Here is a 71,318-nt window from a genome sequence, read left to right as displayed (position 1 = left end):
CACAAATAGATATTTATTACATAAAAACAAAAAGGTCGTCTTCAACTTCTGTTTCCTCGTCAGACTGAATTGATCGACGCTTCTCCGGAAATCTCTGGCGACACACATAAAGGCGCGTGCTGCATCTTCTTGGATTGATCTTTTTGGGTCTAAACTCCTCTCGTTGAGACCTTCCTCCTGGTGTGCTCAAAATGTGATTTTGAGCAACTCAAATATTTCAGTTTTGAAGAAAAACACTCAGTTTTTTTGAAACTCGCTTATCTTGGCTCTGATACCACTTGTTGGGATTATACATACTTAGAAATCAATCAACACACAATCACACACACAAATGAGACATAAATATTTTGGTGGTTCGGCCTAATGCCTACATCTATGGGAGAAAGAGAGAAAGCTTTAGTATGAACAAAACAAATACTAAACAGAGGAGAATGAGTCTCTTATTCTCTTAACTTAACTCACGGCTCACATACACTTCTCACAACTCTCTCTGTTTTCACTTTCTTGATCTCTACAAAATCAGCTCACAACTCTCCCTATTTATACACAAACAGGAGAGCCAAAATTCAACACTTGCCTACAGACAAGCCACTAACAGAATTTATGGCAGGCCACCAACACAACCACCCTACAATAGAATAGCTCGGCTGAAAATCTCCACAAGATCTCTAGCCCAAAACTGCAACCTTTATTCTTGACGTCCATAGCCAGCTTTACATGGTGTGGACACTCAACCCTTTTGAATAGAGCATGGTGAAGTTTCTCGTATTAAAGAGGGAAGTGGTGGTGACAAAGGGTTAGTGGTACCTTGGTGTGATTAATTGAAGGTGTTATTTGACATTCTTTTGTAGGAGGATTTTGGTTTCATTGTGGTTGGAACTCCACCAAGGAAGGTGTTCTTCTTGGCCTTCTATTATTAACTTATCCAATATTTTGGAATCAAGTCCAAACTCCAAGACAATCATAGAAGATTGGAAGATCAGTTGGAAGGTGGGGAGAGAAATAGGTATTGATAAACATTTGGTGTCGAGAGAGGAAATTGTTAAACTTGTACAGAGGTTTATGGATTTGGAAAACAAAGAGCGAAAGGAAATGAGAAAGAGAGCAAAAGAACTTGAGGAAATTTTTAAAAAACAACTTCAAAGGACGGGTCAGTGGAAACTAACATTGATGTTTTTGTTAAAGAAATTTTATCACAATGCTGTAACCATTAATTTTATACTTTAACTCTTTGACTTGATCATTATTTGAATGTTGTTGGTGTGTTGGCAACAAATTTCGTCAAGTTTTCAAATAAGATTTGTTTAACAAAAAATTTTGTGATTTATATATATATATATATATATTTAAATGAATGTGGGTTAAAAAGTTGAGATAAAATTTGCTTATTGTTACTAGGAAAATTTACTTGTGGTTTGGAATTGTTTTTTATTTTTAGTGAAACTTTTTTGTAATTTTTTTGCATTTTTGATTTTTTTTTAAAAAGCTGGGTAAATTACAAATACACCTCCCAAGATTTGATTAAAATACGAATCTCCCTTTGTAATTTTGAAAATTACATGCCACCGCCTGAGGTTTTTAATTTCATAACAAATCGCCCATTTTATTAATAAATCATCAAGTCAATTAATAGTTTTTAATGATGTTAAAAATAAGAAAATTTAGTCCAAACCCCTTAATTAGACCATTGTTTGGTGAAAAGGACAACCCAATTTATTTTTCTTTATAAATTCCCTCAAGAGAAAACACATAATTGAGTAATGACAAAATAACACACACACACACACATATATATATATATATATATATTTCTTTCTTGGATAATATTGCTAGAGTAACATATTACTGTAAGACAGAATAACATGTTACTGTTATTGTTTACATCAATTTCAACGGTAGTAATTTTTTTTAAAGAGTCAACATGGATCTTATTTGATAAATATTGATAAGAGAATTCTAAAAATATTAATTTTATTAAAAATCGACGTCTACATCAAAAGTTATATTATTTTAAAGTTTAATATTTTGATAATGTGATATTTGTTAGACTTTTCAAGGAAAACTTTTTGTACTTGTCCTTAATGCATTAAAACGGCTGTGATTGAGGCCTCGAAAATGAGGCTCGAAATTGCCTCGAATGCAATTTTTTTTTTTTTTTTTCTGGGCTAATACATTGCAAAAATAATAATAATAATAATAACAAGCAAAGAATCAACCCAGCAAAAAAAAAAAAAAAACAAAACAAAAAAAAAAAAAAAAAAATTGAGCCAAATTTGAGCCAAAAAATTTGAGGCCTCAATCATTAATCTTTATTATTATATAGAAGAGCAATTTATTATTATATAGAAGAGCAATTATGAATTTAATTTTTTTAGTTAATTCTGTTAAATAAAATATTCTAATAAGGGGGTATTTGTAATTTTTCAAACTACATGAGGCAATCTGTATTTTAAACAAACCTCAGGGGGTGTATTTTTAATTTACCCTTTAAAACTTTTGTGACCCTTCTAAACTAGAAAGAATTGAAAAGTACAAAAAAATAAAAGGGTAAATTACAAACACACCCCCTGAGGTTTACTTAAATTACAAATTATCCCTTGTGGTTCTAAAAATTACATTATGCCCCCTGATAGGTCGTTTCACATACCAAATATATATACTAAATTATACCAAATTCTTTTAGAATAATGGCAAGTCCAGGTATCGATCCATAGGGACAAACGGGAAATTAAACTAATTTAATTGTTAAATTCTTAAATTAATTTTGATAAAAAGATTGATGGATATTATGACTAAACAAGAATTAAATGAAATTGAGAAATTAAATTGACAATTAAACGTAGAGTTTGAGATATTGATTTTTGGGAAAAATCTTAAGGCAAAGAATTCACCACTAACCACATAAATGAGATTTAACATCAGTCATCAATTGCAATTCGGTTTGAAATACCCAATATTTCACAACTACAAGTTTGAAATATTGTTCAAGATGGTTGTTGCATTCAACGTACAGGCACGAATCATCCCGAGTAGCATGGGTGGTTTGCTCTAAAATATGATAGCAACATGACCCGTCTCTCGTAGCATGACTCGTCTTGTATTTTGAACACAAACACAAGAAACTAATGTATGGAAAGCTTTAAATAATCACAAAGAGTAAAATACTTGAAGAGATGAAAAAAACAATTATTATAAAATTCTAAATCATCCATATATTTATTCAAACCGTTTTACAATCAAAGCTTAAGAGAAATCCTTTTACATGGCTAGGGTTTCATCAAAACTCTAGAAAAGATGAGCCTAGCCACTTATAAAGGAGTAGGAAAAGGTGGAAGAGATGGAAGAGGAAGAAGCCCCCATGAAAGTTTTCCTTGAAGCTTGAGGAAAATCACATTTTCAAAACCCTAGCCTTCCTTTCCTTAGTATAATTTTCAAACCCTAAGGCCTCGTTTGGCAAGTGCCCCTTTTAGCCAAAAAGTAAAAAAGTTAAGAAAAAAATCAAAAAATCAACAACCCATACTAAAAAGTCAAAAATTTCCTTTTCTCTCTACTTTTTGCACATCTTTTCATGAAAAGTCAAAAAGTCATTCCAAACGTACTAGTTTTTTTTATATCACATTTTAGCCAAAAAGTCAAAAAGTTACTAAAAAAGTTTGTTCCCAAACGAGGCCTAAGTTAGCCTATTTTTCTTTTTTTTATTCTCACAGAACAAACCCAAAATTATGTGCACGCATTCCTAGGTGGGCCGCTCGAGCGGTGGTGGGCCGTAGGGATGGCAATTTGAAACCGGCCCGACGGGGACCCGATCCCCCGATCCCGATTTGAATGGTTTTTTCCCGAAAAATACCCCCGACGGGGAGGGGATGGTATTTAAAAATTAATCTCCGATTAATTTCGGGCCGGAGACGGTAATTAATGCCCAATCCCCGGCCCCGGCCCGGCCCCGACCAGTTTGTCCCCGACTTAGTATATATATATATAAAATATACTTTATATATTATGTTTCCGTCTCTCTTTCTCTCTCTTTCATTTGCACACTCTTCCCTCTCTTCTCTCTCTCTGGTTCTCATCCTCTCATTACCTCTCATCTCTCTCTCTCCCTCTCACTCACTCACAGTCTCTCTCTCTCTCTCACTCTCGTACTCTTCTCCCCTTCAGCGCCACCGTCGCTGTGGCCTCGCACCGCCGTCCTCCTCCGTTGTTCGTCTCATCCACTGTCGTTCATCGCCTTCGTCCATGCAGCCGTCGTCGTCTACCATCGCCGATTGCAGCAACCATCGCCGATCGCAGCCACCATCGCCGAGCGCAGCCACCGTGATCCACCTTCGGTGCAGTCACCATCGCCGACTCAGATCTGTTTGATGACACACAAATCTCAGATCTGTCTCTATTTGTCTTTGTTTTTTTTTTTTGGTAGTTGATGCACGTTGATGATGTTCTTGATTGATGAATGCACACTCAGATTTGTTGATTGATGATTTTTTTTTGTGATTTTCTTGATGATTTTGTTGATGTTAAAAGTTGTTGATGATGTTGAAACAGATTTGGGCGGGGAATTTTCGGGGTCGGGGATACCCGATCCCCGTTAGGGGGCGGGGATGGGGACGGTGACAGGGTCCCCGTCGGGGATCGGGGCCGGGGCCGGGGAATTTTTTACCATCGGGGATCGGGGACGGGGAGGGTGATCCCCGGCCCCGCCCCGCCCGTTGCCATTCCTAGTGGGCCGCACGTGCCGCATGTGCAGTGAAGCTTAACAACACGTGCGGTGAGGTGGCCGGCTCGAATTTTTCGCTTCTCGCACGGATAAGCCCTTTTTGATTGAATTTGCGTGTTTCTTGCCAAATCTGTACAAGTTCACCAAACGCATCACCTCCACTAAATAAACAAAATTGAAAGACTAAAAATATAACTTAAGTGGCCTCAATGTGGTACCTTTCGGCCTACATCACATCCTCCAACTTACATTTTGCTAGTCCTCAAGCAAAACAAAAGAAAGAAAAGTAAAATAACTCTAAGCCATTTTTGTAGAGATCACAATTACATTTAGCATATGCAACATGCCTTTAAACCATAAGATTACCCCGAGTGGACGAGTATAGTCTCGTAAGGTTTTCCAGAAATGATACCCACAAACATCAACATATTCATGTTTGCTCAACAACAATTAACCACACCATTCCACCTAACTATCAACTTATATGCCACTGTAGTGTGATATTATGACATGATAAGTCATTGAAGGCATAGTGGACAAGCATGAAGGAATCTTGTGACAACCCTTACCTCTGATTAGTGCAAATCTATGTTTAAGCATGATAAGTAACTGATAAGAATGAAATTCTGAACTGATTGTATGAGTGTATTGTTTTGAATGCATTTCTATCTGTTTGATTTCTGAATGAATCTGTTCATGTTTTAACTTTAAACTGCAAATTGAAGGTCTTATCGGCGACCGAACCAAAAATTGATTAGTGTTTTATGCTAATTAGAATTTATGTGATTTTATGGTAGGTTTAATTAAAATTTGGTTTGGAATGATTAAATTAGATTAAATAATGTTAAATTCCATTAGTTTGCAATTACTACCATTTTGCCATTAAGTGGACAATGCTAGGCCACTACTTCTCTCATCCTTGCATATGTTTGAGGCATCATTTGCTCATCTTCTTGAGACCAAACCGTGAAAGAGGGAGAGTAGGAGAGAAAACTTGAGTTCATCAAAATTGGCTTGGAGAGTTAGGAGAATTGAAAGGAATTTGCATAATTGAGCTTCCATACTTGAATTAAAGACCTAAGGTAGGGAGTTCATCTTTTTATTCATGTGTTTAAATTGTTTCTTGCATGATTCATGGAAATTTGGTGACTAGAGTCAAGAATTGAGTTAAGGAGTTGATTTGAGTAGCTAATCCATGCATGCATGCACATACTCTAGCATTTTGAGGTTGTTTTCATAAGAATTTCCACATGCATGTCTACATTTGGGTTGTAGTCCATGAATTCATCATGTTTTGGAGTTCAAACTTGCATTTGGTTATGTTTTGGAACATTGGAATCCATTAGAACACTTGCATGTGATGTTCTTGCATTGTTCTTCAAGTTTCCTTTGAATTTGTGTTCAATTGACTTACCTATGGGCTTTGATTTTACAAATTGATCTTTGAAACATGTTGTATTATGGGTTTTCAAGTGTTTTCCAGAAAATTAGCCCAAAAGAATCGAGTTTGAAGCTTTAGGAGTTGAATTTTGTGCTTGAGGATCAATCTGAAAATTCCAGATTTTGGATCCACGCTCGAGCGGAAGACTTCACGCTCGAGCGTACACTTTGAGTACATGCACTTCCGCTCGAGCGTAGAAAGTCACGCTCGAGCATGAAATGCATATGCCTAGAAGTTCATATGTTTTGCAGTCCGCTCGAGCGAGAGAATTCACGCTCGAGCGAGGATCTGAGTCTCACGCTCGAGCGGAGGTCGAGCGTCCGTCGAGCGTAAAAATCGTGCATTCAGTATTTTTCATGAGTTTGCAGTCCGCTCGAGCGGGGAAAGTCACGCTCGAGCGGAGCTTCTTTGTTTGCATGTCCGCTCGAGTGTAGAAAGCCACGCTCGAGCGAGACCCTTGTTTCAGCAAAAATTTGAAAAGTGTTTTAAAGTGTATTTTTGTATCCTCATTTCATCCTAGGCATTCCTAGGCCAAGTTTTAGGCATCTTAATGAGGATAATGTTATAGAACCACACCTGTATAGTTAGGGGCTAAGTTATTAATCCCGAGTGTGTGTTCGTTCTGCAACTGTAGGGTTGACATCCGAGGACGCTCGTTAACTTGTCTCTAGCCCAGTGCTCTGTGAGTAATAATGTTGTAAAGATATGTTCAATTATGATTATTTTCTGAATGATCAACTGTTCTACTTACTGAACCGTTATTGTTTAATGAATGAATGTTTGTCCTACTGGTAAACTGTATCCGTGGCATCCATAGCAATTTACTGTTACTGTACTGTTACTGCTACTGTCACGGAGATCTCTGTCAGTTCCCATGTTTGGAACCACTACTGTTTACTGTTATGATGGCCATCAACTGACTGTTTGGTCTATTAAGACCTACTGTACTGTTTTGCTAATGGATGCACCACATATGATTATTATGGTTCTAAATGACTGATTCACTGATACAATTGACTGTTCTAATTACTGAAAGGACATTCATTCTTAACCCTTTTACGCATATGTTATTCACTGAGCTTTAGCTCACTGTTTTTATATATATATATATATATATATATGTGTGTGTGTAGGTGTCCAAGCACCGGACCGGAGCTAGGAGCGTCGGGTTAGCTCTTGTTTTGTCAAAGCCAACCATTGTGTCTTACCTCGAGGTTCCAAGTGCATTCAAGCCACGGCTATTTTGGGATATCCAGATTCACCCTTTTGTTTCTGTCTTGTGATGAATGTTTAAAACTCGACTGTACAGTTTTAGTTAGGGATTTGGTCCCTGACATGGATGTTTGCGTATACGTCACATGTACATATGTTTTGGTTATCGATGTGGCATGTTTATAAAAAGTCCTTTTGCGTTCAGACTGTCATAGCTCATTGGACATCTTTTATTTACTGTTTTGGCTTCCGCTAGCCCCTTTACTCTGTATTACTATCATTACTGTTAAGCAGGCCTTCGGTAATCACGGATTACTGGCCGATTACGGTGCTAAACCCATAGGGGCGGGTTTGGGTCATGACAAATCTATTGAGCCAAAACCACGATTCAGTTAATACAAAAGTAAAGTCCCATGTACTTGTGAATGCTAGTAGACACATCATCAGTACCCACGGTGTAAAGTGCAATCTCCATACTAGTTAACTGTCTACTATAATAGCCCAGTGTAACTCATAATAACACCCAACATATACAGAAAAACTAAACTATTGCAACCAAGATTCTCATTTTTTTTTGAAAGACTGTGCAATGTCTTGATCCATTAAGCTTTCTAATTAACCCATGTAACAAGCATTGGGCCAATGACTCCCAAACCAGACGATTTTAGGACACTAGGTATGAAGACACCCCTACAGGCTTAATAACTCAAGTTGAAAATGCTACGAATTCGAACAAGTCATTCTCCTTATTTTTCCTTAACTATGCAATGTCTATCTTTTCTGTAACCCTAGCCATTATCAATGATGTACACCAGGGATTATAATAGAGAGGTCACCGCTATGATAATGTGTTTATGTGAATCAAGGCATACTCATGATAAGTGTACTAATACCACAACCACAAGCAACGATCTTAGTGTAAACATCACATGTGACTATTTACCCAATAAACATTTTTCATACAAGTCCACTAAGTTCCCCAATTAACATATGCTCATATCACTACCATACTGGCACAAAGTGAACATCAAGTGAAGTGGTGCAATCAAGTGCAGCAAGTACAAACATGAATCGTTTTTATAAATACCCTTACCCCCCAACTGGAATATAACATTGCCCTCAATGTAAGCAATATAGTAGATAGTAAAATGAGAGAGAGAGAGAGAGTGAGAGAGAGAGAGGATCTTACCAGACGATGTAGGCGTACATCCAGTGAGGCACAGACACACCAAACATACACACCCTTTGTTTTGTTTTGTTTTGTTTTTTGTTTTTTTTTAACTATGCAGTATAAAAGGAAAAGAAAAATAAAATAAAACTAAACAAAAATAAAGAAAGAAATAAAACAAAGAAAATATACAGATATCATTGATTTCGATCCGGCGGTGGTGGGAAATGCTGCTCAAATAGCGCATTCATCAACATCTAAATCTCGAATGCCTCATCATGAACCCTAGCACTAAGCTGATTAAACTGTTGCTGGCTTGACCCCCGATATGCGTAGAAGTCAATTTGCAGATATGCAACTGACTGCTGATACCCATCAAAGGCCATCTGCAAGTGATCCCGATATACCGATAGTTTGCCCGGAGATCAACCACGGATTGCTGAATAGCTGCTTGATTATCCAAAAGAGCCTGATATTGCGCCCGCGTCATACGAAATGGTGGTGGCATTAGGGCTGGTGTGGTGCTGGGCTCTACCGAAACATCATTAGGATTGGCCGGGGCATCGGGAAGGAGTAGTGGAGGTGGCAGAGCCGTTCGTGAGGTGCATTTTTTTTTTTTTTGGATGGGTCGCTCGTGCACTCATTTGGGCCGTAGAAGCACTTATTTTTGGCCGCTCGAGTGGTGTAATTGAGCTGCTCCAGCGGCATTCACGCAAAATACTTTTGGGCTTAGGCCGTTCGTGCGCCCTGACTTTTCGCTCGTGTGCCCTGAGTGGCGTTTTTGATCTAAGCTTACCCGGAAAGAGTCTCAATTTTGAGTTAAAAAGCCATACTTTTTGGCCGGGTTCAAAGGATTTTTTATTAATGTGCTTGTCATGGAATTCCTTAGTTTGAGCTTTAAAAATTTTTGAACTCTCATATGCATCATTTCCTCTAACTCATTGAGTTGTAATTTTTGGTTAGTCGCGACCATATCGAAGTTAAACTTCTTTATGGCCCACAACGCTCAGTGCTCAAGTTCAACCGAAAAATGGCAAGCTTTGCCAAACACCGCCCTATATGGTGACATCCTAATAGGTGTCTTATAAGTAGTGCGGTAGGCCCATAAGGCATCAATCAAGCATTTTGATAAATCTTTCCCATCTGGCCTCACTGTTTTCTCTATTATGTGTTTCATCTCCCTATTAGAGACTTCCATTTGGCCACTAGTTTGAGGGTGGTATGGAGTGCCAACTTTATGAGTGATAGAGTATTTCTTAACGATCGACTCAAAGAATCGGTTACAAAAATGCGTACCCTGATCACTTATTATGGCCCTAGGAAACCCAAAACGACTAAAGATGCTTTCATGCAAGAATTTGATTACTACTTTATGATTGTTTAATTGGGTAACTATTGCCTCCACCCACTTAGATACATAATCCACTGCCAAGAGAATATACTCAAACCCGAACGATGACGGGAAAGGGCCCATAAAATCAATCTCCCAAATATCAAAGATCTCTACCACAAGAATAGGGGGCATTGACATCATATCACAGCGAGATATCGAACCCATTTGCTGACAGCGCAAACAAGTTCTACAAAATTGATGGGCATTTTTGAAAATGGTGGGCCAATAAAACCCGCTTTGTAAAACCTTGGCGGCCGTTTTATGCCCGCTAAAATGACCGCCACATGCAGAAGAATGACAAAATGTAAGAATGCTATGCACCTCACTCTCCGGCACACATCGTCGGATCACTTGGTTGGAGCAATATTTAAATAGCTCCAGATCCTCTCAAAAATAATACCTGACCTGCGAATAGAATCGGTCTTTGTCTGGCTTAGACCAATTTTGAGGAATTTACCCGATGGCTAAGTAATTCACAATATGTACAAACCACGGGGGGCTCGCTCGTGACACCACAAGAAGTTGTTCATCCGGAAACGAATCATGCAAAGTTAAAGGGTCACTATTATACTCAACAAGGACTCGGGAGAGGTGATCCACCACCACATTCTTAGATCGTTTCTTATCTCAGATTTCTAAGTCAAATTCCTGAAGCAATAATATCCATCTAATTAACCTAGGTTTGGTCTCTTTCTTTGATAGTAAATACCGCAAAGCAGCATGATCGGTGAAGACTATGACCTTGAAGCCTAGAAGATAGGATCGGAATTTATCTAAGGTAAAGACCACAGCTAGCAACTCTTTCTTGGTGGTAGTGTAATTCAATTGTGCAACCAAGAGAGTGCGACTAGCATAGTATATAGCATATAGTGCCTTATTGACCCTGTGGCCCAACACAGTCCTGACAGCATAATCTGAGGCATCACACATGACTTCAAAAGGAAACCACCAATCCGATGATTTCATGATTGAGGCGGTAATAAGGGCCACTCTCAGTGTTTCAAAGGCTTTCAAACATGTCTCATCAAAGATAAAAGATGCGTCTTTAACAGGTAAACTACACAAATGACGTGATATTTTACTAAATTCTTTGATGAACCTATGGTAAAAACCTACGTGCCCTAAGAAAGACCTAACTTGATGCATAGAATTGGGTGGAGGAACTCAGCTTTGTCAACCTCTATACCTTGAGGGGACACAATGTGTCCCAACACTATACCCTCGCGAACCATAAATTGGTTTTTCTCTCAACTCAAAAATAGGTTTATTTCCATACAATGAATAAGGACTTCAGTTAAGTTTTGGAGACATTCCTTAAAAGACGGCCCAAATACGGAGAAGTCATCCATGAAAACCTCTAAAAATTTCTCTACCATGTTAGAGAAAATGGCCATCATATACCGTTGAAAAGTCACCGGTGCATTACATAGCCCAAAAGGCATGCGCCTATAAGCAAAAGGGCCAAACGGACAAGTGAATGTGGTTTTTTCCTAGTCAACGGGGTACACCGAGACTTGATTACACCCTGAGTAGCCATCAAGAAAACAATAAAAACCCTGCCCCGCTAACCTTTCAAGAATTTGATCAATAAATGGCAAAGGAAAATGGTCATTTCTAGTCATGGAATTCAATCTCCTATAATCAATGCACACTCGCCACCCAGTAGTGGTTCGTGTGGGGACCAACTTTCCTTGCTCATTCTCTAAAATAGTGATGCCCGATTTCTTGGGCAGCAATTATATGGGACTCACCCACTTGCTATCCAAGATGGGATATATAATACCTGTATCTAACAATTTCAAAACCTCTTTTTTCATAATCTCTTTCATGTTGGGATTAAGTCTCCGTTGCATTTCTCGAGAAGGTTTGGTGTCCTCCTCTAAATGTATATGATGCATGCACACGGAGGGATCAATCCCTTTTAAATCAGCCACTGACCACCCTATAACACTCCGATGTGCCACAAGAACACTCATTAATTGACTTTTCTGCTCTATAGTTAAGTCAGATGCAATGATGATAGGTAAAGTATCCTTTGGCCCTAAAAAAAATACTTGAGTGTAACCGGAAGTGGCTTTTACTCAAGTGTAGGTGGTGTGACTAGGGATGATATGGCAGGCTCTTTAGATAGAGGAGGAAGGGACTCAAACCGGGCTTTCCACGAAGGAAAATTCAGTGTAAGAGAAAAATTAAGTAAGGCATTCACCTCCTCAACTGATCCGTCAATATCAAAATTTTCAAACCCAAAATGAGTTAGACAAGCCTCTAGGGCAAAACCTCCTCCACAATCTCATCCACAACATCCACAAATAAACACTCCTCTCTTTCATAGGGTTGTTGGGATGCTTGGAAAATATTGAGTTTCACTTGCATATTTCCAAATGAAGCATCCATAACCTCGGTACGAGGATTTATACATGCATTGGCCGTAGCCAAGAAAGGTTGACCTAAGATCACCGGGATTTGCTTCCTAGAGTTGGCTACTGGTTCCATATCAAAGACCAAAAAGTCAACAGGAAAATAAAACCTATCGGTCTTTACTAGCACATCCTCAATCATGCCACGTGACACTTTGAGGAACTGGTCAGCCAACTGGAGAGTAATAGTAGTGGGCCTCAACTCGCCAAGCCCAAATTCTTCATACACAAAGTACGACAACAAATTGACATTAGCCCGTAAATCTAATAAGGCCCTATCAATGAAATGGTCCCCTATAATGCATGCAATGGTTGGGGCACCCGAGTCTTTAAGCTTGGAGGGTGTGTCACTCAATAAAATGGAGCTTACTTGCTCCGTGAATATGACCTTTTGGGACACGTGTGTCCTAGATTTATGATTTTACGTACAAAGGTCCTTCAGAAATTTAGCATAGAAGGGTACTCGCTTAATCGCCTCCAACAGGGCTAAGTCATCCCGTTTAGGTGTTTCTCCCTCACCCTCGCTCTCTTTGGGTTGACCACCGTGATCACCCTTCTTAGCCTTAGTTGCATCAGACGCAACCGGTCGAGGCTCTAACTCTCTCTCACTTCTTAAAGTGATCACCGTTTGCAGCTGCTCATGGTGCTTTCCATTTCCACCTGACCCCTCTGCCCCATATTGACCCTTAGGGTTGGCCACAGTCTGACTCGGTAATTTTCCCTCATCTCTCATATTCGTGTTATTAGCCATTAACCCAATTGAGCCTCTAGCTTGGCAATAGAGTGAGTATGGGAGTGAACTACTAGTGCTAACCCTTTAACTTATGAGAGAACTTCCAACACCTATGTCTCAAAGGCAGAGTTGCCTTGAGGAATGGACGAGGGTTGTAGTTACCGGTAAGGTTGCGGAGGTCGATGAGGTTGTGGTGGCCGGTAGGAAGATTGGTTGACAAAATTATTAAAATTCTGCCTTGGTGGTAGGGGATTGTAAGAAGTGCCTTGTGAAGGAGGTCTCTATGAAAAATTAGGGTGATTTCTCCATCCCAGATTATATCTGTTGGAATATGGGTCATTACCCGAGTTAGAGAATCCTTGAGCCTTGTTCACACGCTTTTAGACTAATTTCGAAAATTGTGATGCCGAAGGGCACTCACTTAAGTCATGAGTCGGGATCGCACAAATAACACATGCCTCATGAAATTGAGGTTGATCTTGCTGTGATAGTTGGTCCATCTTGTGGGACTGTAACAACCCTCATACTGTTTACTGATTAGGGACTGATTGATTACCGATAATCACCGATTACTGCTAAACGGAACTGATGATGACTGATAACTGACTGATAATTGAACTGATTAAAGTACTGAACTGACTGACTGAAATTGGAAACTGAATTGACCGAGTATATGTTAGTTAATTGCATTCTATCTGTTTGATTGTCTGATTATCTGTTCATGTTTATATGTTTAAACTGCTATTTGAAGACCTTATCGGCGGCCGAATCTGAAACCGATTGATGTTCCGTGACCCTCATAATTAATATGATTTTATGGTATAATTATCGGAAAACTGATTAGGTATGATTAAATTAGATTAAAATAAGCCAATTGAAGAGTTGGACTTAATTACTGTTTTGCCATTGAGTGGGCCACTATCTCACACACATACTTGAGCCAAGAACAACATTTCCTCAGCCATTTTCCTTCTCATTGCCGACCAAGAGGGAAGAGAGGAGAGAGAGTGAGAGGAATTGAATTCTACCTTGGGTTTTGCTTGGAGAATTGAAGGAATTGAAGTATAGATTGCATATTTGAGCTCCTAGTCTTCTAATTCAAGCTCTAGGTAAGGATCTTATCTTCTTATTGATGCTATTGAACTAGTTCTTGCATGGTTCATGCTTCATTGTAGAACTAAGTCATGATTTGGGTCATTAAGGGTGAATTGAAGCTCATTTCTTGCATGACATGTTTGAATGTTGTTCTTGAAAATGGGTTTGAATGTGGTTTTAATTGACTCACCTTTGGGGCTTGAATTCATAAATTGAGCTTTGAAACTTGTTATACATTGAATTTAATGATGTTTTCCAGAATTTGGGCCCAAGAGGTCGAGTTTGGAGTGGTTGAATGCTTGGTTTGAGCTTGGGAGGCAAATCTGGAAATTCCAGATTTGGCTTCCTCGCTCGAGCGAAGGATTCCCCGCTCGAGCGAGCACCTTTGTCCAGGGCTCCGCTCGAGCGACCATCGAGCGACCATCGCGCGTAAAATTTCAGCATCCAGTACTTTTACTGTTTTGCAGACCGCTCGAGCGAAGGATTACTCGCTCGAGCGAAGCCTTTGATTTTGGACTTACGCTCGAGCGTAGAAAGTCTCGCTCGAGCGAGGCTCCTATTTTCAGCAAACTTTACGAAATGTTTTCTAAGTGTGTTTTTGCATCCTCATCCCATCCTAGGCATTCTTAGGCCTAGTTTAAGGCATCTTGATGAAGATATCATTGTAGAACACACCAAGGCAAATTAGGGATTAAGTTATGAGATTTCCCAACTGTGTAGCTTAGTGTGTGTTCAATCTGTTAACTGTGTAGGGTTGGCGACTAGGGAGACACGCTCTAGCATACTGTAGCCCAGAACTCTGTGAGTAACGATTGTGCAAAGATATGTTCACAAATGATTATCTTCTGAATACTGAACTGAACTGTTTACTGAACTGGTATTATTTACTGAATGAATGTATGTCCTTTATTTCTGAACTGTACTGTGGCATCCTTAGTATCTACGGTTTACTGTTACTGTTACTGTTACAGAGATCTCTGTCGGTTCCCTCGTGGAACCACTACTGTTTACTGACTGATGGCCATCATTACTGTTCGGTCTTTTAAGACCTACTGTTACTGTTATGCTAATGGATGTACCACATATGACTGTTTACTGTACTGAACAACTGAATGACTGATTGAAATGAACTGTTTTCATACTGTAAGGACATTCATTCTTAACCTCTTTACGCTTTATGTTATTCACTGGGCTTTAGCTCACTGCTCATATATATATGTAGGTGTACAGGCACCAGACCGCAGCTAGAGGCGTCAGGGTTACTCCAGTTTTGTCAAGCCAGCCTTTGTGCCTCACTGCGAGGTTCCGAGCCTACTGTTAAGGCTTAGGGGTGTTTTAGAATTTCCCCCTTTTTGTACTGTTTCACTGTTATGTATAGACTGACCGTTTACTGTACTGTTATACAGGGAGTAGGTCCCTGTACTGTGTGACTGTTAATTTTGTATACTGTGTTGTACAGACGGAATGTTTTCTGTACTGTTATGTGGGGTTGAGTCCCTAGTTAAATGGATGTGAATATTGTGTATACTGTTCTGTACTGTTTTTGTATAATGTGTGAAAAGCCTTTTTGCATACAGACTGTCACAGCTCAATGGACACTATTTATTTACTGTATTGGCTTCCGCCAGGCCCTGTACTCTGTTTCACTGTATTACTGTTCAGCAGGCCTTCGGTAATCTCGGATTACTGGTCGGTTACGGTGCTAAACCCATAGGGCCGGGTTTGGGTCGTGACAGAGTGGTATCAGAGCGATACTTAACCACGAGTTATACCGCACACACGTGTCCAAATGAGCTATAGGGTGTCCTAGAAAGTGATTAGGGCATCTCATGAGCATGTTAAGTGTGTGATTACGTTATGACTGAATATCTGCTAATGTGTTAAACTGGTAAGCAAATGACTGCTTATGTTTAAAAACTGCTATAACTGCTTATAGTGAAATGGACAATGCAAATGAACCTGAATCCTCGTCTACCGAGGCAAGAATGGAAAGAATGGAAAGAATGATAGAACTGATAACTGCTAGACTGGAACAACAACAGAACCAACAGCCCCCACCTCCTCCTCCTCCGGTACAGCCGGAACCTAATGCGAATGCGGATGATGGGGATATTATTGCTCTTACCCAGAAGTTCAGCAAAATGAAACCGCCATCCTTTCAGGGAGGCCTTGAACCGCTAAAAGCTGAAGCTTGGGTTCTGGAAACAGAGAAATTATTTGAAGTGTTTCCGTGCTCAGAAGCGAACAAAGTACTGTTAGCTACCTTCACCCTACAAGAAGAGGCTAGAAGGTGGTGGATGTTAATCCGTGAAACAAACATTGTTATGACTTGGGCTCAGTTCAAGGAGTCCTTCTTTGAAAAGTACTTCCCTCAGTGTGTTAGGGATAGGAAAGTAACTGAGTTTGAACAACTGAAGCAGGGCACAATGTCCGTTGCAGAATACGAGACGAAATTTACTGAACTTGCCCGTTATGCACCGCACATGGTGGATACTGAATATAAGAAGGCCAGAAAATTTGAAGGTGGCCTTAATGTGGCAATACTTGACCGGATAAATGTTTTGGAACTACCAACTTTTGTGGGTGTTCTCGACCGGGCATTGATGGCCGAGTCAAACATTGCAGCAGTGAAACAATCTGAGACACCAACAACTGAATGGCATGGTAAAAGGCAGGGTTTCAAATTTAAGAAAGGCAAGCACAACCCAGCCAACAAGAAACAGAATACGGGGACAACAACTAGCCTCAGTCAAGGGAGTGGATTCATACCACCCTGTCCTGAGTGTGGCAAGAAGCACAAGGGAGTCTGCTACAGAATATCTGGAGCCTGTTACAGGTGTGGCAAGGTGGGCCACATGGTTAAAGACTGCCCCTCTGCTCCACAAGCCAGTGGTAAAGCTGCACCAAGCGCAGCAGCATCAAATGCTCCACCAAAGCCTAACCCCAGAGTTACGGGGAAAGAGCCTATGAGGCAAGGCCGAGTGTTCGCACTAGTACCGGGAGATGTGCAGAATACCGAGACCGTTGTGTCAGGTATTCTCTCTATCTGTACTCAAAATGCATATGTACTGATTGATTCGGGGTCTACGCATTCTTATGTATCATATGTTTTTTCACGGAAATTGGACAGACCCTTAGAACCCATGAACTATCTGCTAGCCGTATCATCACCCGTAGGGGGATCCATGACATGTGCTTATATGTACCCCGCATGTGAAATTATTGTTGGGGATATGCATCTGTTTATTGATTTACTGCCACTGAACATTGATCATTTTGACGTAATATTGGGGATGGATTGGTTACAAAAATATCATGCCACTATTGACTGTGTGACCAAGCAAGTTGTTTTCCGTCCACCTGGTTTGCCTGAATTTGTGTTTAATGGGAGTGGAGTAGTACCTCCTCCGTATTTGATTTCGTCAGTGAAAGCTGTTAAATTAATTAGAAAGGGGTGTAAAGGATATCTGTGTTCTGTACTGACTGTGTCTACTGATGATAGTGTTAAAACTGATGTGAATTGTATTCCTATAGTCAGGGAATTTCCAGATGTTTTTCCAGATAATCTTCCAGGAGATTTGACTGATAGGGAGATTGAATTTACCGTTGATGTGATTCCCGGAACACAACCAGTTTCTAAAGCTCCTTACAGAATGGCTCCAACTGAACTGAAGGAACTGAAAGTGCAATTGCAAGAACTGTTAGATAAAAAGTTCATCAGACCTAGCACTTCGCCATGGGGTGCTCCTGTATTGTTTGTCAAGAAGAAAGATGGCTCACTGAGACTGTGCATTGACTACCGTGAACTGAATAAGGTAACTGTAAAGAACAAATACCCTTTGCCACGCATTGATGATTTATTTGATCAGTTACAGGGTGCACAAGTGTTTTCTAAGATTGATCTCAGATCGGGGTATCATCAACTGAAGGTTAAACCGGAAGACATCGATAAAACTGCTTTTAGAACGAGGTATGGACATTATGAATTTTTGGTTATGCCTTTTGGAGTCACGAATGCACCAGCTGCTTTTATGGACCTCATGAACAGAATTTTTAAACCATACCTTGATGACTTTATTGTTGTATTTATCGATGACATATTGATTTACTCCAAAAGTATAGAACAGCATGAACATCATCTGAGACTTGCCCTACAAACCTTAAGGGAACAGAAACTGTATGCTAAACTGTCTAAATGTGAATTTTGGCTTGACCATGTTATGTTTTTGGGGCATGTTGTTAGCAAAGATGGAATTTCTGTTGATCCGCAGAAAATTGAAGCTGTGGTGAACTGGCCTAGACCAACAAATGTGACTGAAGTCCGAAGCTTTTTGGGATTGGCTGGATATTACAGAAGATTTGTCAAAGATTTCTCTAAAATTGCCCTACCATTGACTCAGTTAACTCAAAAGGGACATCATTTGACTGGACCGACCAAAGAGAATCTGCTTTCCAGGAGTTGAAAACTCGACTTGTGACTGCACCAGTTTTGACTTTACCCTCAGGTACGGATGGTTATACTGTATTTAGTGATGCTTCTCATAAGGGTTTGGGATGTGTTTTAATGCAGAATGGGAAGGTTATAGCTTATGCTTCCCGTCAACTGAGACCGCATGAAAAGAATTACCCGACCCATGATCTGGAACTTGCTGCAGTAGTATTTGCACTGAAAATTTGGCGTCACTATCTGTATGGGGTGACATGTGAAGTATACACCGACCATAAGAGTTTAAAGTATTTCTTCACACAGAAAGAACTGAATATGAGACAGCGGAGATGGCTGGAACTGATTAAAGACTATGACCTACAGATATTGTACCATCCGGGAAAAGCCAATACCGTTGCCGATGCATTGAGCCGGAAATCGATTGGAAACTTAGCCTGTTTGCTTACCGGACAGAAAGAGTTGCTTTGTGACCTTGAAAAATCTGAAATAGAAATTGTTTTGAGAGAACAAGGTGGAATCTTAGCTGCTATTTCTGCTCAACCGGCACTGATCGAGGAGATTAAAGAGAAACAGCAACTGGATGACTTCTTGAAAAAGATCATCGAAGAAAGAGAATCTAAACCGAGACCGGGATTCAAATGTGAGAATAATGTACTGAAATTTCAAGAAAGACTGTGTGTACCGAATGATACTGAACTGAAAAGAAGAGTTCTGCAAGAAGGCCACAATTCGAAATTGTCTATCCATCCGGGGAATACGAAAATGTACCAAGATCTGAAACAGAATTTCTGGTGGCCGGGAATGAAGAAAGAGATTGCTAATTTTGTATCCAAATGTCTTCATTGCCAACAGGTCAAAGCTGAACATCAACGACCTGCCGGACTATTGCAACCCCTACCCATACCAGAGTGGAAATGGGAGCATATCACGATGGATTTTATCGTTGGATTACCTCGCTCCAGAAAAGGTATGGATTCAATTTGGGTTATTGTTGATAGATTAACCAAATCTGCTCACTTCTTACCTGTCAAGACAATCTATAATGCGGACAAATTGGCTGTTATCTATATTGATGAAATTGTAAGACTGCATGGAGTGCCTGTGTCTATTGTTTCTGACAGGGATTCGAAGTTTACATCGAGGTTTTGACAAAGCCTACAAACTGCACTGGGTACTGAACTGAGATTGAGTAGTGCCTATCATCCTCAGACAGATGGCCAATCAGAAAAGACCATCCAAACTCTGGAGGATTTACTGAGAATGTGTGTCCTTGATTTTCAGGGAAACTGGGAAAGTCACTTGCCCTTAGCTGAATTCGCCTACAACAACAGCTACCATTCGAGTATTGGTATGGCGCCTTTTGAGGCATTGTATGGCAGAAAATGTAGATCTCCAATTTGCTGGGCAGAAGTTGGAGATGGGCCTTTGCTTGGGCCCGAGATTGTGTATGAAACAACTGAGAAAGTGAAACTGATACAGCAAAGACTAAAAACTGCACAGAGTAGACAGAAAAGTTATGCAGATGTCAGAAGACGGGACAGAGAGTATGAAGTGGGTGATCACGTTTTTGTGAAAGTGACACCAATGAAAGGCCAGACTCGTTTTGGAGTCAAAGGCAAGTTAGCACCGAGATACGTCGGACCATACGAGATCATTGAGAAAATCAATCCGGTGGCGTATCAGGTTGCGCTTCCTCCTGAAATGGAGCACATGCATAACGTCTTCCACATTTCTATGTTGAGAGACTATCTCCGGGATCCCTTCCATGTAATAGAGCCTACCCACGTAGTGTTGAGTGATGACTACACTTACGAGGAACGGCCTATACAGATTGTAAACCGACGGATCAAGAAACTGAGGAACAAAGAGATCCCGTTAGTGAAAGTTGACTGGCAGAACCATGGTGGCGTGTATGCCACTTGGGAAAGGGAAGATGACATGGCTAAACGATATCCTGAACTGTTTCCACTGAATCCTGTTTTCTTCCAGAATGAAGGTAACTCGAGTTTAGGGGACTAAACTCTTTATAAGGAGGGGAGACTGTAACAACCCTCATACTGTTTACTGATTAGGGACTGATTGATTACCGATAATCACCGATTACTGCTAAACGGAACTGATGATGACTGATAACTGACTGATAATTGAACTGATTAAAGTACTGAACTGACTGACTGAAATTGGAAACTGAATTGACCGAGTATATGTTAGTTAATTGCATTCTATCTGTTTGATTGTCTGATTATCTGTTCATGTTTATATGTTTAAACTGCTATTTGAAGACCTTATCGGCGGCCGAATCTGAAACCGATTGATGTTCCGTGACCCTCATAATTAATATGATTTTATGGTATAATTATCGGAAAACTGATTAGGTATGATTAAATTAGATTAAAATAAGCCAATTGAAGAGTTGGACTTAATTACTGTTTTGCCATTGAGTGGGCCACTATCTCACACACATACTTGAGCCAAGAACAACATTTCCTCAGCCATTTTCCTTCTCATTGCCGACCAAGAGGGAAGAGAGGAGAGAGAGTGAGAGGAATTGAATTCTACCTTGGGTTTTGCTTGGAGAATTGAAGGAATTGAAGTATAGATTGCATATTTGAGCTCCTAGTCTTCTAATTCAAGCTCTAGGTAAGGATCTTATCTTCTTATTGATGCTATTGAACTAGTTCTTGCATGGTTCATGCTTCATTGTAGAACTAAGTCATGATTTGGGTCATTAAGGGTGAATTGAAGCTCATTTCTTGCATGACATGTTTGAATGTTGTTCTTGAAAATGGGTTTGAATGTGGTTTTAATTGACTCACCTTTGGGGCTTGAATTCATAAATTGAGCTTTGAAACTTGTTATACATTGAATTTAATGATGTTTTCCAGAATTTGGGCCCAAGAGGTCGAGTTTGGAGTGGTTGAATGCTTGGTTTGAGCTTGGGAGGCAAATCTGGAAATTCCAGATTTGGCTTCCTCGCTCGAGCGAAGGATTCCCCGCTCGAGCGAGCACCTTTGTCCAGGGCTCCGCTCGAGCGACCATCGAGCGACCATCGCGCGTAAAATTTCAGCATCCAGTACTTTTACTGTTTTGCAGACCGCTCGAGCGAAGGATTACTCGCTCGAGCGAAGCCTTTGATTTTGGACTTACGCTCGAGCGTAGAAAGTCTCGCTCGAGCGAGGCTCCTATTTTCAGCAAACTTTACGAAATGTTTTCTAAGTGTGTTTTTGCATCCTCATCCCATCCTAGGCATTCTTAGGCCTAGTTTAAGGCATCTTGATGAAGATATCATTGTAGAACACACCAAGGCAAATTAGGGATTAAGTTATGAGATTTCCCAACTGTGTAGCTTAGTGTGTGTTCAATCTGTTAACTGTGTAGGGTTGGCGACTAGGGAGACACGCTCTAGCATACTGTAGCCCAGAACTCTGTGAGTAACGATTGTGCAAAGATATGTTCACAAATGATTATCTTCTGAATACTGAACTGAACTGTTTACTGAACTGGTATTATTTACTGAATGAATGTATGTCCTTTATTTCTGAACTGTACTGTGGCATCCTTAGTATCTACGGTTTACTGTTACTGTTACTGTTACAGAGATCTCTGTCGGTTCCCTCGTGGAACCACTACTGTTTACTGACTGATGGCCATCATTACTGTTCGGTCTTTTAAGACCTACTGTTACTGTTATGCTAATGGATGTACCACATATGACTGTTTACTGTACTGAACAACTGAATGACTGATTGAAATGAACTGTTTTCATACTGTAAGGACATTCATTCTTAACCTCTTTACGCTTTATGTTATTCACTGGGCTTTAGCTCACTGCTCATATATATATGTAGGTGTACAGGCACCAGACCGCAGCTAGAGGCGTCAGGGTTACTCCAGTTTTGTCAAGCCAGCCTTTGTGCCTCATTGCGAGGTTCCGAGCCTACTGTTAAGGCTTAGGGGTGTTTTAGAATTTCCCCCTTTTTGTACTGTTTCACTGTTATGTATAGACTGACCGTTTACTGTACTGTTATACAGGGAGTAGGTCCCTGTACTGTGTGACTGTTAATTTTGTATACTGTGTTGTACAGACGGAATGTTTTCTGTACTGTTATGTGGGGTTGAGTCCCTAGTTAAATGGATGTGAATATTGTGTATACTGTTCTGTACTGTTTTTGTATAATGTATGAAAAGCCTTTTTGCATACAGACTGTCACAGCTCAATAGACACTATTTATTTACTGTATTGGCTTCCGCCAGGCCCTGTACTCTGTTTCACTGTATTACTGTTCAGCAGGCCTTCGGTAATCTCGGATTACTGGCCGGTTACGGTGCTAAACCCATAGGGCCGGGTTTGGGTCGTGACAGGAACAATGCCTCTACCTGTTGGGCTAACTCTAGGTTTTGCCCTACCTCATAAATGCCCCCTCTTTTCGGGGCTCCAACTACTGATTGCCGGACTTGCCGGGCTGTAGAGGTATAGTAAAGGGAATTATCACTTAGGTTCTCAAATAATTGTCATGCTTCGGCGTCATTTTTGGACATGAATGCCCCACCATAAGAAGAATCCACCATTTGGCGGTAAGGCTCAGTTAAGCCATAGTAAAAGGTCTGAACAAGTTGCCAATCAGGCACTTGGTGGTGGGGACATTATTGGAGAAAGTCACGAAGTCTCTTCCATGTCTCATGAAATTGCTCGCCATCAATTTGAACAAAATTAGTGATAGCTTGCCTGAGTTGGTTGGTCTTACCAATGGGAAAGTACTTCTCCAAAAACTTCTGCTGTAATTGGTCCCAAGTTGTGATTGAATTAACAGGTAAGGAGTTCAGCCAGTGTTTGGCTTTGTCCTTTAATGAAAATGGAAACAAACGCAACATTAGGGCCTCATTGGTGAAATTCTAGATCAGCAAATTTCTAGAAATTCATTCAGATGTTTGTAAGGGTTATCATGAGTCAGTCCATGGAATGATGGAAGCATTTGGATGGTGCTGGACTTAATCCCATAATGAGCAGCAGTGGTATCGGGTAACTGGATGCATGATGGTGATGTATATGCAGTGGGTGTGAAGTAATCCTTAAGGGTCCGGCTAGGCCCATTTAGGCCATTCGGGTTTTCCATCTCTATTGGTTTGAAATATGGATAAGGGTATTCAAGCCTAGGAAAACGAGAAGAGGCTCTAAGTTTCCTAAGAGTCCTTTCTAGTTCAAGATTCAAATTCCAAAATTTAGGGCGACAAGAACGGCGCCCGTGCATACACTACTCACACATACACACACACTAAGTTTCGACTCTGTGCACTAAGTTATGAAAGCAAAATACCAAAGAAGAGAATACTCATAGCAATTTAACGAAAATGCTTTACTCATCTTACGGATGCTTGACATGTAAACGTTATCCCCAATTTCCACTTGAGCTCTCTAGTTGTAGCACTTTGGTGCTTGGCTTGCCAGTATTTGCTTTTGTATTATTTTTTTTAAAGCACTTTGGTGCTGCGGTTTGTTTTTAAAGCTCGGTTGTGCTCCACTCGCACTTCGGTGATCACTCCAATTGCAAACACTCTGCACACTTAGCAACACTAACATATAAAATCCTAAACTAAAAATTAAAATAAGAATGTAACTTTAAATTAATTAATTTCGCCAGAAGTCTCTGACAACGGCGCCAAAATTTGATAGGTCATTTCACACACCGAATATAAACACCAAACTATATCAAATTCTTTTAGAATAATGGCAAGTCTAGGTATCGATCCACGGGGACAAACGGGAAATTAAACTAATTTAATTGTTAAATTCTTAAATTAATTTTGATAAAAAGATTGATGGGTATTATGACTAAACAAGAATTAAATAAAATTGAGAAATTAAATTGACAATTAAACGTAGAGTTTGAGATATTGATTTTTGGGAAAAATCTTAGGGCAAAGAATTCACCACTAACCACATAAATGAGATTTAACATCGGCCATCAATTGCAATTCGGTTTGAAATACCCAGTATTTCACAACTGCAAGTTTGAAATATTGTTCAAGAGGGTTGTTGCATTCAATGTTAAGGCACGAATCATCCCTAGTAGCACGAATCGTTTGCTCTAAAAAATAATGGCAACACGACCCGTCTCTCATAGCATGACTCATCTTGTACTTTGAACACAAACACAAAGAAAACTAATGTATGGAAAGCATTAAACAACCACAAAGAGTAAAATACTTGAAGAGATGAAAAGAACAATTATTATAAACTTCTAAATTATCCATACATTTATTCAAACCGTTTTACAATTAAAGCTTAAGAGAAATCGTTTTACATGGCTAGGGTTCCATCAAAACCCTAGAAAAGAAGAGCCTAGCAACTTATAAAGGAGTGGGAAGAGATGGAATAGATGGAAGAGGAAGAAGCCCCCATGAAAGTTTTCCTTAAAGTTTGAGGAAAATCACATTTTCAAAACTCTAGCCTCCTTTTCCTTAGAATAATTTTCGAACCCTAAGTTAGTCTAATTTTCTTTTTTTTATTCTCAACAGAACAAACCTAAAATTCTGTGCACGCATTCCTAGGTGGGCCGCTTGAGTGCCCATGTAGGCCGCTCGAGCGGTGGTGGGCCGCACGTGCGATGAGATAGCTGGCTTAGATTTTTCGTTTCTCGTACGGAGAATCTGTTTTCGCACCCTTTTTTATTGAATTTGCGTATTTCCTGCCAAATCTGTTCAAGTACACCAAACACATCATCTTCACCAAATAAACAAATTTGAAAGACTAAAAATGTAACTTAAGTGGCCTCAATGTGGTACCTTTCGGCCTACATCACCTGCTAAGGTTTCTAATTTCATAACGAATAGGTCATTTTATTAATAAATCATTAAGTTAATTAACAGTTTTTAATAATGTTAAAATTTTATTTCAATTAATAATTCAGATAATTTTATTATTGTATAGGTGAATAGTTAGAAAATTCACTTTTTCAATTAATTCTGTTAAATAGAAAATTTTGACAGGGAGGCATTTGTAATTTTCTAAACCACAAGATACAATTTGTATTTTAAACAAATCTCAAGGGGTGTATTTGTAATTTATCCAAAATAGAAACTTCATCTATAACTTATATATAAAAAAGCGGAAGCAAGCAACTCTTTTTGAATCTAACGCTGGTGGAATTACCAGAAATTCCTAGTAAGTGTTCACATTATTACCTTTGGCCCTAAGAATTCACTTATGTGTCATTTGCAACTCTTCTTCCCAATTTTTGGGTTTACGTGTCTTCTTGGCCGTACGCCGTTTGAGTGAGGTAGGTGTACACGTCTTCCGCTAAGTATTGCAACCGAACCGGGTGCAATCATCTGTCCCTCCTAGAATTTTCTTGTGTTCAGTGGATCAAATTTTGCAATCAAACGATTCTCTCTCAGCCGAAGACAAACACTTCCCATCTTGGTTTAGCTTCGTTGTTTCTAGGTACATAGATTACAGCCCAAACTCCACAACCTGGTATGTAATTTAGTGGTTTTCTATTTCTTTTTCTGCTAGCTATGGATATACTCTGTTCTCGTGGGTGCTTGTTAGTGCATACACAAATTAGGCACACCACCTATTTGACAATATGCCTGAACATCCAAACCAAAAAATTGGAGGCTGCCTTAATTAAAAACTTGCATTGAAAATGTGTGAATGCTCATAAAAGTTAGAGAACTCATACTCAGTAACTAAACCAATGATGCTAAAGACTTCTATCTCCAGTAACAAAATTAATGGATTTATAGCTTTAAAGACAATACATTAAAATTCAAAAACATTGAGTAGTATTTTGAGATGCAAAAGTATTTCGTTGTGATTCTTTATTGTCATGGAGTTACTTTTGGGTTTCTTTCAACTTGATTGGTTTATTGATGGGTTGGTTAGGTCAAATGGTTACTAGATTGAACCATGCAATCATTACCATGAAGAATGGGGAGATGGTAATGTTCACGCTGCCCCCTGATTTGGGTTATGGAGCCACAGGCAAAAATGGTGTCCCTCCCAATTGTGTTATTTAGTTTGAAGTAGATCTTATCTCATGGATTACAATAGTAGATGTTTGCAAGAATGATGGAATTATCAAGAAAGTCATGAAGAAGGAAGAACAAATTGGCCCACTCCCATCTCAGTTCCTACCCAAGGTGTTTTTTCTCATTTCAATATTTTTCCTTAAAATTGTTTTGATGCTAATAGAATGTGATTGTTTCATGTGTCTTATGATTGATTGATTTATGATCTTTTTACAGAGGGAGATCAGAAACCTTAACAGTCTTTGGCACCCTTGGGAGAGGGAAAAGTTGTGTATTTACATTGGTTGATCTTTGGAATTCTTTTGATGAATGGAGAAATTATGGTGCTGGAGTTCAAATCAGAGTGGACAATGAAGAAACTCTAATTCAGTAATATATGCCTTACCTCTCTATAATCCAAATGTTTACGAGTAACTCCTCAAACAGTTTAAGGTATCAATTTCATTCTCAACATTTGTATATAAACATTTATAATTAGCTAGAGCTAGTGCACTGGGTTGCTCTGTTTTTTTATTTGTAATTTAATAATTTGATACAGTTTGGAACAAAGATTATTTGTTGTGATTACAAAGTTGCTTAAACAATTAATTGTGAACTTTTATTCTACTTTTGCTATCATCTCTTGTTCTTTATAGTTGATTTTCAGGTTGATACAATTTTGTAATGTAATTGATTGGAACCCCCATATGGGTTAGTCAAAGGTTTCCCATTTTTGTGATTTCTTTCTTGCTTTTTGGTATTAATTGTAATTCTATGTTCTTAAACTGGTTTGGCAATTGAAATTCTCCAATCCCATGATTGATTGTTTGGTGTTTATTGACATTGGTACTTAAAAAGGCATGTATAATATAGTTTTCTTTGGGGTATTCACTTCTAAGTCTTGATTTTGAGTGGCTATACTGAATGAATTCATGGGGAATGTTTTTTAAGAAGAGACCGAGTCAGTTTGTGAGACAAGAGACTTATTTAGTGACTCATTCAGCGATGAGCTTGAGGGCGAGAAACTATCAAGATGGGATGGATGTTCCTCTAAGGATGGGGTGTTTGAGCAAGAGAGCTTTTGGCATCTGAATGAGAGACTGGGTTACCTTTATTTTCAGTATTTTGAGAGATCAGCTCCTTATGAAAGAGTTCCTTTCATGGATAAAGTACTCTTTTATATGTTTATTTTTCTATACAAAGTAATTAACTTATTTAGGTTCTTCACATTCATAACATTTGCTCTATTTTTACAAATAGTTCCATTTCAAAATTCTGATTAATGAAAGAACTAGAAACACTATGATGAAACAAAGATTGGGCTGGGATTGATAACATTTGGCATACTGTTCTCATTCTCTCATTATAATTTTATTGCTCACTTTCTTCCATTATTGAGCATTTTCCGTTTAGCTTACTGTGTATTTGATGCCTGCTTAACGTAGTGCTATTTTGGTAATACTGAATCAGATCTATTCTCAGCAAGGGTGACGATGACCATGCGACCGAAGTCCTTGATGCAGTTCTTCACGAAATGTAGCAATTTCAAAGTTGGTTTGTTTTATGTTTCTCCATTCAGTGTGTATACTCATCTTCCATTTTTATTTGCCTTGTGATGATTGTACAAGGAACTATTTCTTTTGGTGTGGGCTTTTTCTTGGTTGTTACAGGATGGGCTATATGGGAATGATTTTGGAGCCATATGGGTTCATTGTTCTTTTTATGTTCATTGGATTTTCCTTCAATGATTTTATGTCCTCTGCTCATATTACTTAGGGATTGTTTGGGGTGCCCTAAATAAGTACACTTTTTGTCTTTTTGGACTAAAAAATTGAGGAAAAAAATATGGATGTTTGGGTTAACTTTTTGACTTTTTATGAAAAAATGTGTATTAAAAAATTGTATAAATTAGTATGTAGGGAAAAATTTGAATTGGGAGTTGTGCAACCGTAATTTTTGACTTTTGGTGAATAGTGATAACTTTTTAACTTTTTGAGTAATTTTTTAGCTTTTTGACTTTTTATGGACTTGCCAAACTTGGCCTTAATATTAGTAGCTGATAGGGTATTTTGTGTAGTAAATTTTGGCCAACACTGTCAGTTTTTGTGCAGAAGACACCTATTATTGAGTGGGTGTTCCAACAACCATTTGTTAGATCGGTACGTTTATTTGGCAATTCAATATAATGTTTTTTTAGAGAGAATTTTCATGGATTTTTGCTACTTATGTTCTTTCATAAAAGCCACTTTTGTTGGTTTGTTGTCCACATAATTTATATTGAGAACTGAAATGTAGTTTGGGAATCATAGGGTGCATTTTGTATAATTGGAACCTTTTCTTTTTCCTGGTCATGAACATATAATCGTCAAAATAATAAGACAGCCCCACTTAATCAAGATATTGCATCATGTTGCTGTATTCAGTGAATGTCCTTTCTCATCATCTGTTTGGATGAAGTAGATTCTTTTGCGAATATAGTGTTTCCCTCACAATAAAATGGAATAATTATAAACAAGTGCAACATTCTCAAATCAATAAGTAGAAAATCTAGACGTATTCTAAATTCTGACAATTGGAAATGATATAAAGTATTGACAATAGGAAATGATGTAAGGTATTTTTGATTTTTAAAGCTACTTGCTCCCATTGTTTTTTGCTCTTCATTGTCATTTATGTTTAATTATATATAATTATATATTTGTTTACAATATGGAAAAAAAATTGGTTTGTACAATTTGTGTTTGTTCCTGAAACTGATGCTATAACTGTGATGCAAATTGACAAAATTATTTGCTCATATATGCATCATCAAAGCTCTATACTATTATTGTTAAATCACAATTTGATGAGCTCCCTATTCTCAATTCATGGTTTACGTGACATGCATGTATATGTTTGTATATATATATTTGCATGTATATGGTGGAGGGAGGTAATTTTCAATTTTTTAGGTTTGCCAATGTTGGGGTCTTGGTGTTTGTTTGTACGGAAGAACTTTGTACACCATGTGTTTGACGATATGTCCATAAGAAAACTATTAACTTGCTTGTTTTCATTTTTCAGAAAATACTTTTCAGAAAATTCTACTTTCTTATTTTTTGTGTTTTTTTTTAATTATTTTTACTGAATTTTTTTAATATTTTAAGCAATTTTTTTACTTTTTAGACACACCTAACATAAATACACTTAAAAAGTAAAAAAATTGTAAAAAAAAATGTTTTAAAAATTTACTAAATACCAAAAATATAAAAAAAAAAATACAAGAATTCAGTACATTTTTTGTATTTTTATGTATTTATTAATTTTTTTAAATATTTTTTCACAATTTTTTTGCTTTTTAGATACATCTAACTAAGGTGCATCGAAAAAAGTAAAAAAAAATGTTTAAAATTTAAAAAATATTCACTAAAAACAAAAGAATACGAAAATCAAGAAACTCAGTTTTTAAAAAAATTAATTCAGAAAACTCAAACCAAACACACTGATTATGTTTTAAGAATAATCAGTTCATCATTTCCATTTTGATTCATGATTTAATCATATTCATATTATTTCATTTTGCTTGCATAGTCACGGATTCTATTTTTGTGAAGCTATTTCATTCCTTCTGAAGCTAACAAACAAAAAATTTAGACATTTTTTTTGAAATCAGCAAATATAAAATTTTGACATATTTTTCAGGTTTAATTTGAAATGGAATAATGGAATTCACTACTTTTAAGGCAAACTTGTTTTAATAATTACTTCATTTTTTATTATATGATTATTCAATCTATATTTTTTTTGGTCCCCTTTTTCTTGCTTCTAGGACTCTTTGGAATTTGCTTAGGGTTTAGGGTTTTGCTTGTAGTTTCGATTCATAAAATAAAATTTATAGAATTTAATAATAATTGGTCATGTTTTTGCCTCGATCTATTATTTTTAGCTAATGATAAGGCGATAGGACTTTATTCCTAACCAATAATAACGCGGCCCTAGCGCGTGGGGTTCAACTAGTAAAAATAAAAAAGAGAAATTCACAAAAGTCAAAAAAAATAAAAAATATTTTTAGGACTGGTCAAACATGATAAATCATATTAAAATTTTATTTTCTTTCTAACTTGTAACCTATAAATTAAAATGATTTTTTACTTAAGTACTGACTTTACAAGATCCATTGCGTAATTATTAAAAAAAAAATTATACGGAGGATCTCCTTTACAAAAATTATCTTCATTAATTATTCTGATTACACTACCTTTCCAATTTTGGAATCGCAATATGTCCTAAACTTTGTTTTGGAACCCCATAGAACTCCTCCAGGGAAGGGTGATTATCCAGTAGTCTGGAACATCATCATGTAGTGGTTGAAGTTAATATAATTGAAGAAAAAAATAGAAAATTAATTAATTATATTGATAAATAATAATTAAATTGATAAATAATAATTAGTAAGAGAATATGAACAAAAAAAAAAAAAAAAAAAAAAAAAGAATATGAACGCATGATATTACGAAATTATTGTATAATTTTCCGCACCGAATAAGCTTCTTCAACTCTTGACCTGCTCGAAAATAGTCCCCAAAACAACTACGCAACTTTTTTGACATCTCTCTCGTTACCGATGCTTCCCTTTCTATTTCTTATTCCCTTTCTCTCTGTAAAGACCTAGACCTTGTATGGCGACAACCCATTTCAACTTACTGCGAACAACACCACCACCCTTACACCAAAACCCTAATTACTTCTCAATCTCAAACCCTAATTTCAACAACTCTCAATGGCCACCGATGCCACTCCAAAATTCCAAAAACCCGATCTTTTGCCTCCCGATTTCCACCCGGAGATCACCGTCTCGCCGGCCCACGACGGTCTCCACTTCTGGCAGTTCATGATAGCCGGTTCGATCGCCGGTTCGGTCGAGCACATGGCCATGTTCCCGGTCGACACCGTGAAGACCCGTATGCAGGTCCTCGGGTCCTGCCCGATCAAGTCCGTGGGGCTCCGCCAAGCCCTCGGGTCCATCCTCAAAACCGAAGGCCCTGCCGGGCTCTACCGCGGCATCGGCGCCATGGGGCTCGGCGCCGGACCGGCTCACGCCGTTTACTTCTCCGTGTACGAGTTCTGCAAGAAGTCGTTTTCTGGAGGAAACCCTAATAACTCGGCGGCGCACGCGGCGGCGGGGGTGTTTGCGACGGTGGCGAGCGATGCGGTGTTGACGCCGATGGATATGGTGAAGCAGAGGCTGCAATTGAGTAGTAGTCCGTATAAGGGGGTGATGGATTGCGTGAGGAGGGTTGCGATGGAAGAGGGGATTGGGGCTTTTTATGCGTCGTATAGGACCACTGTGTTGATGAATGCGCCGTTTACGGCGGTGCATTTTGCGACGTATGAGGCGGTAAAGAGGGGTTTGATGGAGGTTTCGCCGGAGAGCGTGAATGATGAACGGTGGGTGGTTCATGCTACCGCCGGTGCGGCTGCTGGGGCGTTGGCGGCTGCTGTGACGACGCCGCTTGATGTGGTGAAGACTCAGCTACAGTGTCAGGTAAAGCAGTCGCACATACGCATGTATATGTCTTTCAATTTGTAAATTGTGCGTATTGCTCTATGTGATGAACAAATATAGTTGATGTGTGTTGGTATACAAAAACAAGTATTGAAGGGGCAATTGCAAAAAAAATGTGGAAATAACTTGTAATAATTAGTTTCCTTTTCATGGATCCATGTGCAACTTCATGAAAGTTGCATTGATTGAGTTGTTTTCCCTGATTTATGATTCTCCCAAAAACAAACCCCCCAACAAAAAGCAATACACCTATACTAAGACAGAACTTACAGCAAAAGAAGAGGGGATACCAGACAAACAATCACCACTAACTTCAACAAAATAAAGCCACCTAAAATACATTACTCAAAGGGCGTGCAGACACACTTACCCTCAATTGTGTGGATTGTTTCTCATTCAATTGCTCATTATCTTTCTTTATATTGCTGAAAACTTTGAGATTCCTTTATCTCGAAATATGGTATACTGACACCGTCACGTGCCATGGAGAACTTATACACTGCATTTTTGAAAGTACAGTACTTGCATCTTTGTATGGCTTATTGCATCTCTTCCTTTTTGTCAGAATGTCTTTCCATACTGCATTAGAGAAAGAGCAAGAGAAAAACGAAAACTGATGAAACTCTCTTCATGTTGGTTACAACGAGGTTAAACAGGGTTCGCCTTTGTTCCCTAATCCCTTAATCTGTCTTTTGTAGCTAGTCTTTTATGACGTAGTAGGCACATAATCAATGCACATTTGGGAATAGCCTGCTTGAACCAGACAAGGTTGTAACAATTTATTGGCTGGTTTCCTTCTAATAGCCTCTCAAACAGATCTAGATGAATTTATTCCACTTGAAGAGTAGGACCAGACTACTTTATTAGACCTTGATGTAACTGGTGAGTCTGCAGGCAAAGGCATGACCTGAAGGCTGTCATGTTTTGTAATGTAACTATGAACCCGTTTCACTCAAATAGAATTAATCTTCCTACTTAGATCCAATTAGTATCTGATCATCATGGTTTTATTCCATTCCTTTTGAGCCCTCATTCCCAGTCCTCCTCCATTTATAGGTGAGCAGGCAGTATCCCCCTGTACCTTTGCTCCTATATGCTTTAATTTGGCCCCAGTCCTGAGGAATGTTATTAAAATGCCCTCAATGTCTTTGATTATCTTCAGTGGGGTCATTTAACAAGTATTATCAATAGTGTTATGTCGCTATAGGTTCTACACAATCTATATCAAAATCAAATTTTACACTATAATTTTATATATTTTCAATTACATCGACAATAGTAATTCAAACTTGTTAAATTACATATAAATCAAAAGTTGAGAGATTAATGCTTCAACAAAATCAAGCAAAGATTTGCATTTACACAATTATTCACAAGTTTTTATTGTTTGAAATCGCTATATATATGACAACCTTATTACTTATATTATATTATCTAATATTTTTTTTCCCCAATATATGTGGCTAAATAATCATTGATTCATTGATCACTCTGACTAATTTAAAAAATATCACTTATTGGATTCTTTATAAAATGCATCAAGAAAAAAAAAAAAAAAGGAGATCTTTTCACAAATATAGTTGTAGTTGGTAGAATTGATGACTATGACAATTGTAGTTGTTATTTTCACTACAATTCTTTAAAAACATTTCTCCAAAAATTTGTATTTTAATGTGCTTTAAGAGTAATATATGTACACTAGAAGCAAATTTGTATTTATAATAAAGTGAAGTAGAAATAGCAATTCTTTTTTGTTTCTTTAATTTCACTGTGTTCAATTTGTAAAATACCAAACATTTTGGGTAAAGTTTACATTTATTTTAAGAAAATTTCCATGTTGAGTGGTGTCACTTGATATCACTCATTATACTCTTAACTCCACCAGTGAGAATCAGTATATTTGAATGCTAGATAACACTGGTTGTATTAATTGCAATCTGCCTCCATGGGACAACAATCTATTTGTCCAACTCTTAACTCTTTTCATCAATATTTTTTTTGGGTACATTGGAGGGGAAGGTGCAGTTGAACCTGTGACCTCCTAGTTAGGTACGCGCATGCACTGCTACTAGGCTAACCCTGGTAGTTCATCAGTTTATCCTTAAACTACTTGCAATTGTAAAGTTTTAATTTAGTAGTTATATGGGGGACCCCCAAGTACTTTACTGCTAGGAATCCTTCTGGAATCTCTAATGTTTGCATCATTGAAACTTTAACCTCTCCAGAAGCTCCAACAAAATATATAACAGTAATTTTCTTCAGATTTGGTTGTAACCCTGCCTAACAATGAATCTCTTTCAAGATTTTCCTTACTACTGTGAATCAATCAGCATCTACATCGCATAAAATGAACAGATCATCTGCAAAACACAAGCGAGAGAGTTTGAGATCCCTGCATTTAGGATGATATAACCTATATATAGGAATTCCCTTGACTGATATATCACTGTAAACGAGCTCGAACTGGTAAGAACAGATAGGGGATAGTGAGGGGGGAGCTGTTTTTGGAGAACAGAAGAAGAGTCTCACCCTTGCAGGGGTTGAGGTTGAGCTAAATCACAGAAATATGACTTGAAATTCTTGTAAATTCTACGGTCAACTTCAATGCAGAAAAACTACATAAATATCATAGGTAGCTATATACTTGCTGATTTTGATAGAATTAGAACTTCAATATACGAAACTAAGAAACATTGATGACCAAGGACAATCTAGATCTAATAAAATCACAACATATGTGACACAATATTATAACTTGACCTAAAAGATGACCCATGGAACCATAATACAGCTCATGTCGTTAAAATGATCGGACTTTCTTTGACCTCTTAAAGTATACGAAGTATATATGAATCTAAGTTAGTGTAGTAAACCAGCTAATTTGGGGCACTCCAGTTGGTACCACTCATATTGAGGATCTGTAAGCCGACTGACGTACCTGGTGTGCTACCCTTCCTCTGCCAAAAAAGAAGAACGTTGAATAAAATATAAATGAATCTAAATTAGTGTAGTAACATAAAACGAACACAAAATAGGACTCAAACACAACCTTAAACTTGATTAGACAAGGTCAAAAGCTTGGTCCTTCTGAGATTCCCATGGATGACAATTCAACTTTGTTACAGAACTAACTGAACTTGTTACAACTTTGTTACAGAACCACCCTTCCTCTGACAATTCAACTTTGTTACACAACAATTGGACTTGTTTCTGTAAATATAATTGTCCAATACTGGAAAATGCACGAGGGATTTTAACTGAGACGTTATGAAGGACCAATGTGGGTGTTGTATTTATACGAATGGATGTTTGAGGAAACAATTAAACTTTTACTCCTTGGGTGGACAATTTTTCTCGTTAATATTATGTGATACACGTAATGTGGTTAACGATCTGTCTCTGTGCGCGCGTGCCCTCCTTGTCTTTGATTAAATTGATCTTCTGTGATGTGTTGGTTGATTTTATAGCCTTCATGATAGTGAACTGTTATTAGATTTTTTGTTAACTACTAGCAGCAATTAATTTAGAAATATATTAATCAATGCTGGTATATTACTATAGCATTTTTCAAGTTATGAATTTATTTGTTGGGCCATGCAGGGCGTATGCGGATGTGACAGATTTATAAGTGGTTCAATTAGGGATGTTTTTCGAACTATAATAAAAAAAGATGGATACCGTGGGCTCATGAGGGGGTGGATGCCAAGGATGCTCTTCCACGCACCTGCGGCTGCAATCTGCTGGTCTACATATGAGGCTGCAAAATCCTTCTTCCAAGAACTAAATGAGAACAATAGTAGTGCCACTTGAATGACCATGAAGAATAAGTATCTTCATTTTTCTGCTAGTGTATTATTGAATATCTCTATTACAGACTAGAACGTTTTTTCGGCGATGATTTAGCGAGATGAACGAGCATCTTTCAGGGATGATTTAGCGAGATGAATGAGCATCTTTCAGGAACGACGGCAGTTTGGGCAACTGGTGTTAGCAGATGAGCTCATAGGACAGATTAGAATTTATTATTTATGTTGTATAAATTGTTGTCGTTTTAAGAATTTAATTGATAGAAAGTTTGAGATGTTTTTGTACTCTTCTTTTTTTCTCTCTATATTATGTTCCACAGAAATGCCGGAACCCACTTTTCTCTCTGGATTATGTTCCAAGAAGTAGTCAAATTGATTACATCAAAAACCAGTTCATTTATTTTATGGATGTTCAAGGAGCAAGTGCAGTGGAGAACTTTTGTTTTTTTTTTTTTTTTTTTGTCTATTCCTACGGATTATTTTTTTTAATTTTAATTTTTTTTCCTTTACATTTAGCGTTTGAGAACCCAACAATTGATCCTCGTTATTCTTTTGATGGGGCTTTTCTCGAGCGATCCTCTCAATTTGAAGTCCACCCTCATCACTAGTTTTTTAGTGGCAGTATTTTGATGCAATAACCAACTGGGCTTGTTAGTTAGTTAGAACTTCTACACTTCATTAGGAAGTTGAGAATTCGAATCATTAGATATTATTACAGGCAAAACTCAGTGCTATAGCACAAAAAAACAAAAATAAAAAAAAGGTTCAAAATCAAAACAACACAAAACAATACAATGATACCATCTAATTGAAGGATCCGTCAGAAAGAAATTTGAACCGTGTTGCATTCATTTTTGACCCCTAAAATGAAATTTCAGACCATTGTATCTTTGTGGAAGAAAGCTCACAACATTCTTACCCACAATTTAAAAATGTACACTGGACCGCTATGATAATTACATCACATTACTGGTTTCCACCCAACTTCAAAAGGTCACCCCAGTTTACAACAAGAAGTAATCAAGAAAGAACAAAACAATATCTCCCAACTGCCTATGAAGTATCCTTCAACAATGGTATTACATAGGTTGTCATCTGACAGATTAAATGTCTCGCTCGTTTACTACCTGACCAACAATCACAGTGATATCATCAAGCTTACCACCTGCACAAGAAGAGACTCTTTAGCCCAATGGATCTAAGAGAAAAGGGCATCACTAAAAGTTTTTAATAAACCTTGCCTGTCAACTTCATCCCAATAAATTTCTTCCACCAGGGAACATCATAACCCTACACATGAAGACAATAACCACATTATTGCACAGCCCAAATACCTAGAAATGGATGACAAGTAGGTGAACCTCTGCACTGATTTTACCTTGGTTCTGGCCTCTGAGGAATAAGGAGAATCAAAGCTGGAGTTCGTTGAATGATTGTGAGCCAAATTAGCTAATGCCTTTGCTAGCATGAGAATCAAGTGGCAGTTAGAAAATGAGACACCTGAGTCAACAAATTTCTATTGGAGACAAATTGAATCAGGCAATATTTACCAGCCTCAGCAACATCACTGTATTGGGCCATCGTAGAAATGATTTCATGGTTGAAAACGTTGTCAAAAAGGCCATCAGAGCCCATCACAATGGTGTCTCCCTCCATTAACCGCACGCTGGTAACCTGCGTTTGAATAAACATATCTGATTGTAAGGAGATTTAAGCATCTCCAGTATATTTCAAAATTTCCAAATGATTTTCTTTCCTAATGAAACATACTCCGACATCAGACACTATTGCCCAACTAAAAGATTACAGACTAATTGTCTCTCTGCTAGCCAACATCATATACCATACTCACTAACTACACAGTATATAAATGAAAAAGCCAAACAAGTCAGTATTGCAAACATCTTAGTTTGTTGGTGCACTTCTATTAGGAAACTGATAAGCTGAAATATCATTGTGCCGCAAATCTTTTAAGCTCTTCTAAATTGCTGTGATTCAAAAGCTTAAAATATGAGTGCAGAGGCTAATCTGCTATCAGTAGAAACAGGCAAACAACACAACACACACCACCCACAGATACAAATGTACATATATAAATCCACCAGAAGTTTTGGCCAGAAAAAATCGATTTTTTGCCCATAAAAAATTGAATTGTCACGGATAAAACATGCCCACAAAATCAACCAAATGTAGAGGCAATAAAGAAAGGCACACATGTGAGAACCAATGTAAAAGAGCTCGATTGGTCCCATATAAGGTCCTTGTGAGTGACAATTCAGATTCACTCAAAACGTCAATACAAGAGCAAGAAGTCTTAGGTGTGCTTTGTACTTGAGATGATGAAATAATATAGATAATTTCAATCCTTGTATAAAAGGATACTAGATGTTTGAATCATCATACCGTGGCATCTAGGTACGTTTGACCAACCACCTCTGAGCTCAACTGGTACGGGCAATCAAAATAATGTTCTTGTGGAGACGTGGAAAAGATTATTTGACCTAATATCTCGATAAGTAATCAAGTAACGTCACTACATAATTACTGAGAAAAATAAACAGATAAATAAGGGACAATCAAGAAAAGCTCAAAGGTGGACAAATGGAAGATTTTGGTATTACCTTTACGAATAACCCGCAGTCCACAATCTCCAACATTGGCAATCTTCAGAGAACCATTCCTCTCTAGCATGGCAACAATTCTTCAAGGCCAGTGAAAACCCAAGTTAAATAAGTTTGCGGGATTCCAAAGTACGGCTTCTCCATTTGTGTGTGCACGTGTTGGCAACAATTTGGAGGGCATATTAAAGGAAAGCATAAACCTACACAGTAGCTGAACCTATGGAAGATGTCGCAGCATGTGCTTTCTTCAAAAGAATTTGAGGATCATAGTTAACCTGCCAAATTTTGTGACAAGACCAATGTGTATCAGCAAACAAAATATGCATAAGGTTAACTGTAAAGCAAAAGATAATCTTCCTCAAACAATTGAAGAGGCTGATGATGTCCAACTATACACACTGCTCGAGTCCAACATTGCAATGATGGAAGCATATCGTTCCCATATTCTGAGATAGTAATACCTCTTCATCCCCAACTAAATCTGAAGCTTTAGCCATTAGTTCCCGAGAGAACAATGAAGGGTCCACATTCTGCTCCGCCCACCTGTCAAGCATCATTTAATTCTCAGAGTATGGGCTTATGGGGTATTCTAGAGCCATGAATAACTTGCAATAACCATCCATGAAGTAGTCAATTATACTGTCAACTATCAAGCATAATGACAACAATTTACTGACCACTTGACAAGATGTCACATCTCATTCGTGAATTCTTGAATCATTTGCACAAAGGTGGATGATTTTTGGTAATACAGAAACTTCTAACCTTTGTCCTCAAAATTTTGAAAATACTACTTGTACTTTTAACTTTGAATTTCTAATAAACAAGATAAGAGGACATTTTAAAGTAAAACTTTGTACCCAGAGACACCATCGGCAACAGCAATAATTCCCCCATTATAGCTGCTCACGAAGAATGCATCCTCCCCACCTTTTTCAACCTTAAGAAAGACAAACAAAATGGCTTAAGAATGTGACCGATATGTAACAATTCCATATCAATAGTTCCCAATTCACTCTAAGTAATAAATTCTATTCAACGCAAACCAATGGCATAATGTGGCTTATGAAACTCACATGAAAGTAAATATATGAGAAGGAAAATTAGCTCTGCAAAGGCGGGTGAACAAAATCGAACTCACTACCTTGTTAGGGTGTGGAATGAGGTGAGTTCCAATACAAAATGATACCTCTGACCTACGACCACAACAAATAGATCAACTTCCACATTAATCACGCCAACAATCACCACATAATATGAATGTCTTAACCATTGCAGAGGCAAGATAGGGTGATAATAAAGCATCTGCTAAAGCCAGTTATGAAAATGACCGAAAATTGCCAGTTTGGTTGTGTTTATGCTTTCATTTTCTGGATTGTATTTGGTTCGAATTATTTGTAGACCTTTCTCCCCCCCCCCCCTCCTTACAAATAACTCATTTTCTAAGAAATACCAAATACTACTAGTTCGTTTTCAAATTAAAAATAAAAACGTATAAGAATTCATGTGTGTTGTCAGAATTTTTACGGTTTTTCTTTTATTGTGTTTGGTTAGGGGATTTGGGAGGAATTTGGAAAGGGAAAGGAAAAAAGTGTGAAATATAGACATGTTTTATTCGCATTTCACCTAGCTTTTCCATTTCCCTTTCCAAATCTCTCCCCAAATCACCCAACCAAACACAGCATTAGAAAACGAAAATGGAAAGCAAAAATGAAGAAAATGAAAACACAACCAAACGCAAGTAAGTGATACAAATTTTACAACACCGAAGAAGTTTCCAATTTGAAATGTGTGTGAAAGTTGTTTCGTGTATAATTGGGATGCTTCAAAGAAATTATTGGAGAAGATTGGCTTTTTTTTGTTACCGAGGAAGATTCAATTCCGACGGAGCACAACGGGAAATCAAATTCCTTTTCTTCGAGATTGAACTGTTCGGAGCCCCCAACGAATTCAACAATTTGTGAGACTCTGAAATGGAAGTAGACCTGAATATGGGAATGGCCATTTCCCGCTTCAGACTCTCTCTCTCTCTCTCTCACTCTGTGTTGTTTTTTGACAAATCAAACACGAACAGACAAACAGTTTATTGGATGTGGGTTTGGTGATTTGGTGTTCACAATTCATGCCACGATTGAACTACCAAATTCAACAGTACAATAAATTATAAAAATTACCTCCTCGATTCAACAAGCACCAGTGGTCTAGTGGTAGAATAGTACCCTGCCACGGTACAGACCCGGGTTCGATTCCCGGCTGGTGCATTTTGTTTTTCTCTGAATCAATTTTTATTTTCTTTCCTGGTAACCAATCAGCTTCTTTCCAATTTTATCCCAGGGACCCTATATTTGGGAACTAGAATATTCTCGTCGAACATTGCAATTTTTATTTTCTTTCTTTACTTTCCTGGTAACCAATCAGCTTCTTTCCAATTTTATCCCAAGGACCCTTTATTTGGGAACTAGAATATTCTCGTGGAACATTGCAACATATGCCGTATTTATTCATACAAAAAATTATTGAAAAGCTCAACACTCGGATATAATTATTTAGATAGATTCATTTCACTATATGAAAGTTGAATCTTAACTCTACATTTATTTTTTCTAGTGTGGGGGGTAGATTTCTTTCAAATATCAAACAATGAATGTTGTGTCTAACTATTAGAACGATTGCATCAAAGGTAAACTACTAGATTGATCAAAATCAGTGATAAATGAAAGTTCTTTTCTTTCCAAATCAATTTGTGGTGTGTGTGGGGATGGGGTATGTATATATATGCATATTATACATTTTATTAGGATGTGTTGTGTGTAATGTAATAATGTTTTGCAAAGAACCGCAGTGGAAGCAGTTTCGACACGAACTACGACAATTTGCCGAAATACTATCAACCAATCTCCGTTGGCGGCGACAAGGAAGATGAAGAAAATGCTTTCAATCAGTCAAATTTTGATCGCAACACAGATGACGAATTTGATTTTCATTGCATAGAAAATGGAATATGGTCTCTCGATCTAAGCAATGACAAAGAAAGAAAAACAAATGAAGAAGAAGAAGAGGAAGAGAGAGGTTTCTGATTCAGCGATACTTAGAGCATTGAGAGAGGATAAGAGGCGCCTGAACGCTTCGCTGGCACCGGAGATAGCGACGAGAGTGATGGAGGCAATGCATGGTGTCTCGTTCAGTGGATTAGCTCCTAGTTGGGCTGATCAACTCCTTGAAGATCAATGGTTCAATCAGCTCAGAAGATTGACACCACCTACCACCACAAATCATGATTGATAGAGACAAAGATGCTCGTTTTACATTTTGTTTTTGTTTTTTACTGTTACCAATCTTGTGTTACTTGGAGAAGTTGAACAATTAAATATAAATTTGCCTTATATCTCACATCTGATGCAATCACTAGTGTTATTGGAGGCAGCAATCTAAAAATGTTTCTTAATAGATGATGAAAATGGCTACACTTCAATCCAAGGACACAACCGATACAAAGTCATCATCTTAATAATCAAAATTGATGGTACAAAAACTACAAACCAAACAAATTTCCAATGATTTTTACTACTAAAAAGCTCAATTTTTCCAAGGTCCCAACGCCTTTTTGGTGAGGCTTGAACAGGAATCTCTCTGCCTGTGAGACCCAGATGATACAATACATTCGCAAGGTCATTAGAATGGTATTCATAGAGAAATATGCGGTCACTCCATCAAGCACTAATATTCTCAATTTCTGCCTTTTTGTCCACCCTCTTGACAATGCCAGCTATAACCTGTATACGATCCACAAAACAACCTCAGAGATTCAGATTAGAAATGCTCGAATCAAATTGCCCATATTCAAGTACAAAGGAAATGCATTTAACATTTTTACCTTTCCAGGTCCTAATTCATAGCTCTTTTTCACCCCTCTTGCAAGGAGCGTCTTCACTGTTGTCTCCCACTGAACGGGAGATGTTACCTGTTGTGCCAATATCTTCTTGATGGTGTCTGGATCTGCATGTGGTTGTGCATCAACATTGGATATAACTGGTATTCTTGGAGTTCTGATTTCTGTTGCTGCCAATGCAGCTTCCAATCTTGAGACAGCTGGTTCCATGAAACTAGTGTGGAAAGCCCCAGCTACAGCCAGGCGCACCTGAAAGAGAAAGAAAAACATTGTCTAAGTTTGTTTAGGATCAAAATGGTAGGAAGCGAGGGAAAAAGAATAAAATAAAACATTTTCTGACTTTTTTTAGCATGAAAGTGGTCGAAACTACAAGAAAATTAATTTTTTTGTACAACCAAATATTGACATTGTAACCAAGTTTTGCATTTCTTGCAAAAAATACAGGAAAACACAAGAAAATTAAAAATTTCCATGTAAGGGATTATCTATAATTAAAATTTCAAATTCTCTATGTTTTTGTTGCAAAATTTTCATCCTAATAAAATGCTTGTAAGAAAATATATTTTCTTTTGTTTCACTTTCACTTTCCACCCTTTTTCTTGCTAATCAAACACAGCCTAAGAAAGATGTAACAAATGTTGGAGCCATGGCATCAGATTGAAAACATAAAATTAAGGAGAAAAATACCGTCATTCGAGCTTTGAATGACTTTGCCTTTGCTTCTACTGTTTCCACTCCTTTCACGCCTCCAGAAACTGCATAATTCCCCTACCAAATAGAGTGAATTCTATGTCAAGTCAGATTAAATTAGAAAGTTCCCGACTGGATGATAGAAAATTTATTCTAAAGAATCTTACAGGACATAGAAAATTTGCAATCTGAACTTTATCAGCTTCATCAACTTCTTCATTGGCTGCGTCACACAACTGTTGGACCTTATCTGAGTCCAGTCCAATGATACTGACCATGGCACTTTTAGCAGCATCAGCAGCTTCCTGCAACAAACAATGTGACAGAAACACAATAGTTATAGAATTTTATTTTTCAAGGATATTCTGCAATTAAGATGAGTATTAGTCAATAATGGATTGTTACCTGCATGGCTTCACCCCTTAATTTGACCAGCTTGAGTCCATCCTCAAAGCTAATTAAATAATGCACAAATCGATATTAAGAATTTAAGACAAATAAAAACATGAAGAAAAAAATATTAGATGTATTTGAAATTAAAAAAAAAAAAAAAAAAATCTGGACTCCATGTGATCAGTATTTAATTGACTCAAAACGGAGAATAATGCACCATATTTATTAGTGTTGAAGATGAAGCTCCAGCTACCCAACACAAATTTGGAAATATGATCCATCTAACAACAATGTTACTAAATTGCATGGCTCACCTGAAAGCTCCAGCAAATGCAAGAGCAGTGTATTCTCCCAAGCTAAGACCACATGTGACATCAACAGAATCAATTATCTGCTGACCTCCATCACGAGCACGAAGTAACTCAACCGCAGCAAGGCTCGTGACATAGATAGCTGGCTGTAAAAATGCAGAATGAAGAATTAGTTTAAGACCGTCAACTGAAAACTCAATTATGTAACAACAGGGACATAATGTAAACAGTCTTTGGCAAAAAAACACTTCCTTGCTAGGAAAAATAGACACACATCACATCAATTTGGTGGGTTACGTCATATTTACCATGTCTTTTGGTCTTGATCAATTTGGTGGGTTACGTCAATTTGGTGTCTTTTGCTAGGAAAAATATATAGAATTTCTCAAGTACAATGCTAATTGAAAAAAATGCTGTTTTCAATTTTTTTTTATGGCAAGTGACATTTCAAAAAGTAGACTGGTTAGTGAAGCTAATTAGCACTTCAGAGAGTTATTTTAAGTGGGCTCATTAAATTTAAAGCATAATCATTTTTGTTATTGTTAATAAATCCACTCTACAATCAAATTGTGATATGTCCACAGCTACTTCAGTTTTAAGATAAACCACAATAAACAATTACTAAAAACAAGAGAAGTAAAAATATTACCCGGCAAAAAGGAATTTAAAAATAAAAATAAAATTATAGAAATAGTAAAATCACATGATACCTGGCTTAGAACAGTTGAATCTAGCTTTTCTTTTGGTCCACTTATGCACACATCCAAAAGGTCAAACCTTCAAACAAGATGGACATTAGATTACATCACTCATGTTCTGAGCTGAACCACCGAAATGAGAAAGATAATAAAAGGCATCAAAGAAAGTAGATTTTTTGTTAGACCAACCCTAGAATGTCATTTGCTTTCTTGTACAAGTTTGCTGCAGCAGGTACATTTTGGGCTTCCTGACCCATTCCAACAGCTTGTGCACCCTGCAACGTAATAAACACATAGGGTTGGGCATGATCCAGATTTGATTAGTCAAATTTCACATGATGTTATGCTGAATACACAAATCCCCAAGTTAAAGCATGATCAAGAAATGCTATTTAAACTTCTAAATTGTTAGGTAACTTTCTCCAGGATTATTCAGCTTTGTTTTTTCTTCCCCCCAAAACATATAAATATAAAATAAACACAGCAACGGTGATGACAAGTTGGCAAAGCTGGGATGATTAAGGTGCTGGCTAGAGAAAGACTCCTGGCAAGTTGTATTGGAGAGTTTTAACACTGCATACCACCATCAGGATGTTATGCAGTTGTATAGCCCATTTTTTACTTCTACACATATATAAATATATATACACACGCATATATAGAACTTACACTATACCATGATATACAACACAAACATGCTAACAATAATCATGCAACAGAGTGTGCACATAATGATGTTAATGGTGAGAGTATTGCCATAAACATTTGAAGTATAAGCATGGCGCCTTCACTTCTAAAACACATAATTACTGAATTTGGAACATTTTATGCATACATGTTACAAAATATTCACAAATATCTTTTCTGTTTTACTTCTTTCTAGTTGTACCAACAGTAAGCTTAGCTAGTAGGCAAAGCCAATAATCCATCCAGAGATTATCACTACCAAATACAAATGCAATATAAGTTGGGTAATATAATAATGAAGTGCCAGAGCCAGGTTTCTAAGTGTAATGGAGGTAATTCTGCATAGCATGTAAAATGGTTCTAACTTGTTTATTATATATAGGGTTTACACCATACATTTGAACCTCTCAACTATAACATTGTATCACTTTCAACCCATCAAAAGGGGGGCATTTATATATGAGGGGTCCAAATGTATGGTTTTTAGTTGACATGGTTAAGTGATATTGAGTGATAGTTGAGGGGTGTCATGTAATTGACCCTTGTATACAACCATTGCTAAGATTTCACAATAAGAAACCAATGCATTTTACTAATACATGTGGTAACTCATGCAGATTTACTTCAATAAAGAAAAGCAAAACGAAAATTTTGATTTTTGATCATTTTCAGAAATGGTACAAAATGTTGTAGCAGGAAAAATGTGAGATTATTTTCCAAGTTGATTTTCTCGTTCTCTGAAAAACATCCAAAAATCCAAAATAGAAGAACCGCATTATGGAAACTGGAAACGTAGCAGCTTAGGCAGAACCAGCTCACCCGGTACTATTATTTTCCTAATTTAGGGAAATATATTCATTGATAAGCCAATAATTCCCTCAAATGCACGCAGAAATAAACAAAATTCCAATCTTTCTTCAACAAATCTCACATTTCGCCCAGAAATTCAAATTAAAAAAATTAAAAAAAAAACAGTTAAAAATAAAAAGATCTGAACCTCACCTGACCAGGAAACAGAAACGCAAAGCTGGGCTTGTAATCCGAGAACAAAGCATCATCAACAGCCGCTCGAGATCCAACCGAGACGCTCATAAAAACCCTAGATTTATCAAAATTCCTAGGGCTAAAGCTAAAGCTCCGAATTCCATGCTTGAAACCCGAAAAACACGAACAATTCCGCAAGGAATCTGGAGAGGAGAAGGCGAGCTTCTGCACAGAAATCGAAGGAGCTACGAGCGAAGAAGTCATCGTGGAGATCGAATCAGATAGTAATCGAGAGTGATGAGTGAAGAAGTGAGAAGAAGAAGAATAGCGATTGAATCGAGTGAGAGAGGAGAGAATGGTGAAGGAGAGCATGCATTGAAATAATTGAGATGGGGTTTAAGTTAACGGAGTTTACAAAGCTGAGAAAACCAAAGAAACCGGCCAACTGCCAAAAAGGGTTTGTTTGTTGGGACAATTTGCTTTTATGACTTTTGTTTATTTTATTTAGGATTCATTACTCTTTTCATGTTTTACTTAAATTTAATTTTATATCTATATTTTAATTTCAACAATATCAAATTTATACTTCAGGTTTAATTTTAATTATGTTATGTTTAAACTCAATTTTTTAAGGGAAATTTTTTTAAGGTTCTTGTTGTTAAGATTTTATAAGATAAATATCATATAATATATTCATAATAGTTAGGATTTTTTAATATTTTTTTAGAGAAAATTTGATTCAGAAAAATTTTAAAACACAAAGAATTTTACCTAAAAAATTTAAAATTTCTCTCGATTCCGCTACGTAGCTCGAAACGTGATGGCTCGAGTGGTCTGAATTTACATTTGTACTCAACTTGTTGCTACTGTATGCACCCACACATTTCATTTCATTTCAATAACAACACACAAAAAAAAAAAAAAAAAGAAAAAAGAAAAAGAAAAGAAAACAACAAAGAGTAGAGGGAGAGGAGCACCATCTGGTCGTAACCTAGCGTAACTGTTCCCTTGTGCCGCCGCTGCTGCTGTTTGATCGGAGTGGAAGAGGAGGAAGTTTGTGTGCCACAGAGTAATCGAAGTCTTCACTGACTTGGAACCGGTCTGTTCGTAACCTAGCAGAACTGTCTCTGTGTGTCGTTGCTGTTGCTGTTTGATCGGAGTGGAAAAAGTGGAAGTTTGTGTGCTGCAGAGCAATCAGAGTCTTCACTAACTTATGGATAAGGCATTTCCCTTTGACGTTTTATTTCCCCTTGTATCATTGCTCTTCTATAGCTCTGTCATTGTGGTTGCCAAGGCTGCCAAGGCTGCCATGGCTGGTAGCAACTGTTAAAATGATTAAGATGATTGTAAAAATAAGATTATTGTTTAGATGATTATGGCCACTACATAAGATTTCTCATCTGTCCATGACCATGATAGTCAATACTCTTACTTGAGCCTTTATTTTATATTCATTCTCTACTAATTAGATTTATTTATTTATTCATATGCATAATAACATTTTTGTCTCAGCAAAATTTGGTGAAAAATCATCCACAGATACCAATTTTAACAGTATAATAGCAATTTTAATCATTTTAACAGTATCTTAACATTTTAATCATTTTAACAGTATTTTAATCATTTTTGCTATCTTGTTTTGCAACTCACTATATTAACATCCTTGTTCTGATTCATCTTTGAAGAATGTAATTCCTTCATTACTCAAATCCTTCACAATTTAGATTTAAAAATGTGTCTGGTAGCTATTGCCCCAGACAATTTCTACTTCCTTTAAAATTGCAGCTAACTCTCTGAATGTCTATTCTATTTAATTTTGAAGCTACAATGGATATTGATTCAAACAATAATTCATTAAATGGGAGTGAGGAAGTTGAAGAACAGGATAACAATCTTTCATTTAATGAGAGTGGTGAAATTGAAGAACCTAAGAAGGAGATGTATTTTATCTCAAAACAAGAAGTGTACGCATTTTATGCAAAATATGCGAAACACTGTGGATTTGCTATAGCTTTTAGAACACAAAATCTAACAAGTGATAAGGAAGTAAAATACTTTGGAATTAAATGTACTCAGGCGCGGATCAAAACAAAAAGATCATAAATAAATCCCATGAAACCATCTTTGTCATCAAAAATTGATTGTAAAGTAAGGGTAAGAGTCAGTCTACAAAATGATGAATGATATAAGTTAACCACAGTTGTGCTTGAGCACACTCATGATTTGATTCCTACTAACTTACAGCATTTTGCAATGAATAAGAGGATTTTTACTCCGATGATGAGGAGATTAGAAGTTAACGATGCAACACAGATTGGGGTGGCAAGGAATTTTCATTCCATAGTTGTTGAAGCAGGGGGATATGAGGCATTAACGTTTGATGAACGAGATGCAAGGAATTATATTGAGAATGCTAGAAGATTGAGACTTGGGGTAGGAGATGTCGAATCAGTTACACTTTATTTCCATAAAATGCAACAACAATATTCGAACTTCATGGGGTAGGTTGTTTTGTAAGGTTTTTGTGGATTTATAGTTTAATGCTTGAAATTAGTAATGAAATTGTTTTACTATTTGATGATAATGTGCCGCAAAATCAACCTTACTATTTTCCTTCTATGGTTGCCACACAAGATAGATAGTATATACCGATATGTGTTGAATGGACTTAATATATTACACTTTGTTTGTTGTGGGGTTTTATTTTAATGCTTCAAATTACTAACAACATTGTCTTACTATTTAATGATAAGGTGCCGCACTATCAACTTTACTATTTTCCTTCTATGGTAAGCACACAAGACAATATGTATGTACCAGTGCGTGTTCAATATATGAGTACACATATTTTAATGATGAATTAAATTTTAGATTGGTCAATTTGTTTGTGGAAAATATTTGTAATATGTATTTTGTTTTTATAGGCACGGGTTAGCACAATGCAAACGGCGGACAATATTGGAAGCACATCTCATACTCAATTAAAAATGGTCAACAATACAAGCAGTCAAAGTTCGACAGCAGCATCAAAATTTGTTGACTTGAATATAGATGCGGATCCAAATGCCCCATTTTTTTTTTTGGTTTTGCACTACTAATTATATGACATTCGTATATAAATTCGGATCGTTTGGTTTTAATTTGTTGTAGTATTTGTTGGGTTCATTTTTTCAATTTGTTGCAGTATGTTTTGCAACAATGGATGTATTATGGATAGCTATGAAGTATTATATAAGGCTATGTATGAAGTATTTTGTTCAAGGATTATATAAGCCTATCTACGCTCTTCTTCTCTAGCCAATTTGTCTGCGTGATCTGTTTTTTGCCATTGTCTGCCTGATTGTGTATTTGGTTAATAATGGAAGATTTGTAATTTGTGATTTGCTAAACTTGTGATTTGTATAGGTTCAATTAAGCTTCTGCAGCATGTATAGTTCTATGGAGATGAAAAGGTTGGAGAGATTAAGTGAACCACTTTCACCAAGTGGTCTAACTTGAATGGTCTTTGTGTCTATTTCTTCTGGAATAAAATATGATATTGCTGCCTCCTTTGTAAGAAGATTTGAATAGTTTTTAGTTTTAGCTTTTCCTAACCCAACTTGTGCAGCTATAATGTTACCAAGTTTGCATGACTAACTCCAAAGGATTTTGATTAAGTGACTAACACAGTCATTGTTCTCTTCAAATTTGGTAAATGCCTGATTAGAGTTAGAATATCACAAAACATACAAACTCATCCACATAAACAACACAAAGCACACGGGACAAGTATTCATGAAAATTCCCCAAAATCTAACAACTCAGTCATTTACATCATTAAGTACAAAAAGATACAGAAAACAAAAGAAGTTTTTGATTACATTCATGAAATTCGTCATAACATTAGAGAGTTTGAGATTTACATGATAAAGTACAAAAAGACACAAAAAACAATGACATAAATCATAATTTTGAAGTTCTTCTCCATCCTTTGAAGCCTTCTACCATGTTGATGAATTTCATTGTCCATCTCATAAAGCCTTGTCCTTATATCGTTTAATTCTTCTGTTCTTATAGCTTTTTGAGGTCCAACATTGGAACAGATTGTGGAGCTAAGATTGTCATCATCCTCATCTATGAATTTTGTTAGAATTTCCCATCTTTACCTTCACCTACTCCACTACACACTCCACTTCACCTACCTCCACTTCACCACACACTCCACTTCACCTAACCCACTATCACCTCCACTACACCTACTACCACATTTTCTTCTATATATAGATTGTATAGGAATTGTAATTTATCAATCTTGTAATACATCAAAGCATCAATCAATAATACAGTATTTGTTATCATGGTATCAGAGCAAGGTTAAAGATCTTGGTGTTCATCGCCTTCCGGCGGGCGGCAACCTTGCCTTGACCGCCCGCCGGAGCTCAACCAATTCAAACCTCCACAACTGCCTATGTCATTCACTAAATCACTATCTTTACCTCTTTACTACCAGCTACAAGATCTTCTAGTGTGTTGCTCCATAGGAGGGTTTACACCGAAAAGCTAATAGCACATCCTATTTTATCATCAACCTCAGAACTTCAGATGTATTATCAATCTCCAGATTCCAGTTCCACATCTTGTTCATAGTTCACCCTGAACTGCTACAGTTGCTTGCTTAAAGGACTTAGAGGACTCCGTGCTACAGTTTCTTGGTCTTTGTGAGGTTTCTTTCCTCTTCAGTATCCATACCATTTGCAGATTTTGAATATGAAGCACATTCGATGTTGCTATTTACAACCACAAGATCGTGATTTGCTGCATCAGGCGAGGATGCTTTCTTTGGCCGAAACAGCCTGCCGGCGTCATCGTCTGGGTGGTCAAAGCCGGCAAGATCGTCGGCGGAAAGGAGATGAGATCAAGATCTGAGATCGGACAGGAGATCTTCGCAACCAGCGGAGGTGACATTCGTATCTAGCGGAAGCGATCCAGTCGACCAACTCTCTCTCTCTCCCTCCTCCGGCAGCGGCGATCGCCAGCGGCAACGGTTCCAGCGTCGGCCCCGAGATCAACCAATGGCTGAGTCGACTCGGCCTCCAACCCAACTTCCTCCACGGCCTCCGAGTCACCGACGTTTCCACCATGGAAATCGTCTTCATGGTCCTCATCGGCAAAGTCAACAAACACCTCTGAAACAATGGATGAAATTCTTGCGAGGATACATCTGAGAGAAGAAGCAGCAGTTAAGAGGGAGCGAGCTTTGGCATATGCCTTTTCCCATCAGTGGAGGGCGACTCAAATTCCAACCTCGTCTCTCTCTCCTATCACCCACTATCTCTCTCTCTCGTCCCTTTTTCCTCTCTGCCGACCCACTCATCATATAATAATCTTCCACCACCCACTCATCATCTCTCTTCTCTCTCCTTTCTCTCCCGAGTGTGATCTTGGTACAACTCCCTCGACAGTTTCTTTATTTATTTATTTTTTTATTATTTTTTTTCTCTTCTTTTCAAAAAAAAAAAAAAAAAAAAATCAGAATCTCTTGCTGGACCTAACAATTGTTGTCACCCACTCACTTCACTATTTTTTTGTTTCACCTAATATTTTGCTTTCCCCGCCCGCTTCATGATATTCCTTTTATTATTATTATTATTATTATTATTATTATTATTATTATTATTATTATTATTATTATTACTCTGGTTACATCCCTCTGATCCACTCTCTTTTCTTTTCTATTTCTATCTATATCTGTCTATCTTTACCTTTCCATCCCTTCTGATTTTTCACAATTTTCTTTTATTTTCACACAAAAACAAAAAAAAAAAACAAAAACAGACGACGGACTGCACACCAAACCTTCCCTTATTTCATTCATGTCGGGACTCACCCCGATCACCATTTTACATAAAAAAAAAAAAAAAAAAAACCACAACAACAACCAAACAACCAAAACCCAAACAACATATCCACAGGCGAGATTTTTCTTCTCTACTCGGCAGCCGGTCTCTTCTTTTTGCCTCCGTCCTGGGCGGTCCTTGCCAGTGTTGCCTCCGTGTTTCCCACTCCACTGGGCATGATCACTACTCCCTGCTCCTCCACTGTAGCATATGGCGGCCCTCCAAATCGGAACATCACGGTGGCCTTCCGCTTCAGCTCCTTGTTTTCTGCCCTTAGCACGCTTATCTCTGCTCGCGCATCCTTATACATGCGTTGGAGCAGAGCCAGCTGGGAGTTTAAATGCTGCACCTCATTTGTCCTACTCTGCAGCCGGTTCGACAAATTTGTGACCGCCGTCATGCTTTCCACACATGCCTTCAAAGTATATTGATTGGCCTCCACATCCGACTGCCCTGCCATCCTTTGCTCCACCGACCGCATCGGAAAGTTCAACGGAGCAAACTCCGGGGCGCTTGGTTGAGTTTCCAGTGCCACCGCACCAGTTCTCTCTCTCGTTGACTCGTTGAGGTCGGGAAAGAGGGTGAGCAGCCCGCGGGAAGACGATGAAGCCATTTTCTAGGTCTCACAGTGTTACAGACTCTCTCTCTCAGCACAACGAAGAGTTTTTCAGACTCTCTCTCTCAGCACAACGAAGTTTTTTTTTTCAGAGGTTTTTCGCAGCTTTTCTCTGCCTCAGCCTCAGCATCAACCTTGGTTAAATAGCCAAGGCAGCCACGCGCATCGCGCGCCTCTTGCCACCAGCCGACAAACGGGCACGCAAGCCAAGGCGCCCACGTGCCTCGCCATCATGTCCGGCACACCTTTTTATGGATTGGGCACGCCTTTTGATGGCACGCCTTTTGAAAAATTGAGCGCACCTTTTGAGGATGCGATTTTTTATGGGTCCGACAAGACTCTGTAAACTGTCCCGACATTGATTCCGGTTAGCTCCTTTATGGGTCCGACAAGACTCTGTAAACTGTCCCGACATAGATTCCGGTTAGTTTCTACAAGGGTCCGACAAGACTCTGTAAACTGTCCCGACATTGATTCCGGTTAGTTTCTACAAGGGTCCAGCAAGACTCCGTAAACTGTCACAACATTGTCTTCTACAACGGTCCGACATGACCCCATACACTGTCTTCTACAACGGTCCGACATGACCCCATAAACTGTCTTCTACAACGGTCCGACATGACCCCATAAACTGTCTTCTACAACGGTCCGACATGACCCCATAAACTGTCTTCTACATCGGTCTGACACGACCATACAGTGTCTCCTATCCTTTTTTATTTTTATGTATTTTCTTGTTTTGTTACTCTCTCCAAACTCAAGTTGGTTAGTTTCTCTCCTCCTTGAGTTTGCGGGGGGCTGTTAGAATTTCCCATCTTTACCTTCACCTACTCCACTACACACTCCACTTAAAGTAATTACAGTGTTCCTTATGACTCTACAATGCACAAGAATTACTTAATCAAATTACATAAATAACTTTGTACACAGTAAAACATCAAATTCTATAATCGATACATATTTTGATGGACAAACAAAGAACAAACGTCATTGGTTTCCATTGTCATTCATGCGTACAATATACATCGCCGCAGTTCTACCACAATCACACAATCTTAATTTTAATCTTATGATACTATTATTAGTAGAAGAAGAAGCCATAGTTCTATAATCTACTATTATTAGTAGTTTAAGAAGCCCATCAGTTGTCCCATGAACAAGCTAATAACAGCCAATTTTCAACACAGATTTCAAATCAAATTTACATATTTCAACACATTTACAGGTTTATAAAACAGATTTATAACAGCTTTGTAACAGATTTACAGATTTATAACAGATTTCAACACAGATTTATAAGTTATTATAACATATTTACAAATTTGAAGATAGATTTCAACACAGATTTTCAGATTTACACATTTCAAGACAGATTTGATTGTTTATAATTTTACATATTTGAAGCAAATCTAAACATAGATGTATGAACTTAAAACCAAACACGTGTATTTTACCATCAAACAGATGTATTAATTAGATAACTATTCAAGCACAACCAAAGTAAAGCCAAAACCAAACTAATAGCTCAGATTGCAATGCAAATTAGATTGTTTATATTTTATAGATTTCAAGTAAATCTGAAAATAGATATATGAACTTAAAACCAAGCACATGTGTATTTTACCATCAAACAGATGTATTCAAGAAAAACCAAATTAAAGCCAAAAATAAACAGATGTATACCATACAGATGTGTATTTTACAAAACAGATGCGTATTTTACCACACAGATATGTATTTCAAGCAAAACCAAATTCAAGGCAAAACCAAACAAATGTATATGGAGGATAACAAATTAAAGGCAAATCTTAAACCCTAACACAACACATCACAAATTGAAGCCAAACATAAACCCTAACTTTGCGATTTTAGGTTTACCTCTGTCGCCGTCGTTCGTCTTACTTCGTCGTTGTTCGTACTCCTTCCATGACCAGAGAGCGATCAGAAGGTAATGAGAGAGATCTGTCGAATGAGAGGGAGTAGAGAGAGAGAGAGAGAGAGAGAGAGAGATGAAAGTGATTCCTCCTTCCGCGACCAAAGAGCGATGGAAAGGTTTACCAAAGATGAGAGAGAGAGAGAGAGAGAGAGAGAGAGGTGAGAGTGCAGAGAGTCCTTTTTTGTTTCGAGAATATAATAGAAGAGAGGAGGAGAGAAAAGCAAAGAGATAGAGAGGAGAGAGAAAACTAGTACTTTCGAGCCAGTCGAGCCCAACACTTTCAAGCTACAGATCATTTTCCAATTTCTCTACTTCCATCCAAATTATATAAAAAGTTCAATCCCACCTACATAATCATAGACATACACCAGGGATGTTTTCAAATTCAATATCTACACCACCCACATCCCTTGATTGTTTGCAACAACAAAACAAACTTTAAATTTCGATGCTCTAGCTGCAAGTAGCCCATCAATGGAAGTTGGATCTATATTTGCCTTGACTGCAACTACTTGTTAGACAAATCATAAGCCAAATGTGGCCTTCACAAATTAATCATCCTTTTCACCCACAACACCCTCTTACCCTGCTCCTCCACTATCCTTGGAATTTGACTTCGAGCTAGTGCAGAGCTTGCGGAAAGGTGCTGGAATGCTTTACCTTTCACTGTTCTGAGTGTAATTTTAGCCTTGACACGGAATGGAATTGTTGCTCCCAAAGCTGCACCTGTGACCAACGCACCAGCCATTGATGGAGTCTTTCCTAAACCCTAATTCAAGGGAATTTGGGATTGGGAGTGAAGAGTTTTTGGGGGTTTGTTAGTGAACTAAGTTTATAGACGTTGAAAGTGAAGCAACAGTGTGGTTGCTAGAAAAGTTTTTGTGATTCTTTGTTGTAAGTGCAATTCTGCAAGAGATGAAGAGAGCTTGAAACTTCCCCAATTGACGCCGATTGAGTTTTTTTTTTTTTAATGGGGGAGATTGGAGAGAGATTGGAAGAGTGGATATAATATATGGGTGTGGGTGAAGGAGTCTAAGGGGTTGTTTGGAATGAAGTATATAAGTGTATTTTTTATATTTTTATTAAAAAAGTAGAGGAAAAAAATATGTATATTTAAGAAATTTTTTTGATTTTTTATGAAAAAATATGTATTAAAATATTGTATCAATTAGCAAAATTACCGAAGTACTTTTCTGAGCATTGACATACACTATGCTGTGTCTGTGCACTGTGCAGTGCTTTTTTTTTTTTTTTTTTTAAATTTTTGTGCATGTCAACAAGGGCTTTTTAATCTTTTTTGCCCTCTGTATATGTTGACTTTTTGACTAAACAATTGATTATTGAATAGTGTTAATTTTTTTGCTTTTGTGTTTGGCAAGTGGGTTTGCAGGCTTTTTTGGCTATTTTAGCCACAAAAAACAAAATAGGCTATTTCAGCCATAACAAACAAAACATCACATCCAACCCATAATCATTACATTCTTCTCTCACAAAAAAACTCAAAAAAGCCAAAAAGCCAAAAAGCCCTTCCCAAACCAAGCTTTTAAGCCCAGGCTAAAATAGCCAAAAAAGTCAAAAAGCCAAAAAGCCAACCTACTTCCCAAACGGAGGCAGTTTTTGACTTTTTGTCTATTATAGATGATCCCAAACAAGCATTAAGTTATAAAAAAAAAAATATTATAAACCTCTTTCATTACTAAAAGTTAGAAAGAGATGGTAGATTAAATATTCTTTTTTTTTAATGATAATTTAGCCAGAAATACTAAATTAAAATTGAATTTGGAGTTTAAGGTTAATAATATTCAAATTAAAATATTAGAGACTAAAAGAATTACAAAAATATAATTTATTTTTCATCAGGAAGGGATTGTATGTTGGCTTTGGTCATATGGTTTGAGAAAATATTATTTCAGATTCTATTAGGAAAAATATTTTCATATTAGTGAAAAACTTTACAACATTAAAAAGATAAAATCATAATTTTTTCCATCAAACTGATTTTTTTCCCCCCTTAACATACCACTAAACTGTTACTGCCCCTTTAAGCTGTCCATCGAAATAGCCCACGAACCATTCATAGCAAGATCAACAAGGATTTTTCTTACTAGCTTAAACTCACAATGGAATAACTTTAAAACCTTTAGGAATTTCAGTTTTAACTTTACAACCATTCCCATTCTCCCAATCTATTCTAGTACAAATTCAAAAAAATTATAAAAAAAAAAACACAATTTTAAAATCCAAACACAATCTAAACGGTGCATTTCTAACTCGTCATTTCATCATTTGTAAAAGCGATGACAGCAGTTTTTCAATTAAACAGAAGAATCAAAACACACTGACACCTGTCATATTTCAAGATCTTGTATTTGATAAACTAAACAAGCCAAAAAAATATAAACAGAACCATCAATTAATTCAATGCTGGAAATATACTGGGTTTGAGGGTTTTTGTAAATTATGCCAATAATGATATCCAGAACTGAATTCAAAAGACTTGCATACACTGAACAATTAAATATGATCTCTTTGCATTCAACAAGTTATTCTGTATTTTACAGCAAGGTTTGCATTCAAGTCTCGAGACAAAAGGTTACACTAGAAATGAAGCCAGCTCCAGAAATGTATGACCAATTAGTCTTGCTTTCAGGATTTGATACAAAGCACTCGATTTGCCTCTATTTGCCATCTATTTTAAATGCCCAAAATGGGTTGTAATCATTAAGAAATTGATCCTCACGTGTAAAGTGAGAAACAGATAAACAATTAATATTTACTTGTATCAAATGTAAGTCGAACAGCACCATTGTTATCTCCTGCAAAAATCAACACAAGAGCTAGTTGATCTTACAATATGCCCACAGCAAAATATCAATAAACTACTTCCCTAAGATGTCAACTAGCTTAACAAGAGACAGGAATCAAGTCCCATTGGATCAGAATGAAGGCATTGCTAGAGGACGAGGTTGACAAAATTAATGTGGGTTGAGATAATAAGACATGTTAACTTGTGGTTTTATCAAAATTATGGCCTTTGATTGAGTGGAATGATGAAACATGATACAAATGGCTAACAATATTTAGTGGGATAAGGCTTTGTTAAGTTAGTTGTATCACCATTTGACCAAAAATAAATAAATAAATAAATAATTGTAATAAAACTACTTTCCAGAAGAGGGGGGTTCGTTTGAGAAGCAAAAGTTGTTGAGAAATTGAAGCTCACAGGGAAGATAGGGCAAAAATAACACAGCTGACATGATTTCCAAATTATCCTTGGGAATTCTTTCCAGGGTTGTTAAGATTGCCGATCGCCTAATAATACCTCAGGGGGCAATGCCCAATGAATTCTATTAGATTTATATGATCAGCTTTGTCATAGTAAAATTGAACAAAATCACTGAAACCGAAGACTTTATAACGGAGACAGAAACTAAACTGAAAATGGGGGAACTTTTGAATATATGCAAATATCCCATATTCTTATGTTAAGGTGTGGGTTCAAAAATGAAAAGGAAACAGACAATTACAAACTTCAATGGACATTTGTAACTTCTAAAATTAATCATTTAATTTAAATTCCCCCATTGAACATGACATGCATGCACTTTTCAAATAAAGCATGGTGATTTCGGCATCGCAATTTAAAATATGGGTGCATGCAATGGTGGTCACCTGAAGGAAACACAATCTCCCCCAACCACCTCCCCCCCCCCTCCCCCCCCCCCCCCCAAAAAAAAAAAAAAAAAAAAAAAAAACACGATCCAATCCAAAGGATCCTATTAATTTACTAGTTTTTGCTCACGGATCCTAATTATTAAGAGCTGGACCCCAAACTTCTAGTATATTCATTATGACGCCCACATATATATTTATCCAATGAATTCCCTGCCCCCTTCCCCCGAAACTGAAAGCATCCTGCATCTGCCATTGTCAGTGGATGCAAAAACAGCTAAAGAAGTTCCCAGTACAGTAAGGTGCAGTATCAAGTAAGGTATATGATTTGTTTGACTTTGCAATGCAATAAGATGAAAACTAAAGGAAACTTCATACATATCATACCTTGTATCTATGCGTAATCAACCACCTGAAGTTCACTACAAGTGTCCCTTTGGCTTCTTATCACCCTTGCTTTCGTGTCTCTTATTTCTAGAACCTGGTGGACAAAGGTAAAATTTTTAAAGCTCTTTACCTTGAGAGCTAATTCTAATGAATTAACATTAAATTGAAGCTTAAAGAAACGAGATTCAGAAGAGCTCCTAAAGGGGTTAAAGCAAGCTCAAATCAAATATATTTCGAGTTGAACCACCTAAAACAATTTACCTCTGGTTGTGAATTAAGAACCCCACTAGACATGCCGACATCAATGCGCCACACGCTACAATTGTATGTACTGCAGGAACAAGACAAACACCCAATAAGTTTGTCAAAATATCAAAGCAAGCCCTCAATGTAAAGGCTGGATATGCCACTAATGCTCTGTTTGTTTTGTTGGAAACATTTTCCACTTTTTTGGCATTTGGTACAACGAAAATGAAAGTATGGAAAACAGTTTCCGTGGTCAAGGAAAAACAAGCTTATTTGAGTGAAAAATGTTTTCCACTTTTGACAGGAGGAATACATTTTCTGAAGTAAAGTTTTACCAAATGCCCACCACCACGTTGCCCACCAACACCACTACCCCATTACCACTGCCACCACCTCATCACCACCACCACTCACTTTAGTTTCAAGATTGCAACCAACCATAGGAAAATGTTTTCTTTGGAAAATATTTTTGGAAAAAGTTTTCCATAAAAAATATTTTATGTTGGAAAATGTTTTCCACCAAAATAAATGGAGCTTAAATTAGAAAGTATTTACTACTTGCAGACTTAGACTATAAGATGTCATGGTAGCTGTAGTTTCACTAAATAAAACGCCCAGGAAGTGATTAAGGTCCCATACCAATTGACTCCTGTAGTTTGAGGAGTATGCCCCACCACCATTGCCTTAGCACCTAATGCTTGCACTGTCTCCTCAAGAATGGATTGAATCTGATAAGCAGAAAGATATAAATCCAACATTCAGATAGTTTTACCAAAATAATTAGAACATCAAACTTGGTTCAATATAAATAAAATAAAATAAAATTTAAATAAACTAATCAAGTAATCAACTGAATAAAAAGGGGGAAAAAAAATAATGATAACAAGAGATGATATAATTCCAAAACTAGTGCAGTTTCCTTACTATTTTAGAGAGGGCGAGAGCGAGAGAGAGAGAGAGAGAGAGTAATTTATTTAGCCAAAAAACCTCGTAAGCACAGAAATCTGACACACTCAGCCAAATCAACAGCAGAGGTGCTAATAATTGCGATAATGTAAATCCAGTTTCTATAATACCTTCATAATTTCACCAAGTTGATTTGCCCACAGGTTAAACCTGTCTTATTTTTGGAATATAGCAACATGAAATAAAATAAAGATGTAGAGATTTAAGTAATTGAACTTGCCTGATTAATCTGATGTCCATTTAGATCAGATATGTCTCTTGAGTACAAACGATTCCAAACAACACTATCATAGCCCCTAGTGGCTATAAAAGGGATTTGTGGACTACCGTCTCTCTCACTGAGGCCACCCATCCAATTAGATACTTCCCTATTCATCCTCTCTATACCATAGGCAACTGGACAATTACAAATAATCATATCAGAAATTTCAAACCAAACAAGATAAAACTCTTAAATAACTCATAATATTGAAAGAGCAATACATCCAAATGGTAGTACAATTTTTACCATGATGAGGAAGAAGGCCACCATGACAGAAGACCCAATCATCAACTTTAAGAACAACAGCATGTCGTGCCAACTCACATGCCAGCGGACCCCCAGGTCTTAGCAGAGTAGATCTGGCAATCACCCCCTGTTGCCGCTGTCCTAATGGTGGGATGAGTATATCAGAATGATTATCGAGAAATCAAAACCGGAAAGAGAATAGGAACTGTTTTTATCTCCTAAATTGCTTATTGAACCATTGGTGGTGCAAATACAATATGAGGCAAACCATCCAAAGTTGATCATTTAATTACTTGGACGGGGTGACATCATTGTCATCACAGATGTAACACAGTAGCAATTGGAAAACAAGCAGTAGAGTCATACAATTGTGAGAATAGTATAATTTAATAAATATACCTTCACTAGATTCCAAGGCCCCCAACGATTTTGGGACATTTTCTGATCTTTCATCCTCTCAGACACACCAACCCAACCAACAAAAGCTTCTTCCCAATTATGTTCACAGTCATTTAAGTACTCCAAGAAGTCCAGACACTCATCAAATCCCCCAGAATCAACATATCTAAAATCCCCCTCTACATTCATGGTCTCATGGTTTCCATTGACCTATAATCATCAAACAATAGAACAATCCTGTCACTTACATCAACCAGTAAAATACAACTCCCTCCGCCCATTTTATTTGTCTATTATTCTATTTTTTGTTGTCCCAAAATGTAAGTCCACTTTGAAAAGTCAAAACTTTAAATTTAAATTTTTCCAAAATTGCCCCCTGTAAATAATTATAAATATATTTTAAAATGATAATAAAAGGGTATTTTGGGAATTAATGCTTTAAAATTTGAATTTAAATGTAATGATTGCATGTCTCCTTAAAAAGTTAGAATTTTCAAAAAAGGACTATAAAAATGGGACAGAGGGAGTATTAATAGAATTTTCAAAAAAGGACTATAAAAATGGGACAGAGGGAGTATTAATTAAAGTTGGAAGTTTCAGAAATGATTTCTTGTTATGTTGAATTTAATCAAAAACAAAAACACAAAGCAGGAGATATTAATATCCTGTAGTGAAAAACGTGGCTTTTATAGTAGCCATTTGCAAAATCCACAATATGCGCAGTGCTACCGATACAAAACAATTTATTTTGATATAATTGTTATATACTCGGTGATAAAAGCTGCATATGCAGGATGACTTTGGCAGCAAATATTTCTACAACAATCACAAAGTTTTCAATTTCTACAGATACAAACCTGGAAAACAGCTCCACCATTAGCTTTTGCCTGAATATTCAATGAACGCAACAAGGATAAGATAGCTATTTCATCTTCACCTCGATCAAATACATCTCCAAGCTGAATCAATACCTAGACCACAAAGGCACATATCTATTACTTCAAAAGTGGCATCATCCAGAGTAATAACAAGTTTATAACAATCTTTAACACAATAAGGTACATTTGCATGAAGTGTACTTTGAACTATGGAATTTGACATGGTTTTTCACATTATGTAAATAAAGTAATACCGTCTCTCCACCAGTCCACAAATCTCGTCCATCAGAACTCAGGACACCAGCCATCTCAAGTGCACATCTTGCCTTGGCTAGATCCCCATGCAGATCCCCAACTAAACATTCAACCCATACAAGAGCACATTAAGAAAATTTAAACAAGAAGAGAAGGAGGGGGGGGGGGGGGGGGGGGGGGGGGGGGGGTTTGTTTGTAAACGGAGATATCAGTTGTTAAAATTGTACTATCTGTTATTCTTAATTTCTTGCAAGGAAGCTGAAAAAAAATTAATCATTTAGAACAGACATCCTATTGAAATTTGCACAAGGCCAATCCAACATTTTGCAAAAAATTTGCCACAGACCTATGAAATCAATCCATATGGAAAAAATAATATTTCATAAGGAAACATATACATTGCACGCAGTTAGCAAATGCACACCAAAAGTGAAATGCGAGGCAAATATCACCCACAGACAGCAAGCAGAAAATCTAGTTCTAGGAAAATCATAATTAAGGTCAGGTCCCAAAATCCCAGTCCCTATTGGGACATGAAAATCTTGAGGCACCATCATGCATCCAAGAATGCATTCGGGATAGGGCTTTTTGAACATAGGATCCTATGCCCATAATTAACACTAAGTTAAAAGTATAACTATCTTGCTCACAATTATCTTTCTACTAACTAACCATGTCACTCAACAACAACAGTAACAATAAAAGAATGAAGGAAAAAATGGAGAGAAAGAAGGGAAGTATTGGTAACCTACGAGTATCTCCAAATTCCAATCCTTGACTCAAATCTATATCAAATTTAAATTTGAGTAAAAATCACTCAAAACACCCGCCATTCCTTGACCCAAACTTGCACCAAATTGAGTTTTAGGGTCCATTTGGATAGATGTGGATTTTAAATCGAGGAATTTGACCTTAATCATTCAAGAACAATAACTCAAATTTAGATATCATACCTCACTTACGAATTACAAGATTTGAGTTAAATAGCTTCATCATAGTGGATTTGAAATCACTACATAAAACTAATTATTTGAAATCAAGCTAAGGATTCTCTTTCTAGCTATAAGGATCATACTAAAATGTATATATCTTCTATCTCAAGTTATCTTGTTCCATTGTTTTTCTATCCATTCAACCTCAAATCCCATGATTTGAAATCCACAATCATCCAAACAGACCCTTAGTTTTTTACCCAAATCAAGGGATTCAAATCCTTCCATCAAATCTGCAAGATTATTTTGTGACTCTCAAATTTACCACTTAGCCATTAGTAGAAGAATGCTTAAATCTGAGTTTGTCCACTCCACTGGAGTGATTGCTATGAAATAACTAACTAATATCAAATGTTTATGAATCCAATTTTAAAGAACAAGAAACCATACAACACAAATGCAAACTAATAAAAAAAAATTAAATTAAATTAAATGATCAGAAATATAGAGAGAAGAGAAGGAAAGGAATGGGTATATCTAAGCGAAAGAAACAAGTATAACAATTGGGAATTCACACCAAATAAGAGTAACAAACCGGCAACAATACGGCGGCCAGGGGCGGAGACGAAGGTGGGAGGGTTTCCACAGACTAGTATGGGCTTTAAGGCACCGCCGATGTGAGGAGCCAAAGAAGAAGAAGAAGAAGAAGGGTCAGTGAGTTTGCGAGGATGCGATGGGGGCTGAATGGGCAATGAGTTTAGAGACATCGAAGCCATCGATTGCATTGCAGCAGAACAGCCACACCTACACGCACATCCACTGCCACAGCCACAGCCCACAGCCACAGCCTCAGTTCATCACCTCTTTCCTCTTCTAAAATTTGTTTCTGGAAAAGAAGAGAAGGGAGGGACTGGGATTATTTTAGTAACCTCAGCCACGAATTTGGCATATTCTTTTTTACAGCCTTTTTTTTCTCGCTTCATTTTGTCCAATTGTTGCACTAGTAGGCGCTTAACGTGTTTTATCATTGTATAACAAGTTTGGTCATTTTAGCCGTAGTTTGTAACATTCTAAATAAGTATATTTTTTTTATTATTTATAAAAAGATATATAGTAAAATAAAAATATAATGTGATTTAAAAAGGGTAAAAAATAAAAAAATGTACTTATATGATATATGCCAAACCAAGCTAATTAATTTTGCTTTTTATTGTTGGTTTGATGATTATAAAAAAAATTAAATGATTATGAATTTAATATAATATTTTATTTTATTAATTATTTTAATTTATTTTATCATTTAGTTAACTATTTTAATCCAATCCTCTGTTCAAATAAGACTTTAAAATCCTAAATCTTTAAATCTTAAATTGTTTAGTTTTTATTTTTTAATCTGATTAATGACGCTTTAAGATTATATTATTAATAAAATATAGAATGTCAAAATATTTATAATTTTGATATGTATATTTTTATATATTTTAATAGGTTTTTATATACGTTTACATATATTTTCAACATCAAGAATAGTTTTGAGAGATGTTTTAGTAATTTCTTTTTATTATTATTATTTTTTTTGTCCCTAATAATTTTTGGGTGGTTGATCCATAAATTCCAAATGGTGGAATTGTGGACTAGTTAGTCCCATGTTTTATTTAGGTCTCGTTTGGGAACCCTCCATTTTAGTCAAAAAGTCAAAAAGTTACTAAATTAGTCAAAAAGCCAACAACTCATACCAAAAAGTCAAAGATTCTATTTTCTCTCTACTTTTTGCACATCTTTTCGTAAAAAGCCAAAAAATCATCCCAAACATACTAGTTTTTTTTAGCTCATATTTTAGCCAAGTAGCCAAAGAGTTACTAAATTAGCTTGTTCCCAAACGAGGCCTTAATATACACAGAAGTTCTATCATAGGAGAAGTAACTCTTTTGCCTATTGTATATGTGGGGATATATTTTTTGAATACCAACACGTGGCATGGTGACGCCGACGTGTCAGCCGAGGTGCCACGTGCCCTGGTAGTTAAGCCGAGGTAATCTCGGAGAAAGCCGAGGTCATCTCCGAAGATATCGGAATCCGAGATAAGGGGCAAGAGTCCTAAGGCAAAGAGGGGACTTAACCAAGATAAGGATAAAAGCTCTTAGGGAGTTTATCTTTATCTCTTAAAGAGTCCAGATTAAACAGTAAATTAGAGTTCATAGAAGTCATACTTCTAGTGGGACTTGGATTGAGTATATTATAAAAGAGAGGCACCCCCGTGGGTCTAAGGTATGCAATTTATGTTTTGAGTATTCAGTTTAATACTTGATTATCTTTGAGAGATATACTGACTTGATCGTCGGAGTGCCCCCGGGTGGAAGAACCACCGCCGGAGCTTTTTCTTTCTGTTTCAGGTTGCCTAAGCCATCTATTCTGCCTGTGCTCTCCAGCTGATCACTAAACGGGCAGCGTGGTCAGATTTTCACCCACACAATTTGGCGCCGTCTGTGGAAACGAAGGAAGAATAGATGGCCAGTAACGGACAGCAGGAAAATATTGGGGATGACGCCCCCACTGGGAGTGGCAGACCAATTGACCTTGACATAGAAGGAGACAACCACAATGCACAAGCCCGTGACCAGGGTCACAGAGAGAACGACGTCATCCCAGAAGGCGACACGTCAAAAAGAACAAGCCAAGGAAAGTACTACGATGAAGACAACCTCCAGGTATGGAGGGACAGGTGCTTACGGAGGGATGAGGAAGTGAAAGAACTAGCAAACAAGTTGGCGGACCTTCAGTCAGTCGTCAACTTCATGATGCAGAATAATGTTATGCAGCCACCATACCCGCTGCAAGATACGCCGATGCCGGCGAACAACACTCAGAAGGGTGGAAGAAAAACAATCCCCCAGGTCCCTCAGCATACCAGGAGCGGAAGGCATTCTCACCGGCCTTCCAGGGAAGTCGGACAGGAAAAGCCGAGGCAAGAAGAGTCCCGAAGGACACACCACATGAAGAATCCAGACCCCAAAGAACATCAACATGTTCAGGGGCAAGTACTCCATTTTGACACAACCCATGAAGAAAGATCCAAACGGACCCACCACGAGGCCGAAAGCAGTGTACCGAAAAGACTAAAATCTAAAGACAGCCGAGCTCCAGGGAGGAGCAAAGAAGACTTAAGGGACTACCTCAAGAGGAGGCAGCAGAATGCAGAAGCCGAGGTAAACTCCCCAGTAAAACCGAAGACAGCCTTCTCGGTGGAACTGGACAAATTCGAACCGCCCAAAAGATTCAGTATGCCGAGGTTTCAAATCTATGATGGTAAGTCAGATCCAAACTTTCACGTTGGGCTATACCTGAATTCAATGGCATTATATAGCGGAAACGAGCCGTTGCTCTGTAAAGTATTCCCCTCATCCTTTGGGGAAATTGCATCTGATTGGTTCCATAAGTTACCAAAATGAAGCATAAAGACATGGGAAGGCTTGGCCGAGATGTTTGTGGCCAGATTCGTGACCAACAAGCTGCAACCCCTGAGGGTTGATGCTTTGATGGCTCTACGAATCACCAAGGAAGAAGGCCTTAGGGCCTATGCGAAGAGGTACTACGAGGTGTTCAACCGAATACCCGAATGCAACCAGGAAGTAGCAGTCGTGTCCTTTAAGAACGGCCTGAAAGATGACTGCCCTCTACGGAAGTCTTTGGCAAAAACATTGCCAAAAAGCATGGAAGAACTCATGGCAAGAATTGAGAAATACGCCAGGGCCGAAGAAGATATATCGGGAAACAAAGAGGTGAAACAAGAAAAGGGAAACGGCTCGCCAAAGCGAGGCCGAGTCAACAATGGGCCGACCAAACAAGAAATAGAATTAAGAAATAAATAGGCGGTAACCACGGTATTCCGGATCCCAATCCATAAAATCTTAGATCGGATTCGAAATCAACCTTATTTCAGGGCTCCGGCAAGAGCACCGGGGGAATTCATGGGGAGGAACGTTGGTAGACGTTGTGCCTACCACAATGAAGAAGGGCATCTAACTCAAGGTTGCAGAGCCTTAAAAGCACACTTGGAGGACCTGGTAAAACAAGGCCTTCTGAGGGACCTGGTCGATGAGGCCAGAACAAAGGAAGAGCAGGCAAGGTTGCCTCAAGCACCAGCAGCACCCCCTCCCCCAGCACAGCTACCACAAGCAGGAGAACCGAGGGTGGTTAATGTGATCCACTCAAGGGTCAACGAAAACGAAGTCAGAGGAGAAACCCAGAGGGTAAGACATTTACAGCATATCTACCAAGTCGGGGAAAAGAGACATCGGCCAGAAGAATGCCAAGGGCCAATGATAGCCTTTACTGAAGCCGACCTAGAACTGGTCCAACATCCGCATAATGATGCCTTGGTAGTATTCCTCCAGGTTGGGGAGTGCCAAGTAAAACGCATCCTAATAGATCAAGGCAGTTCCTGTGACATCATGTATGTCAGATGTTACAAAGAGCTAGGCCTTCACCCCGATGACCTAGAACAATCAAGCGGCCCGATGGTCGGCTTTAATGGAACACCAACATGGCCACTGGGTGCAACAAGCTTAGAAGTACAAGCCGACACTAAGAAGATCAGGACGGAATTCCTGGTAATTGACACACCCTCACCATACAACATCATCTTGGGAAGGCCGTGGTTGCATGCAATGGGGGCAATTCCCTCGACGTTGCATCAACTACTCCGGTTCCCAACAGAGCATGGGATTGAAGAAGTCAGAGGGGATCAACTACAAGCCAAAAATTGCTCCATGGCAGCAATAAAGTCCACCTGTAGTATACGGGAGCCAAAGAAAGCAGAAGTTGAAGATGAAAACATGGAAGTCCTAGAAGACGTCGGGAAAGAACCAGCCGAGAAGAGCGAAGAGGCGCTAAAGAAAATCCTCGTCCAGGAGGGCGACGAAGAACGATTTTTTCTTCTCGGCTCAGGCTTAGCTAGAGAAGAAGAAAAAGAACTAGAAGATTTTTTAAGAGCAAACATAGAGGCGTTCGCCTGGACACCCTATGAAATGCCTGGCATTGATCCCGAGGTCACTTGCACAGTCTGAATGTCGACAGATCGGCAAAGCCAGTGATTCAACGAGCCAGAAGGCCGACGTTAATGCACGTCGAAGCAGTAGAAGAAGAGGTAGACAGACTCCTTGAAGCCAGGGCCATCCGAGAAGTTCAGTACCCAACATGGCTGTCCAACACAGTAGTAGTAAAAAAGAAGAATGGCAAGTGGAGGGTTTGTGTAGACTTTACCAGCCTCAACAAAGCTTGCCCCAAAGACAGCTTTCCCCTGCCCAAAATCGACCAACTGGTAGACGCCACTTCGGGACATGAAAGAATGAGTTTTTTAGATGCATATAGAGGGTACCACCAGATTGCTATGTACCCACCAGATGAGGAGAAGACCGCGTTCATCACCCCGAAAGGCCTGTACTGTTACAAGGTAATGCCTTTTGGGCTGAAAAACGCAGGAGCAACCTATCAGAGGTTAGTGACAAAAATGTTTAAACATCTAATTGACAAAACGGTAGAAGTTTACATCGATGACATGGTCGTAAAGACCAAGAAATCAGAAGGTCATCTTGCCGACCTAAAAGAGGTCTTTGACATACTCAAAAGATATCGGCTCCGACTCAACGCCTCAAAGTGTGCCTTCGGAGTTGGATCAGGTAAATTTTTAGGATATCTGGTAACAAGAAAAGGCATTGAGGCCAGCCCAGACCAAATCAAGGCCATCCTGGAACTACAGAGTCCGACATCGGCAAAACAAGTTCAAGTGCTCACTGGAAGGGCCGCAGCCCTAAACCGATTCATCAGCAGAAGCTCGGACAAGTGCAGACCTTTCTTTAACCTGGTGAAAAAAGCCACAGACTTCCTATGGACAGAAGAATGTGAAGCCGCCTTAGCCGACCTAAAAAAATACTTGACCACAACCCCGGTCCTTTCAAACCCAATTCCAGGGGAGGAATTGTTTTTGTACTTAGCAGTCTCTGAGCACACAGTCAGTGCAGTGCTAATCCGTGAGGAAAAAGGGGAGCAGAAGGCTGTCTATTATGTAAGTAAGACTTTGGCTGACGCAGAAACAAGATACCTACCACTGGAAAAATTAATGCTAGCCTTGGTAATGGCTTCAAAGAAATTGAGCCATTACTTTCAGGCACACAAAATTGTGGTCCTAACAGAGCACCCGCTGAAGTCCTTATTACATCAAGGAGACTTAACAGGAAGGATAGCAAAATGGGCAGTAACACTGGGCCAATTTGACCTAGAATTTAGGCCAAGAACAGCAATAAAGGGCCAAGTTTTGGCCGACTTCGTCGCAGAACTCACACCTGAAGCCATCACACCTCGGGCTCCGTCGAGCCAAGATGAGCATCGCCCCGACAAGCAAAAAGAATCCCAGTCAAAGACAAAAAAGCAAGAGAAAGAAAAGCTCAGACCATGCAGCATCTACATCGGCGATTCATTCAGACTATTCGTCGATGGAAGTTCAAACCGCCAGGGAGCAGGAGCAGGAGTACTGCTGATATCTCCAGATGGAGAAATTGTAGAACAGTCGATCCGTCTGGGGTTCAAAGCCTCCAATAATGAAGCAGAATATGAAGCATTAATTGTAGGGCTAAAGCTAGCAGCAGCAGCAGAGGCAGACGAGGTAATCGTTTTTTGTGATTCACAACTGATTGTTAACCAGTCAACAGGAGAATTTGCAGCCAGAGACGAAAGAATGTCGGCATATGCAAAGGAAGTCATCCGACTGGCAGCCCTATTCCAGAACTGCAGATTACTCCAAGTTAGCCAAGATGACAATACCCACGCCGACGCGTTAGCCAACCTGGCCAGCTCAATTCAAACTGGAAAAACAAGGACAATTATGATCGACTACATGTCGGCCCCGAGCATAGATAAACTTAGCACCGAACAAGAAGCAATGTGCGTGGGCTTTGGACCAAGCTGGATGGATGCAATCATTGCATTCCTAAAAGAGGGGAAGCTGCCAGAAGACCATAAAGAAGCACATAAAATAAGGCTGAAATCAGCCAGATTCAGTCTAACAGCCGAAGGTCATCTCTACAGGAGGTCGTTCACTGGACCACTTTTAAGGTGCGTACACCCTTTGCAGGTTGAAGATTTTCTTTACGAGATTCATGAAGGAATCTGTGGAAGCCATGCTGGGGGCAGATCGTTAGCCCACAGGGCCATTACCCAGGGGTATTGGTGGCCCTACATGCAAAAGGATGCCGAAGCTTATGTAAAGAAGTGTGAACAATGTCAAAAGTTTGCACCTTTGATACATCAGCCAGCTGCCGACCTAAACCCAGTATCCAGCCCTTGGCCGTTTGCCCAATGGGGCATGGATCTGGTCGGACAACTTCCCCAGGCAACTGGGCAGAGAAAATACTTGCTGGTAGCAACAGACTACTTTACAAAATGGATAGAGGCAGAACCTCTTGCCAAAATCCGAGATGTGGACGTTAAGAATTTTATATGGAAAAACATTATCACAAGATTTGGGATTCCAAGAGCAATAGTTGCCGACAACGGAACACAGTTCGACAGCAAACTTATCAAAAACTTTTGTGCAAAATTCAAGATCAAGAATTATTTCTCAACACCAAGTTTTCCTCAAAGCAATGGGCAAGCAGAGGCATCCAACAAAGTAATCCTGGATGGAATAAAGAAGAGGCTCCAGGCAGCAAAAGGAAAGTGGGTGGACGAGTTGCCCAACGTACTTTGGGCATATCGGACTACGCCGAGAAGATCAACAGGAGAATCCCCCTTTACCATGGCCTATGGCACAGAAGCAGCCATCCCATTAGAGATTGGCATCCCAGGGATCAGAACCCAGGGAGTAGAGAATGGCACCAATGACATACTCTTAGCCCGAGACCTGGATTTATTGGAAGAACGAAGAGAGAAAGCTGCAATTCAGCTCGCAGTATACCAGCAACAGCTTGCCAGAGCTTACAACAAGAAGGTTAATCCAAGAGATTTTCAAGTTGGCGACCTAGTCCTAAGAAAAGTCGTCGGGAACAAGAAGGATCCCAGGGAGGGCAAGCTTGGCCCAAACTGGGAAGGACCCTACAGAATTACTTCAGTACTAGGCAATGGAGCATATCGGCTTGAGGACAATGAGGGCAAAGCATTACCCAGACCTTGGAATACTTGTAATTTGAAATTTTTCTATCATTAGATAAACATCATTGTTTGGCCGATATCATCAATAAAGTCTTTTCAGAATCTTTCAACATATATGATTGATAAAGTTATGCATGGATGTTTATTGAAGACATATCAAACTCAGGCAAAGTTAAGCCGATGTTATTCCTTAATTCACTTGTTGAAATTTGTAGCAATTTACAAGTTGGAATTAAGCTGATTCCTTA

At 38.1% G+C, this 71,318-nt stretch overlaps 4 protein-coding genes, 2 long non-coding RNA genes and 1 other non-coding gene across 9 annotated transcripts; 3 read left to right on the top strand and 4 right to left on the bottom strand.

Annotated features, from left to right (window-relative positions):
* Positions 1–31,121: 31,121 nt before the first annotated feature.
* LOC114261786 (uncharacterized) lies at positions 31,122–36,404 on the top strand. The gene is made up of 2 exons (XM_028202093.2): positions 31,122–32,154; positions 35,776–36,404. The coding sequence occupies exons 1-2, from the start codon at positions 31,390–31,392 to the stop codon at positions 35,983–35,985; spliced, it is 975 nt and encodes a 324-aa protein (XP_028057894.2). The 5' UTR covers positions 31,122–31,389; the 3' UTR covers positions 35,986–36,404.
* A 400-nt stretch (positions 36,405–36,804) lies between these two features.
* Positions 36,805–40,694, bottom strand: PBCP (Protein phosphatase 2C family protein). 3 transcript variants are annotated; one of them, XR_003629108.2, is made up of 11 exons: positions 40,468–40,694; positions 39,747–39,798; positions 39,463–39,542; positions 39,064–39,145; positions 38,807–38,877; positions 38,603–38,682; positions 38,385–38,482; positions 37,532–37,655; positions 37,360–37,437; positions 37,223–37,271; positions 36,805–37,146 (listed from the first exon to the last, which is right to left on the bottom strand). XR_003629108.2 is itself a non-coding variant. In XM_028202095.2 (11 exons), the coding sequence occupies exons 1-11, from the start codon at positions 40,605–40,607 to the stop codon at positions 37,085–37,087; spliced, it is 921 nt and encodes a 306-aa protein (XP_028057896.2). In that variant the 5' UTR covers positions 40,608–40,683; the 3' UTR covers positions 36,805–37,084. The 3 variants fall into 3 exon arrangements, 2 of the variants coding, with proteins under 2 accessions (XP_028057896.2, XP_028057898.1); XM_028202095.2 differs by having other exon boundaries at positions 37,360–37,442; positions 40,468–40,683; XM_028202097.2 differs by lacking the exon at positions 39,747–39,798 and having other exon boundaries at positions 37,360–37,442; positions 40,468–40,489.
* A 98-nt stretch (positions 40,695–40,792) lies between these two features.
* TRNAG-GCC (transfer RNA glycine (anticodon GCC)) lies at positions 40,793–40,863 on the top strand. Its single transcript has one exon. It is a non-coding gene; the product is annotated as a tRNA-Gly (tRNA).
* Positions 40,864–42,016: 1,153 nt separating this feature from the next.
* Positions 42,017–47,120, bottom strand: EMB3147 (Acyl-carrier-protein S-malonyltransferase). The gene is made up of 9 exons (XM_028202090.2): positions 46,273–47,120; positions 44,773–44,858; positions 44,596–44,662; positions 43,889–44,031; positions 43,587–43,635; positions 43,349–43,486; positions 43,179–43,259; positions 42,477–42,740; positions 42,017–42,375 (listed from the first exon to the last, which is right to left on the bottom strand). The coding sequence occupies exons 1-9, from the start codon at positions 46,624–46,626 to the stop codon at positions 42,313–42,315; spliced, it is 1,245 nt and encodes a 414-aa protein (XP_028057891.2). The 5' UTR covers positions 46,627–47,120; the 3' UTR covers positions 42,017–42,312.
* Positions 47,121–47,227: 107 nt separating this feature from the next.
* LOC145808013 (uncharacterized) lies at positions 47,228–49,553 on the top strand. Its single transcript, XR_014351484.1, has 2 exons — positions 47,228–47,476; positions 49,179–49,553. It is a non-coding gene; the product is annotated as an uncharacterized LOC145808013 (long non-coding RNA).
* Positions 49,554–50,562: 1,009 nt separating this feature from the next.
* Positions 50,563–50,813, bottom strand: LOC145808015 (uncharacterized). Its single transcript, XR_014351486.1, has 2 exons — positions 50,730–50,813; positions 50,563–50,687 (listed from the first exon to the last, which is right to left on the bottom strand). It is a non-coding gene; the product is annotated as an uncharacterized LOC145808015 (long non-coding RNA).
* A 6,376-nt stretch (positions 50,814–57,189) lies between these two features.
* Positions 57,190–63,897, bottom strand: SLP1 (Calcineurin-like metallo-phosphoesterase superfamily protein). Its single transcript, XM_028202091.2, has 10 exons — positions 63,521–63,897; positions 61,993–62,093; positions 61,718–61,831; positions 60,861–61,070; positions 60,462–60,597; positions 60,174–60,349; positions 59,627–59,715; positions 59,003–59,072; positions 58,742–58,835; positions 57,190–57,498 (listed from the first exon to the last, which is right to left on the bottom strand). The coding sequence occupies exons 1-9, from the start codon at positions 63,708–63,710 to the stop codon at positions 58,749–58,751; spliced, it is 1,173 nt and encodes a 390-aa protein (XP_028057892.2). The 5' UTR covers positions 63,711–63,897; the 3' UTR covers positions 57,190–57,498; positions 58,742–58,748.
* Between the last annotated feature and the right edge of the window lie 7,421 nt (positions 63,898–71,318).

This window comes from Camellia sinensis, chromosome 14 (genome assembly GCF_055761805.1).
Source record: "Camellia sinensis isolate YWXY chromosome 14, ASM5576180v1, whole genome shotgun sequence".
In the NCBI taxonomy this organism is placed as follows: Eukaryota; Viridiplantae; Streptophyta; class Magnoliopsida; order Ericales; family Theaceae; genus Camellia; species Camellia sinensis.
The sequence above is the reverse complement of the archived record's forward strand: the minus strand, read 5'-3'. Positions and strand labels throughout refer to the sequence as shown.

What these genes read in the sequence shown, in the direction of transcription:
- SLP1 (XM_028202091.2), bottom strand. Translation starts at nt 63,710, where the DNA reads ATGCAATCGATGGCTTCGATGTCTCTAAACTCATTGCCCATTCAGCCC. An exon ending in GGCCTTGGAATCTAGTGAAG is followed by an intron (nt 60,598 to 60,860) that starts GTATATTTATTA and finishes CCATTAGGACAG; the next exon opens with CGGCAACAGGGGGTGATTGC. An exon ending in TTCTTAATTCACAACCAGAG is followed by an intron (nt 58,836 to 59,002) that starts GTAAATTGTTTT and finishes TTTGTCCACCAG; the next exon opens with GTTCTAGAAATAAGAGACAC.
- EMB3147 (XM_028202090.2), bottom strand. Translation starts at nt 46,626, where the DNA reads ATGCTCTCCTTCACCATTCTCTCCTCTCTCACTCGATTCAATCGCTAT. An exon ending in AAAGCAAATGACATTCTAGG is followed by an intron (nt 44,663 to 44,772) that starts GTTGGTCTAACA and finishes TCTTGTTTGAAG; the next exon opens with GTTTGACCTTTTGGATGTGT. An exon ending in TTGCAAATTTTCTATGTCCT is followed by an intron (nt 43,260 to 43,348) that starts GTAAGATTCTTT and finishes TCTATTTGGTAG; the next exon opens with GGGAATTATGCAGTTTCTGG.
- PBCP (XM_028202095.2), bottom strand. Translation starts at nt 40,607, where the DNA reads ATGGCCATTCCCATATTCAGGTCTACTTCCATTTCAGAGTCTCACAAA. An exon ending in ATTTAGTTGGGGATGAAGAG is followed by an intron (nt 38,878 to 39,063) that starts GTATTACTATCT and finishes AAAATTTGGCAG; the next exon opens with GTTAACTATGATCCTCAAAT. An exon ending in TATTGGGATGAAGTTGACAG is followed by an intron (nt 37,147 to 37,222) that starts GCAAGGTTTATT and finishes CTTCTTGTGCAG; the next exon opens with GTGGTAAGCTTGATGATATC.
- LOC114261786 (XM_028202093.2), top strand. Translation starts at nt 31,390, where the DNA reads ATGGCCACCGATGCCACTCCAAAATTCCAAAAACCCGATCTTTTGCCT. An exon ending in AGACTCAGCTACAGTGTCAG is followed by an intron (nt 32,155 to 35,775) that starts GTAAAGCAGTCG and finishes TGGGCCATGCAG; the next exon opens with GGCGTATGCGGATGTGACAG.